Source organism: Lactuca sativa, chromosome 1 (genome assembly GCF_002870075.4).
Source record: "Lactuca sativa cultivar Salinas chromosome 1, Lsat_Salinas_v11, whole genome shotgun sequence".
Lineage (NCBI taxonomy): Eukaryota > Viridiplantae > Streptophyta > Magnoliopsida > Asterales > Asteraceae > Lactuca > Lactuca sativa.
Genome location: NC_056623.2, coordinates 22172321 through 22244409, shown reverse-complemented (window position 1 = coordinate 22244409; position 72089 = coordinate 22172321). Strand labels below are relative to the sequence as shown.

General features: G+C 33.9%; 4 protein-coding genes across 4 annotated transcripts; all 4 read left to right on the top strand.

Moving 5' to 3' along the window:
- Positions 1–22127: 22127 nt before the first annotated feature.
- Positions 22128–25022, top strand: LOC111876277 (beta-glucosidase 12). The gene is made up of 12 exons (XM_052769100.1): positions 22128–22196; positions 22314–22372; positions 22507–22582; positions 22689–22854; positions 23023–23216; positions 23249–23316; positions 23537–23655; positions 23734–23951; positions 24027–24058; positions 24139–24241; positions 24351–24459; positions 24581–25022. The coding sequence occupies exons 3-12, from the start codon at positions 22519–22521 to the stop codon at positions 24780–24782; spliced, it is 1275 nt and encodes a 424-aa protein (XP_052625060.1). The 5' UTR covers positions 22128–22196; positions 22314–22372; positions 22507–22518; the 3' UTR covers positions 24783–25022.
- Positions 25023–30412: 5390 nt separating this feature from the next.
- Positions 30413–33125, top strand: LOC128127030 (raucaffricine-O-beta-D-glucosidase-like). The gene is made up of 9 exons (XM_052765248.1): positions 30413–30432; positions 30550–30608; positions 30743–30818; positions 30925–31090; positions 31259–31552; positions 31716–31829; positions 31908–32125; positions 32311–32342; positions 33018–33125. Exons 3-9 carry the CDS (start codon positions 30755–30757, stop codon positions 33123–33125), a joined length of 996 nt encoding a protein of 331 aa, XP_052621208.1. The 5' UTR covers positions 30413–30432; positions 30550–30608; positions 30743–30754.
- Positions 33126–45451: 12326 nt separating this feature from the next.
- LOC128132498 (beta-glucosidase 12-like) lies at positions 45452–48344 on the top strand. Its single transcript, XM_052769104.1, has 12 exons — positions 45452–45520; positions 45638–45696; positions 45831–45906; positions 46013–46178; positions 46347–46540; positions 46573–46640; positions 46859–46977; positions 47056–47273; positions 47349–47380; positions 47461–47563; positions 47673–47781; positions 47903–48344. Exons 3-12 carry the CDS (start codon positions 45843–45845, stop codon positions 48102–48104), a joined length of 1275 nt encoding a protein of 424 aa, XP_052625064.1. The 5' UTR covers positions 45452–45520; positions 45638–45696; positions 45831–45842; the 3' UTR covers positions 48105–48344.
- A 5429-nt stretch (positions 48345–53773) lies between these two features.
- Positions 53774–67573, top strand: LOC128132497 (beta-glucosidase 12-like). Its single transcript, XM_052769098.1, has 12 exons — positions 53774–53793; positions 53911–53969; positions 54104–54179; positions 54286–54451; positions 54620–54810; positions 54873–54913; positions 55070–55188; positions 55267–55484; positions 55670–55701; positions 55774–55876; positions 66902–67010; positions 67137–67573. Exons 3-12 carry the CDS (start codon positions 54116–54118, stop codon positions 67336–67338), a joined length of 1245 nt encoding a protein of 414 aa, XP_052625058.1. The 5' UTR covers positions 53774–53793; positions 53911–53969; positions 54104–54115; the 3' UTR covers positions 67339–67573.
- Positions 67574–72089: the final 4516 nt, after the last annotated feature.

Genomic DNA, 72089 nt, shown 5'->3' with positions numbered 1-72089 from the left:
CTAACTTTGTATGAGGAAGTTATGAATTTTCTAAGATTTGGCATAACAGTACACGGCCTGAAACTCGAATTTTAGATCAAGCGGTTTTTGGCCTACGCGACCTAAATGAGAATTGAAGATCTCATTAATAGGAACTCTAAGGTAAAAAGAAAGGAGAAAACGGAGTCCGTATGTAGAAGTTATGAATTTTACGCAGACACTTAACAATATAATCTCCTCGTACTGTTAAATTTAAGATCGGTCGAGAATTAGCCGACGGAGTCAAAATGAAAGTTGTAGATCTTGTTTTTACCCATGCGTGGATATAAAGAACGTCAAAAACGGAGCTCGTATGAAAAACTTGTGAATTTTTGAAAATCGGCTGATTTCCACCATGTGTGCGATGCCACGTGTCAGCACCAAACGAAACCTTGGAGCCTACGCAACACCACGACGTGTTGTCGCTCCAGGAGCACTATAAATAGAGGTCGGGGATGCCTCAATCCTCACACCTTTCCCCACTTCTTTCTCTCTCTAAACACTCTCTAACACCCCCAAAAAGCCTAGGAAAACCTCCTAGCACTAGAAGAAAGCCTCGGAGAGCCCAGAGTCTCCGAGAAAAAGAGTTTTTCAGTTTAAAACCCTGACTGCACAGAGCCCGGTTTTCAAGCAAACTTCCTGGTTTCGTCAAAGAAGATTATTTTAAGAAGCGAAGTGATGTCCGAATCACTCCTTATTAGGTGAGTGTATAGTCACTTTCATCTTACACATAGATATGAAGTATTTTATATAAATAATGTGCTATCTGTATGTATATGTTATTTGTTTACCTGAGATGTTTGTTGGATAAAAGATCTATACTTCTTTTTTCAGATCTGAAACTTTTTCCTTCAGATCTACACTTTCTCATCTCAGATCTAAACTTTTTCTTCAGATCTAAACTGTAGATCTATGTTGGATGAAAGATCTGAACTTCTTTCCTTCAGATCTGAACTTTTTTTTCTTCGGATCTAGAGCATATATGTATTTTATGCTTTGAAAGTTATGTTGGATGAAAGATGTAAACATTATTTTTCAGATCTAGACTGTATAAATATTTTATGATTTGAAAGTTATGTTGGATGAAAGATGTAAACATTGTTTTTCAAATCTGCACTGTGTATGTATTTTATATCTACAAATATGTTGCTTAGAACAATGGGTAGATGAAATAGATGATGTGTGTTAAAATGATGAGAGGCCTCGATGTTTAAGATGATCCAGTCGTCTAGCGGAGTATAGATTACGACCACAGACCTTTCTAGGCAATCCAGTGGAACGTTAGCAGGCTCGCAACCTGTAGGTATTTTTTTGAAGATGTACTCCATCCCCCCATGGTTGCCTTACGGACACATATGGTTGAGGAATCCCCTTAGCAGTAGTGCCCATCCCGACGAAATACCTTAGGATAGGTCCCCTATAATAGATGCTTTAGGGATGTAAAGTGAGGATAACGGGAACGAGTAATCAGGCTAGTGATTTGATGAAAATAAATAATGAATTTATTATTATGGGTTGAAACCCTATATGCTCACCAGGCTCCTCAGCCTGACCCACTCAATTTCTTGTATTACAGGTAGTGGCAAAAGCATAGTTGAATGATTTGACGAGGGTTTACGGATTTGAGGCCATATAGTGTCTTGTGGCCTAAGATGTTTATTTCTTTTTAGTTTATGCCTATGGTCTGTATCGATGATTGACATCCCGAGCTTTTGTAAGGCAATGAAAATACATTTCTTTAAGAAATGCTTTGATAAAATTTATATCATATTTTGTTTTGGGAACAAATTCCGCAATACATTTCTTAAGAAGTTACTCTGGTGTTTATTAAAAAGCATAAACGAAATCAGTCTTTTCTAGCCATAAAAATGGGGATGTCACAGTTAGTATCAGAGCATTAGTTTAAGCGAACTAGGAGTTTGTAGGATTTCTAGACTTAAACTTAGAATGCTAAGTGATGATCATGAGATGAGTGTCCACATTATTTTAGACACGAGCACTAGTTTATTCTAGGAAAGATGCCTAAAATGCTTGTATGTGCTAAATGCTTTATGCTTTCCTTATGTTCTACTATTTGTTTGGATCTATGGTCTGTTGGCGACCGGATCCGGAAACCTTATGTGTTTAGGATTCTAAGCGTACGAATACGATATTAGAACTAGCATGTAAATGTTTCGGAGTGATAAGGGGAATTTAAACGTCTATCGTGAATAAAGATCTAAATTCACCTAATTTGGTGTATAGATCGAAATGGCAAAGACTCGAAGTGGAGCTGGAAACGCATATGAAAACTGGAATCAGCGGCCTCGTCCCAAAGTGATTAAGCAGGTGCCGATAGTCGAATTTGCATCTAAGCCGGTCACAATGGCTAGAGTTCAAGCCATGATTCGAGCAATGATGGCTGAGCAAAGGGAAGAGATGAGACAATTGTTTTTGAATAACAAAAATGAATCTTCGATGCCTATTGAGCAACCAGAACTGAATAACGGAGAGTCTGAAGAAGGGAATAATAGCCGCACTGTCAGTCAGGTGGAACCCCCGGTGATCAGGAGGAACAACCATGATGAAGGAGTCGAGAGGAACGAATGCAAGTATAAGGACTTCACGACCTGCAAGCTATCAAATTTCACGGGGAAGGAGGATCCAATTGGATTCATGGACTGGATATCGGAGATGGAATTGGCATTCATAACATGTGGTTGCAAAGGCAAGCTACATACCACATTTGCAGTGTGTCAGTTCAGAGGTGGTGTAGTTCGCTGGTGGAACACTCTAGGGAAGACCCTAAGCCCCAATGAGCCACTGCAGTTGACTTGGGTAGAATTTTTGGTACACTTCAAGCGCAAGTACTGCTCAGCCCAAAATATGTTGGAGCTAGAGAACCAGTTCCTGACACTGAAAAAGGGAAACATGTCCATTGATGAATACACCGATGCCTTCACTGACAAAATGGATTTTGCTTTGCGCATCGTTCCAGACGAGCTGACAAAATTTGATAAGTATGCAAAGGGACTTCCATGGGAGTACGTTGTGCCAGTCCGCCAGCCACCTACTCTGGAGGCAGCTATCTGGGCTGCCAAGTCTGTTGAGGAAATGATCAAGGGAAGAGCCGCCAGCAAGGTTGAGGTTGGTGAAAAGAGTAAGTTTGATGGGTCGTCAAAGTCTAACAAAAAGAAGAAGTCTGGTTCAAAGAAATCTGGAGGAGGAAGAAACGAAGCAAAGTCGTGCGAGAAGTGTAAGAAGAAACACTCGGGGAAATGTAGCGAGGAGGTGACTTGCTACAAATGTGGAAGGACAGGGCATTACGCTAACGAGTGCACATCCAACAAGAAGGTGTGCTATGGATGTAATGAGGAAGGGAACATTGCTAAGGATTGCCCGAAGAAGAAGGAGGCGGCAAGACCCAATGTCCCACCGAAGCCAAAATCCAGAGCTTTCCAGATGGCACTCGAAGTCGTGAAGGAAGCAGCGAATGTCGCTTCAGGTACCTTTGTTGTAAATGGATTGCCTACCAATATATTGTTTGATTCTGGAGCAAATTACTCCTTTATATCACATAAATTTGGTGGAAGACTAGCATTGCCTATAGAAAAACTTGATGATGCTCCAGTTGTAGAAGTTGCCAGTGGTAAATTCATACCTGTTAGCGATTGCATTAGGAATATCGTCATCGATTTGAACGGAAACGAATTCCACGAGGAGTTGTTACCTATTAAGCTGAATGGTTTCGACATCGTAATGGGAATGGATTGTCTTAGCGCCAATGATGCTGAAATATTGTGCAGGAAGAAGATCGTAAGAGTGAAGCCACCTGGGAAAGAGTCATTTGTGGTCTATGGGGGCAAACGTAGATTGAATTATGGAATCATTTCCTTAATAAAAGCTAGAAAATGTTTGTACAAAGGATGCACATCATACTTGGTATTTGTGATTGATGCTAAGAAAGAGAAGAAGGAGATGCAAAATATACCAGTGGTGTGTGACTATCCGGAAGTCTTTCCCGAAGATCTTCATGGATTGCCCCCTGATAGACAAGTAGAGTTCCGAATATACTTGTTACCAGGAACAACACCAATAGCAAAAGCACCATACCGATTAGCACCGGCGGAGATGAAGGAGCTTATGGCGCAACTTCAGGAGTTGTTGGACAACGGTTTCATTAGACCTAGTTCATCACCCTGGGGAGCTTCGGTGTTATTCGTGAAGAAGAAAGATGGAAGCATGAGGATGTGTATAGATTACAGAGAGCTGAACAAGGAAACGGTGAAGAACAAGTACCCATTGCCGAGGATTGATGACCTTTTCGATCATCGGCAAGGTTCGAGTTATTTCTCCAAGATCGATCTTAGGTCCGGGTATCATCAGTTGAAGGTGCGAGAACAAGATATTGAGAAAACCGCATTTAGAACAAGATATGGATACTATGAGTTCTTGGTTATGTCGTTTGGACTGACCAATGCTCCAGAAACATCCATGGATTTGATGAATAGGGTTTGTAAGCCATTCCTTGATAAATCTGTGATAGTGTTCATAGATGACATTCTGGTTTACTCAAGAAGCGAGCAAGAACATGGCAAGCATCTACAAGAGGTGCTAAAAGTTTTGAAGAAAGAGAAGTTGCACGCAAAGTTCTGCAAATGTGATTTTTGGATTCGAGAAGTCCAATTCTTGGGTCATGTGGTTAACCAAGAAGGATCATGGTTGACCCAGCGAAGATTGAAGCTGTGATGAAGTGGGAGCGACCAGAGAGTCCTACGGAGATCCGAAGCTTTTTAGGATTACCGAAGGTTTATCCAAGGGTTTTCTTCGATAGTTGCACCATTGACAGCTTTGACCCATAAAGGAGCTACTTATACATGGAGTGAGAAGCACGAAGAAGCATTCGAGAAGCTAAAGAAGAAATTATGTGAAGCATCGATTCTTTCTCTACCCGATGGAGTTGAAGGCTTTGCAGTTTATAGCGATGCATTTAGAATTGGATTAGGTTGTGTTCTGACCCAAATGGATAAGGTGATACCATATGCATCGAGACAATTGAAAGAACACGAAAAGAACTACCCCACTCATGATCTGGAGTTGGTGGCGGTAGTAGTTGCACTAAAGATATGGAGACATTATCTTTACGGCCCGAAGTGCAAGCCTTTCACTGATCATAAGAGTCTTCAGTATCTCTTTGATCAAAAAGAGTTGAATATGAGGCAATGACGCTGACTAGAGTTGCTTAAGGATTACTATTGCGAGATACTTTACCACCCTGGTAAAGCAAATGTTGTAGCTGATGCCTTGAGCCGAAAAGTGAGCCTAGAAAGGAGAAGGCCAAGAGCGTTAAGAATTGAAGTTGTCTCAATGATCGTGGAAAGTATTAAGAAAGCTCAAGAAGAAGCTTCACAGAAGAACGACCGAAAGGAAGAACGATTGGGCAAAACGTTAGTGTTCGGTATAAACAGTCAAGGACTGAAGGTATTCCAAGATCGGATTTGGATACCTAAGACGGGAGGAATAAGAGATCTTCTGATGGAAGAAGTGCACAGGACCATGTACTCGATTCATCCCGGCAGCACAAAAATGTATAGGGATCTGAAACCCTACTACTGGTGGCTAACGATGAAGCTTGATGTTGCGAAGTATGTAGCCGAGTGTGTGACCTGTGCGAGAGTTAAGGCACAACAACAAAAACCATATGGGAGTTTAGAACCTTTACCTATTCCCATGGGTAAATGGGAAGACATCACCATGGATTTTGTGACTAAACTGCCCAGGACGAAGATCGGTCATGACATGATTTGGGTGGTTGTGGATCGTTTCACTAAGAGTGCACACTTCATAGCAGCCAATGAGAAGCGGTCTATGGATAATCTCGCAAATTATTGCATGAAGGAGGTAGTAAGACTTCACGGTGTCCCTCTTACGATTGTATCGGGTCGTGATAGTCGTTTCACGTCAAGATTCTGGACGAGTCTACAAGAGGAATTGGGTACGAAATTGTGTTTAAGTACAACTTATCATCCGCAAACCGATTGTCAGAACAAAAGAACAATTCAAACGTTGGAGGATATGCTAAGAGCGTGTACCCTAGAGTTCCAAGGTAACTGAGATGAACACTTACCTCTGGTAGAATTTTCCTACTACAATAGTTACCATTCGAGCATCAAGATGACACCTTATCAATCCTTGTACGGACAGAAGTGTCGTACGCCGTCTTGTTGGCTTGAAGCCGGAGAAAAGCAGTTTATGGGCCCCGAGATAGTCCATCAGACTGCTGAAAAGCTGAAAGTGATCAGGGAAAGGATGTTAGCAGCTCAGGATCGTCAAAAGAGCTATGCTGACAAGAAGAGGCGACCGGTGACATTCGAAGTTGGGGATTCAGTTTTTCTCAAAGTCTCTCCATGGAAGGGACTTATAAGATTTGGGAAACAAGGAAAGTTGAGTCCACGCTTTATTGGATCATTCAAAGTTCTTCAAAGGATTGGGAACCAAGCTTACAAGCTCGAATTACCCGAAGAACTAGATGGTATTCATAACACATTCCATGTGTGTTATTTGAGGAAGTTCACGGGAGAAGTTCCCGACATAATTCCAATTTCAGAGTTAAGGATAGACGAGAATAAGAGGCTAATCGAAGAGCCCGAGGCGATTGTTGACCGTAAGACTAAGAAGTTACGCCGCAAGATGGTCAACTTAGTGCTAGTCCGTTGGAAACATTCGAATGGGCCGAATCTCACCTGGGAAACGGAGTGACATGATGAGTCGCTATCCACATTTGTTTGCTGATGCATGATTCCGAGGACGGAATCATCCTAAGGGGGAGAGAATTGTAACGCCCGTGTTTCGGGGATAAGCATTAGTAGATGATGTAATAGTCTAGGTCAACCATTGTAACCCATTTTAAAGTAATAAAGATGAATTACTTGAATATTATGTGAATTATGTGCTTTTGTGTGATTATTACTTGTTTATAATAATAGAATAAATAAGGGATAAAAATAAGCGTCAAAATTAAAGTGTGAGATAAACCCTATATATTACATAAATTTGTAGTGGTCAAAACAAGGATTTCAGATATATAAAGAACGACGAAATCCGAGTTATAACGAAGAAGTTATGACCCTTCGAAGTTTCGCGGCAAAACCGGCACGACACCGGGGAGCGTAAAAAGTGAATTTACAATAGAGAGATCTTTATCCTTAGCAGTCTAAACGAAAGTCGTAGAATATGTTAAACCGAGAGCATCCATAAAAAGAATGCCAAAATCTGACTTCGTATGAGGAAGTTATGAATTTTCTAAGATTTGGCATAACAGTGTACGGTCCGAAACTCGAATTTTAGATCGAGCGGTTTTCGGCCTACGCGACCTAAATGAGAATTGAAGATCTCATTAATAGGAACTCAACGGTGAAAAGACAGGAGAAAACGGAGTCCGTATGTAGAAGTTATGAATTTTACGTAGACACTTAACAATATAATCTCCTCGTACTATTAAATTTAATATCGGTCGAGAATTAGCCGACGGAGTCAAAATGAACGTTGTAGATCTTGCTTTTACCAACGCGTGGATATAAATAACGTCAAAAACGGAGGTCATATGCAAATGTTATGAATTTTTGAAAATCAGTTGATTTCCACCCTATGTGCGATGCCACGTCTCAGCACCAGACAAAACCTTGGAGCCTACGCAACACCACGACGTGTTGTCGCTCCGGAAGCACTATAAATAGAGGCTCGGGGCTGTCTCATTCCTCACACCTTTCCCCACTTTTTTCTCTCTCTAAACACTCTCTAACACCCCCCCCCCCCAAAGCCTAGGAAAACCTCCTAGCACTAGAAGAAAGCCTCGGAGAGCCCAGTCTCCGAGAAAAAGAGTTTTTCGGTTTGAAACTCTGCCCACACATAGCCTGGTTTTCAAGGAAACTTCCCGGTTTCGTCAAAGAAGATTATTTTAAGAAGCAAAGTGATGTCCGAATCACTCCTTATCAGGTGAGTGTATAGTCACTTTCATCTTACACATAGATATGAAGTATTTTATATAAATTATGTGGTATGTGTATATATATGTTATCTGTTTACCTGAGATGTTTGTTGGATGAAAGATCTATACTTTTTTCTTTCAGATCTGAAACTTTTTCCTTCAGATCTACACTTTCTCATCTCAGATCTCAACTTTTTCTTCAGATCTAAACTGTATACTTAGAGATCTATGTTGGATGAAAGATCTGAACTTCTTTCCTTCAGATCTGAACTTTTATTCTTCAAATTTAGAGCGTATATGTATTTTATGCTTTGAAAGTTATGTTGGATGAAAGATGTAATCATTATTTTTCAGATCTAGACTGTATAAATATTTTATGCTTTGAAAGTTATGTTGGATGAAAGATGTAAACATTGTTTTTCAAATATGCACTGTGTATGTATTTTATATCTACAAATATGTTGGGTAGAACAATGGGTAGATGAAATAGATGATGTGTGTTAAAATGATGAGAGGCCTCGATGTTTACGATGTTTAAGATGATCCAGTCATCTAGCGGAGTATAGATGACGACCACAGACTTTTCTAGGCATTCCAGTGGAACGCTAGCAGGCTCGTAACCTGTAGGTGTTTTTTTGAAGATGTACTCCATCCCCCCCCCCCCCCATGGTTGCGTTACGGACACATATGGTTGAGGAATCCCCTTAGCAGTAGTGTCAATTCCGATGAAATTCCTTAGAATAGGTCCCTTATAATAGATGCTTTAGGGACGTAAAGTGAGGATAACGGGAACGGGAACGGGTAATCGGGCTAGTGATTTGATGAAAATAAATAATGAACTTATTATTGTGGGTTGAAAACCCTATATGCTCACTAGGCTCCCCAGCCTGACCCACTCAATTTCTTGTATTACAGGTAGTGGCAAAAGCATAGTTGGATGATTTGACGAGAGATTACGGATTTGAGGCCAGATAGTGTCTTGTGGCCTAAGATGTTTATTTCTTTTTAGTTTATGCTTTTGGTCTGTATCGATGATTGACATCCCGAGTTTTTGTAATGCAATGAAAATACATTTCTTTAAGAAATGCTTTGATAAAATTTATATCATATTTTGTTTTGTGAAAAAATTTTGCAATACTTTTCTTAAGAAGTTACTCTTATTTCTATTAAAAAGCATAAACGAAATCGGTCTTTTCTGGCCGTAAAAATGGGGATGTCACAAGTTGACTAAAGTCAACGTTGACCATTGACTTTGATTGTTGACTTTTTTTCTTGTGTTGACTTTTGGTCAAGATCGTTTGCTTTAGTGTGTAGACTAAGGTTAGACCTTATATGATGTGATAGGAGTGATGTACCAGCGTTTGCGAGGCTTTAAGTTGTGGTTTAGATGATTTGTGAGTTAGGTGAGTCTCTTCACTGCACCCGTGGGTTGAAGTATGACATCCCCAAAATCACGGCCAGAAAAGACCGGTTTAATTTATGCTTTTAAAATAATTTCATAGTAATCCTTTGATTAAAAGAGTTGCGGAATTTGTTCCCAAAACGAAATATGATAAAAATAAGATTTACCAAATCATTTCTTAAAGAAATGTATTTTTCATTATATTACAAGACTCGGGATGTCATGTTCCGATAAACAGACCAAAAGCATAAACATTTCAATACAGACCTTACAACAGTTAAATATAACAACGGGTCCATAATCCAAAAATAACTTGACAAGTCATCCAACTTATGCTCTGGCGCCACTACGTGTAATACAAAGAAAACTGAGTGGGTCAGGCTTGGGAGCATGGTGAGCATATAGGGTTTTCAACCCACAATAAGTAATTAAATTTATTTTCATTAACCAATAATAACCCAATTACTCATTCCCGTCATTCTCACTTTATGTCCCTAAAACAACTAACACAAGGGACCTAGTCTAAGAATATTTCATCGGGGCGACAACACATGCTTCGGGGGTTTCCCAGCAATATATGTCAAATAAAGCAACCATGAGGGGGATGGAGTACAGCGAATGAACACCCAATTTCATTAACACTTACAGGTGGCGAACATGCTACCGTTCCACAGGACTGTCTAGAAAATTCTATAGTCGTCATCTAAACTCCGCTAGATGACTGAATCAAAAACAACATCGAGGCCTCTCATCTGTTTCTCACACATCAACTATCTACCCATGTTCTACCCAACATATTAGTAGATAAAAATATATATTTTTATGCATAGTTTAAAACCTGTATAGCATTCTCATTCAATACATATTCCAAACTACAGATGAGGCACATACACATAACACGTATTTCATAGAGAATAAATCATATCTATGAGATACAAGAAAGTGAATATACATTCACACATATAACAACAAAATATGCACATAACACGTAACTCGTATAAAATACTTCATAATTATGCGTTAGAAGAAAGTGACTACACACTCACTTGATCAGAAGATGATCGAACAGCACTACGACTTGTAGAAGTAGTATTCTTCGGTGAAATGGGTTCACTTCACTCACCGGGCTTCTTGCGGGCAGAGCTTTGGCTCGGAAACTCTTTTCTTCGCGGGATCATCGAGCTTCGGGACATGCTTCGGGTCTTGGGATGATACCGGGGCTTTGGGGGGTACTTATTTGCACGTAAATCGAGGTAATATGAGTGAGAGGAGAGAATTTGAGCAACCAAACTCGGCTGGCCCTTCAAATCTATTTATAGGGCAAAATTTTCATTTGCCACATCGTGGTCGTTGGTTTGTCACTGCATGCTCCATTACAAGTGGGTCTGATAGACTCCAGAGCTCCTGCCATGTCGTGGTGGCTGACAGTTTTGGGGTTTCGCACCCCGAACTTCAGAAACTCATAACTTTCGCATACAAACTCTGTTTTCGACGTTCTTTATATCGAAGCGTAGGTGAGAATATGCTCTACAACTCTCGTTTAGACTCCGTTGGCTAATTTTGACTTTATTTTTAATATATTATAAATATATTACTTTTATATTATGTTTAGTAGGCCGGGACACGAAAACTTCGTTATAAATTCATAACTTCTTCATCGGACGTCCGTTTTCACCTATCTTTTTATCGTTTCACTAGTATCGATGAGATCTTCGATTCTCATTTAAATTGTTTCGGCTAAAAATCACTTGATCTCAAATCGAGGATTCGGGCTACATACTGCTAAGTCGAAACTTCGGAAAAATCATAACTTCCTCATACGAAGTCAGATTTGGGCGTTCTTTTTATGCATGCTCTCGGTTTAACGAAATCTACAACTTTTGTTTAGATCACTAAGGATAGATATCTCTCTATCTTAATTTCATATTTTGCATCATTCGGCGTCGTGCCGGTTCTGTCGCGAAACCTCGACAAATCATAACTTCTTCGTTATAACTCGGATTTCAGTGTTCTTTATATCTCCAAAATCCTTGTTTCGACCACTACAACTTTATGTAAAAATATCGGGTTTATCTCACACTTCAATTTTGACGCTTATTTTATCCTTAATTTAATTATATCTTTATAAACAATTAAATAAGCACATAATTCACATAATACTCAAATAATTCATCTTTATTACTTCAAAAAGAGTTACAAAAGTTAACCTAGACTATTACATCAACAATAATGTCTAGCCTGGAAACGCGGGAGTTACATGAAGGCCCTAATTTCGGCCCACCAGAATATGTTATGTAGGATGCTAGTTGTCTTTGTGACTCTCGCATTGTATGTTGGGTTGGGCCCATTAGCATGCATGTAGGGTTTGGACCATTAGCATGTATGTAGAGTTGGGCCCATTTGCATGAGTGGGCAGGGCCTATTGTATGTTATGGTAAGCCCATTGTATGTTGGGCTAGGCCTGTTTGTATGTTGTGTTGTGCCCATCGATTAGAAAATGCTAGGACCATTATTATGGTTTGGGCCCAATTTGCATGCTAGGCTCGATGTCATGTATGGTTTGTGGTATTTTGGGAAACTCACTAAACTTTATGCTTACGGTTTAATGTTTATTGGTTTCAGGTACTTCCAGTACGAAAGGGAAGGGCCCAGCGTGACTACACAACATCCCCTAGGGTTTTTCGCATTGGCTATTCATGATTTTTAATCTGATGCTTAAATGATATAATCAGTTTGATTTGTTTTGGAACCACCTATTTGTATGGTTTTAGTGCTTTTAGAATTAAAATTTTATTATGAATTTTTGGGACGTTACACACTACATCGTACAGTATAACAAATACAATCATTTATGTTGGTCATCGTTAGTTCCTAGATGCTAATCAATTATGAATGAGTTTGGAATTTAACGGGCAACACGAGACAAGACCCGCTCCTAGATGCTAATTATGTTATACAAGAGCAACTACGTCTTCTATTACTTCATCTACCATGTAAACATCCTAAGGTTGGAGATGTTATGATAATTCAAGAAGGATGTGACTTGAACTAGTTGAAAGCTAGCATATTCTTTGAACTCTTGTATTGGTCTTCTCTGTAGCTGAATCACAACATAGATGTGATACATGTCGAAAAACTCTTTTGTTAATTTACTAGAGATGTTAAACTGCCAAATGGGTTTGGATCTAACATCAATAAGAAATGGTAGATAATGGTACTAACATTATTGGGCTGAAATCTCATGAATGTCACATTCTTATGCAATGTTTGATACTTATTGGAGTTAGAGTGCTATTGGAAAAAGATACTTTATACACCAATTGTAGACTGTTAACACGCTGTCGCGCACGTATTAAGAAAATAAATTATCACTGCTGGTTGCACTAAAAATATAGCATAGGGAAGCAGGGTTGAATCCTCAGGGACACAGCCTAATAGTCAATGCCTTTTTGCATCAGGCACAATCTAGTCAAGAAACAGATAATATAGAAAGGGGGTTTTGAATTAAACTAAAAACTAGAATTGTAGTGATATTAAATTAAACTAAAATCAATAATAAAAACGATTTCAGCTCTGCTGCGACTTTCCTAATCATGCAATCAACATTGACTTGGTTATTTGAGATGCGTTCTATCTAAGCTGGTACTGAGAAAAACTAACAAGCTCTAGTAATTTCTCTTTTATCTAATTTAGTTAATCAAAACAAGCTCTTCAATTAACCCTAACTTTTTATTGTCTAATCAAACAAGCTCTTAATAAAATCAGAAAAGTTGCATTATAATCTATGTAAAATTCCCAGCAATATCCAATACTTCTCAAAAGCTGGGAAGCGTAAAGATATGATTTTTACAGTTTATACCAGAGTTAATTCCCAAAACGGAACCAATTTGATACTTTTTACTTTTACCAATTAATTAGAACAATTACGTATTCTATAACTGATTAACTGGAATGATAAAAACCCTAGCTAGGTGATCAAACTAACAAGAATCAAAATCAAACATTCATTAAGCTCAAAACTGAAGAATCTAGATAGAAACACAAATCAAAAACCAGATCTAATGATCAATCACATGAAAATTACATGTCTTATGCAGAACTGAAAACTAGGGTTTAGCCAGACATGGCTAAAATCTGATCAAAACAGATAAAAAGAGACATCAAACAACAACTAATCTTACTAATCTACTTGAATGAGATGATCCACAGTCTTCAGATCTTCAGAAATTGATGAAATCAGAGTAGAAACGCCTCCAAAATCGTATTTTCGTCGTCTGATACCTCTGGAATCGCCAAATTTCGTTACTGGAAGGCTATCAAGGTCTTTTTATACGTCTAGCAGCAAAAACGACGCACCTGCGATCGCAAGGGGACAACCTGCGATCGCAGGTTTTGAAATTAATGCATCTGATGCCGTTTTAATGAAGTAGGATGCTATTTTGACACTTTTGGCAAACCTGCGATCGCAACTCAAAACCTGCGATCGCAGGTTTTGAGTTTTCACTTCTGAATGAATTTTGGGCACAAAAGAACCTCGAAGGCAACCTGCGATCAAACTTGCGATCGCAAAAAGGTCACCTGCGATCGCAAGGAGACAACCTGCGATTGCAGGTTGTGCCTATGACGTCCGAAATTTTGTCTACTTTTCAGATCATTTTGAATCGTGTCAATCGGAGTTACAATTCTCGAGATATGGTCAAAATACTGACAGGGGGTCAAAGCTGCCAGCAACATCCTTTAACTTTGATATTGCATATTCTATCTTCGTGTGATCAATTCAATCGAATTTTTCTTGACCAAAGCATCTTCCAAACATTCCTCAACATACTCCATAATTTTCAAGCTCCATTTTAGGCTCCAAACGCGCATCCAACTGCTCCCAAAGCACTGCTGCACTCGAACTATCTGAAATCAACATAAAACATGAGCAGTACGGGAATTCTAAAGAAAGACATGAGCTGAACATTATTTAAATAAATGACATGCAAATGTACAAAATATGATGCTAAAATGATGATAAAAACTACCCTATAAGATGCATAAAATGGCATCTAACATAGACCTTTGTATCTTTTTATGAAAAATTTCCCATGAACTTTAAAGGTGGAGGTTATGAGGAAAGCAAAAGAAAAAATTATTAGAATCTTGTGCAAGTTAGAGTTTATTTATCCTCCAAAGTTTTTTGACATTATGGTTCATTTAGTGCTGCATTTACCTGATGAAGCGATTGTTGAAGGCCTGGTATGTATGAGATGAATGTATCCACTTGAAAGGTATACGAAAAACTATGTCAAAAATAAGGCGAGGTCGGAAGGTCGTATAGTTAAAGGTTATGTTGTTGAAGAAGCTTTATCATTTTTTTTGATGTAGCTTCAAGATGTGTAACGCCCGTAGATTAGGGCTAGTCAATTTAGAGACGATAAGCGTCAAAAATGACTTCTTGATGGAAGATTATTTAGGAGTAATCTTAACTAAGTTGTAGTATACGTCACAAGGTTTCAGTGCACATAAAGAACGCCGAAATCCAAGTTATAACAAAGAAGTTATGACATGTCGAAGTTTCATGACAGAACCGGCACGACACAACGCGAAGTAAATAGTGAAATTACGTTAGATCGATATTTAGCCCTATAAATCTAAACAAAATTTGTAGAGTTCGTTAAACCGAGAGCGTGCATAAAAAGAATGCCCAAATCTGACTTCGTATGAGGAAGTTATGATTTTTCTAAGTTTCAGCTTAAAAGTATGTAGCCCGAAACTCGAATTCGAGATCGAGTGATTGTTGGTTGAAACGATCTAAATGAGAATCGAAGATCTCGTCGATAGTAGTCCAGTGGTAAAAAGACAGACGAAAACGGACGTCGGATGAAGAAGTTATGAATTTATAATGGAGTTTTCCTGTCCCGACCTACTAAAAATATATAATAAAAAAATAAAGTCAAAATTAGCTGACGGAGTCTAAATGAAAGCTATAGAGCTTAGTCTCACCTACGCGTGGATATAAAGAACGTCAAAAACAGATCTCGTATGCAAAAGTTACGCAAGTTTGAAGTCTGGTTAATCGAGTACGCCTAGCGTAACTTTGGAGTACGCCCAGCGTACCCGGAACCGCCTCAGCTACGCATGCAATGACGTCACTCGAGTACATACGCATGCAATGACGTCACATACGCCCAACGTAAGGCTTAGTATGCCCAGCGTACTGAGTACGCCCATCGTACCAAGATTTACGCCCAGCGTAATCCCAGATTCAGCACCCTATAAATAGAATGCGAGGCTGCCTTATTTCTTTGCTCATTTTCTCTTCTCTCTCTCCCATTTTCCCTCGATTTTCATGCAAGAAATATCCTGAAGCCCCGATATCATTCCCGAGCCCCGAAGCAAGCCGAAGCTTTGCCCGCGAGAAGCCAATTTTTGTGAAGATCTTCCAAATCTACTGTAGAATACTACTTCTACAAGTCGTAGTGTTGTCCGATCATCTTCTGATCAAGTGAGTGTGTGGTTACTTTCTTCTAACACATAAATATAAAGTATTAGCTATGAAATACGTGCTATGTGTTATATATTATTTGTCTATTTGAGATGGGCTTGGAATTGATGTTTTTATACGGGTGCTAAATGATTTAAACTATATATGTATTTTATATCTACAAATTTGTTGGTTAGAACATGGTTAGATGAAATAGTGGCGACTGTGAGACGTAGCGCCTATTGTATAAACCTTGGTGACTATGGAGTTAGCGCCTATTGTATAAACCTTGGTGACTATGGAGTTAGCGCCTATTGTATAAACCTTGGTGACTATGGAGTTAGAGCCTATTTGATAAACCTTGGTGACTATGGAGTTAGCGCCTATTGTATAAACCTTGGTGACTATGGAGTTAGCGCCTATTGTATAAACCTTGATGACTATGGAGTTAGCGCCTATTTGATAAACCTTGGTGACTATGGAGTTAGCGCCTATTTGATAAAACTTGGTGACGATGTGACTTCGTGCCTGTTGAGTAAACCTTGGTGACTATGGAGTTAGCACCTGATAACTATGGATTTAGTACCTGATAGATAAACTTTGGCAACAATGGACTTCATGCCAATACCTTAGATAAATCCTTAGGAATGAATGGATGAAGGATAGTTGATTCTTAGGGTAAACCCTTAAGAAATAGAGATATTGGGATGGGTGTTTGGGTTGATTGTTTGATGATTGAATATAATAAATGTATTATTGTGGGTTGAAAACCCTAAATGCTCACCAGGCTCCCAAGCCTGACCCAGTCAGTCTTCTTTGTATCACAGGTATCGATGCGAAGACCCATTTTACTGAGAGATTAAAAGAGATGTAAATCACTAGTGTAAATGAATGTATGATATGTTTATGCTTATGTGTCTGTATCGGAACATGACATCCCGAGGTTTTATTATTAAATAAAAATACATTCTCTTTGAGAAATGTTTTGATAATTTATTATCATATCTTGTTTTGGGAACAAATTACGCAACCGTTTTCTTTAAACGATTACTCTGATTTATAAAACAAAGCATAAACAAATCGGTCTTTTCTGGCCGTGAAATTGGGGATGTCACAAGATGTGCGGACTCAAATCAATCGACATGAAAGAAACGAGGATGTTGTCCTTGAAAAAACAAAGTTTTGGATATTTGAGTCTAAGTGTTGACCGGCCAGCACAACGCATATCAAATATCTTAATCTTAGGGAAAAACAAAACATAGAATGATTTATACTGAAGTATTCTTATCAGTCAAACAATATATCAACTATGTGTTCTTATCTTTATCTTTCATTATATAATGTTACTTTCTTCCATTCATTAATTCTATATATTTTTGTCATCAATATAGAAAATTCAAATCTGAGCATACCGAAAGTCAGGAAAAGAACGAATTTCTTAATTGTTTTCTTTAAAAGGTAATACTAATTAACATACAAATATGTTTGATCAATATAACAAATCAAGAATACATAACACATTAATTTATATTTAATAGGTTTTTTAGATATAAAAAGAAAACTCTTCAGAATTCCACAAAGAGTTTTCAATCGTTTCAATGGGTTCACAAATGAATGTTTATACTTATATTGCGTGCATAGTCAACGGTGTTAGGTTTACGGTACTTAGTCGTACAATACACAAGCAAAACTCTGGGGGTTCTAGCAGTGAGTGAGAAAAGAGAGAAATATTATGGTCAGTTAGAAGAGATTATAGAGGTGCAATATCCACATGATTATTCGGCTGTATTATTTCGGTACAAGTGGTTCGATACGAGAGTTATTGTCGATGATAATTTCACATGTATCAACACATAACACGAAGAGTACCAAGATGATCAACTTGTATATCCTTCGTAAGCCAAACATTTGTTCTACATCTGAGAGCCTTTTCAAAGAAACCAAAACAATAACCATCGGTGTGTCATGGAGCTTGTTCATCATGGAAGTATTTGGGATCCACCATCGAACGATGCTCGTGTTCCAAATGTTTACAATGATTGTCCAAACTGTTGACAATGGATCAGCCGAAAATGTTAACAATGTGGACGTAGTTCAAAACAACTCTTCATCCAATGCTACACTTGTTGTCGAATTCACACGGTACTTTCAAAACAATGTTGATGTAGATGATATGGACCACACTGAAGTACCTCCACCAACAAGTAGAGACTATAGTGTTTCTAAGGGGAAGACTGGTTATGATGAGAACAATTCCGATTACGATACTAAAGAAGATATTGAAGGATATGAGGGAGAGTATGATTAAAACAAGTTATATGTAATGAAAATCTTTATATGTATATAGTTATTTGTAATAGAAACTTTATTTGGATTCCTAATTCAAATTTTAACTTTTATTCATATTGTGTTTCTATATTATATATCTTATAATGTTTATTTTTTTCATTTGGAAAGAACAACTTCAAAAAAACTAAAAAAAGAGAAACTACAATTAGTGGCGACAACTTTAGTAGCGACGGATGACATTAGTGACGACGGTGCATTAGTGGCAATGAATGGAATTAGTGGCGACGACAGGCATTATCGGCAACATTTTGCACCTTTAACGGCGACGTTCGTCGCCACTAAAGATAGATATCCCTGTAGTGTGAAAAGCTAGTAAGAAACTTGGGAAACCATGAAGAGGTTTGTTTCTCTTCATGCTCCTTTATAGAAATGTTATGATATTGATTCTAAAATGTGAATCTTTATTTTTCGTCTTTTTTTATGCAAATGGCCTTTTAATCGGGCATAAATGGTCAGAGAGTTGGTTCTTGATAAAAAGAGAGGAAATCTATTGAAGGTATTTGCTTGTTTACATCGCTATGAGAATAGCACCATCTAAAGTAATTAATTTTGTCTATAGAAAATTTTCTAGTTTTTCGAACAAAAATTCCAAAAAAATGAAAATTTTGAAAACATGTTTGGTTGATTTTATTTTGGGAAAATGACATATATAGCAAACAAACTTTCTAAGGTTGACCATTTTAGTCACTTAAGTTTTTTCGTGGCTTTATGAGGGAACTAAGTTGTGGGCAACCTGTCATTTTTGTTCATTTACTTGTTGTAGCCGATTTAGATGACAGATAACAACTATGCACTACCATCTTCCTCTCTTTCTCTCTTATGTACGTTGTCAACAAAAAACAATCAACATTTTCTTCCTTTTCTCTGGTTCGAAAGAGATATCACACATATAGGCAAATATTTCCTTCTTTCTTCTTCTCTTTTTCTCAAAAACATACTGATGGCTTATGTTTTCGGTTCTGTGAAAAACGATAGAAGGGGTGGTGGTTGTTTAGTGATGCTCGGCTGTGAGAAAACGAAGGTAAAGGTGGTGGTTTCGGTCTGTGAGAAACACGAATGAAGCGGGTGGCTTTATTGGTGGTGGTAGCTTTGGGTTAAATTAACCGGATATAGCAGTGGTTACCGGTGTTGGTTTGGCGGAGGTAGAACTCACAATGATGTTTGTTTTAGGTCACAACAGGTGGTATAAGGTGTTCTTATTTAGAGGTTTGGCTATGGTCGTGGTGGTGGTTTTCCACGAAGGTGATGACAAATGTTCTCGGGTTTAACATGCGGTGGTTTAAGGGAGCCGTGAATGTTACAAATCAACCTCCCGTTGCTGTAGAAAAATCAAAAAAACAGAATACAAAAACAAAAGGAAAGAAAAAACAGAGGAAACCTTTGGGGCAAATTTTCTGCTATCTTTTATTCTCGATTCTCAATCTAATCTGTAACAAGAAATGAGAACTTCATAAAAACAAAGGAAATTCCTAGAAATAAGCAAACAGACTCTACTACTCAACAAGATTAGGAACTGATGGCCAACATGGCCTTTACTTATTCCAACTTAAAGAAAAACAAAAAAAAAAAGACTAGAATGCCCCGGAAGAAAACAAGGCTTATTTGAACATGTATGTAGTAAATCCAACAATGAAGGTGGTGGCTAGGTGAAATGATGGAGATGAGATGTTCAACTGTTGTATTCGCCGTGGAGAATGGAACCAAAGGTGGTGGGATTCAACTATGGTGGTTTATGAGGGTGAGATAAGGAGGGGCTGCGACGAGGTGAAGATTCGTCGATGGTGTTGGCGGTATTGGTGGTTGAAACGATGGTTAAAGGTGGACTTTGTTTCCGGTTTAAATGGGTTTCGATGGGGGTGGTATACATAGCAGGTGGGTCGAGGTTGTTGTCAGCAGTGGGATTCAGTTGATCTGAGATGGTAGTAGTGGTGGTTAATGGGTGGAGTCTAGCTGGAGTTCTCAGGTTTGGCAGGTGTGGTGTAAGGATGGTTTAATGGTGGTATAAGGAGGAGTTTGTGAGCTTGGTTGTTGGAGGGATAAGGTGGTCCTATGCTTTAAGAGGTTGTGCATGGACAACAAAAATATTGACACATAAGCAAAATTCAAAGTCAATGTGGGAAAATTGTCAACAAATGTCAATGTAACCGAGTGACCCCTTCACTTTGGCCAAAAGGACATAATCGACCCGACAAAAATTACTTATTTCCCTCATAAAACCATAAAAATAGTTTAGGGACAAAATAGACCAATCCTAGAAAGTTCGTAAGACATATATATGTCATTTTCCCTTTAATTTTCAAAAAAAATTGTGCGAAAATGAAAATTTTCGGTTTTCCAAATTGTATATAATTAGAAAAGTGGTGTTTATTGTTTTCCAAAGTTTTTTGTACAGAAGAGTGTGTTTAGTTGTGGATATTGTTATTATTTTTCTAGAAAATGTTATGAGCAAATAGAGATGAGTTTTCATTTTTAGTTTTCAATGAAAATTTAGAAAATGTATTTGGTTGAAGCCGGAGGAGTTTTCATTTTTTATTTTTAGTTTTCAAAGAAAATTTAGAAAATGTATTTGGTTGAAGCCGGAGGAGTTTTCGTTTTCCATTTAGAAATTTAGAAAACTACAAAAATCACTTTTCTAATTTAAATAGAATTTGGAGAACATAAAATTTTCAATTTTTTGGATTTTTTTTTAAAACTAAATCAACTAAATACATTTTCAAAATTTTCATAGAAAACTAGAAAATATTCCACATAGCGCCTCCTAAATTTTTTCTAAAATATAATTCCTACACAAACAACCGGTACCCACATATATACAAAACTTAACAGGAGTTTAAATAAAATCTAGTTAACACAATCTTACTATGAATCCTTGCAGGATTTTATAATTATCCATATATGATCTTCCTACCATTTTCATTTTTTTCAGATATCAAGAAGTATTAAATCTTGATATGTTGGATCACATAAATATGTCATCCAATTCGATGTTTATGAATAATAGTTTAATATATTAGTTTTATATTTTTTTCAGAACAAAAGGATGCATGGTTAGAGCTTTAACCCAAAGGAAGCCTGAAATGATTGCTCACACAGGTGAGATATACTTTTTTACATCTAAACCTTTCTTTCATCACATGAACAAAAGGAGTTATAAAGATCCCTAGCTAATTCCCTCATTTAGGGCTCTAAATTCAGTGTTTCTGGATGGTATTTTTATTTAAAATGTGTTAGACATGTTATGAAGACTGAAAAGTTTTCATTAAAATCTGCGACAATGTAAAAGGATGTAAAAATGAGGCCACATGTTTCAACCATAAAAGCTATGAATTCTAGGAACTTTAATTGTAAAAGATATCTCAATCAAGTATACACAATTCAAAAGAAATTATTGTTAATACTGAATTTCGTGTATTGATATTTTAATAATGATTTAAAACATTTTTATAAAATAAATTATTGGAATTTGAGAAGGATGCAGTACTACTTTTATCTATAAATAGGATGGCAAATCCATTATTCCTCTTCACAGCCTGAAAATTAATCTGATCCAAAGATAGATATAATGGCAGCAACTCTGAAGGAAAACAATACTTACATTTTCCCTGATGACATAAGTAGTAGCGATTTCAAGTCTGATTTCGTTTGGGGTTCTGCCACTTCTGCTTATCAGGTATATCATCACACCGATCATTATATATCCATACTTTTAAAAATATTACGTTCTATAGACTTTTGTAAATGATTAATGACTCATGTAATCTAGCACATAATAGTTTATTACCTAAATTCTGTTTAAAACCAAGGCATATATGGAATGCAATTTTGATTTCATATAGTGTTTTATATCTTTAATCGTTTACTTATGGCAATGTGAAATTATATATAATCTAACATTCGAGCGAGTATCATATTCTATTAATAGATCGAAGGCGCTGCATTTGAAGGTGGTAGACAACCAAGCATCTGGGATGCTTTCTGCCTCAAAAATCCTGGTTTGTTTTTTTCTTTTTCAATATGAAGTGACCATGCAATAGCATGCTCATTTTCTGCATGCACAGGAGCTTTCAATAAAATTAAGCCATGAAAAATTGTTTTACATTATATTGCAGGTGCCATCGACAATGGTGACAATGGAAACAAGGCTATTAAAGCTTATTACAAAACCAAGGTCTTCATCCTCGTTAATTATAACCTTAATTAATTAATTAGTGATATATGTTAGTCTAAAATCAAATTACGCCATCAATCTAAACATATTTTCTTATAATTAATTATACTTGGTTCATGATCGTACGTACACAGGAAGATGTGCAAATGATGAAGAAAATGGGTCTAAAAGCCTACAGATTCTCAATTTCATGGAGTAGACTATTGCCAGGTACGTGAAAACATGAAGAAAAACAAAATTACATTGATTTTATTTAAAATATTAATTTGTACATAATTAATTTGTTGGTGTTGTGTATGCAATCTTAATTAATTAGGTGGAAAAGCTAGCATGGGCATCAACCAGGAAGGTGTTGACTACTACAATAACCTAATCAATGAGCTGATAGAGAATGGAATTACACCATATGCCACTCTCTTTCATTGGGACCTTCCCAATGCCCTAGAGGAAGACTACATGGGATTTTTATCTGAACTGGTTGTGTAAGTAGTAGTATAAAATATTTAGAGATCAATCAATATTAATGTACGTGTGCATATTTTGGATCATCATAAAGCGCAACCTCAAATTAAGTAATTAAGATAGATAGATATATAGTACTGTACATTGACTAGCTTAATTGTTGTGTGCATATATATTTTTACAATCAGACTTGATTTTGTGGATTATGCGGAATTTTGCTTCTGGGAATTTGGTGATCGGGTGAAGCATTGGATCACATTGAACGAGCCGTATACCTTTGCTGCTATGGGTTATGCTTACGGGACAATGGCACCTGGGCGAGGAGGAGGAGATACCGAAACTCAGCAAGCCGTACTCGCATCTGGAAATAATCTTGGAACTCGTAATCGTGCAAGAGCTTTCAACAATAAAGAGGCTGGGAATCCTGCCACTGGGAATCCTATCATGCTAATATTGTCAGACTATACAGAGATAGATTCAAGGTAACTAACTACTATACGTAATTAACATTATTATGCACAAGTATATATATATATATATATATATATATATATATATATATATATATATATATATATATATATATATATATATATATATATATATATATATATATATATATATATAGAGAGAGAGAGAGAGAGAGAGAGAGAGAGAGAGAGAGGTTTAATTAACTAAGTGTGGACTCGATCAACCTTGCAGGAAAGCCAAGGGGGTGTGATCGGAATTACGTTAAACACACAGTTTTACCAGCCACTTGATCCAACCAGTCAGGATGACAAGGATGCAGCCAATAGAGGCATAGACTTTATTTTCGGATGGTGAGTCTATCTGTAAAACTTCATCAGAATCTATGTACATGTACGTACGTATATTAATTGATCAAATTTTTGCTGCAGGTTCATGAACTCAATATTTAATGGCAAGTACCCCCAGAGTATGATAGATAATGTTACGGATGGCCGTTTGCCTGAATTCACAGATAAGCAAATCGAGTTATTGACTGGATCTTTCAATTTTCTTGGGTTGAACTACTATACTGCTCAATACGCCACCACTGCAGCACCAACTGATGTCGTCTCCTACTTGACAGATAGCAAGGTCCATCAACAGCCAGGTATATCTATATATGCTTAATTAAGTGATTGGAAATAGATATAAGCCTTGATATATATATGCTTTGTCTTTTCAGATGATCTTAATGGGGTACCTATAGGACCACAGGTATATACTTCCTTTTGATATTAGATTCATATTGTTTTTAATTTGTTTCATAATTTAAGTTACTTGAGCAATGTGCGTAGGGAGGTGTTTATTGGTTTTATTCGTATCCACTTGGCTTATACAAATCGCTTATGCAAATCAAATCTGAGTACGGAGATCCAACGATATATATAACTGAGAATGGTAATCAATTTAGATTTTCTTTTCACCTGCTTATACATATAATTGTCAGTTTATTTCATCATAAATTATTGAAAACAATATTACGAGGTCAATGGCGCTGTTTATGTAGGCTGGCCTGATGCAAATAATAACGATCTCAAACTTGAAGAAGCCCGTGTTGATGAGAAACGTGTTAATTATTACAATACACATCTTCAAAGCCTCAGAGATGCAATTAGGTAAACTTATATTATATACCACATATATACTCAGTTATGTATTATGCCTCAATGGGGACATTGTGTTGCATGATCCTAAACTTCACCTCCATTCTAATCAAACCTCGTTATACTGTTGTAGAGATGGCAGTAAAGTTGTGGGGTACTTCGCTTGGTCATTGATGGATAATTTTGAGTGGGCCTCAGGATATTCGGTTCGTTTTGGACTATTTTATATAGATTACGCTCATGGGAAATACACTAGGTACCCAAAGACTTCTGCAATATGGTTCATGAGATTTCTTAATGCCAAGAAAGCAATTGAAATCAACAAAGCTACATGAAGGTAATCCAAACTATTGCTTGAAGTTAAACCCAAAGGACTGAGTAAGCAACAAGAAGGAAATATAAGAATGTTATGTTGTTTTCTTTTATAATAAGAAGTACTCTTGTACTAAGTCATGTTGTTTTCTTTTATAATAAGAAGTACTCGTGTACTAAGTCATGTTGTTTTCTTTTACAATAAGAAGTCGTCTTGTATTAAATAAGTTTGTGGGATTGGAAACGTCTATTTTTCCTCTTTATTTTAGTAGGATATATGAATGTTATTTGTTACCAGAACAATGTTAATGTACTATGTTGTGAACGTTTACATCATAATCGATATATAAGCGTGTATATAGGCATTACATTTGAAAATTGTTGCGGGCTTCGAATTAAGTCAACTTAAGCATCGGGATAGCTCTATAAATCATATCGGTCCATCCAGATAAAGTAATTCAACTATTTCAATTTTAGACGTAGTTTCACATGCAAATAATTTGAACATGATCACATTGACGCGTCACTCTCAACCCATAGAAAAATACATGATTCTTTGTTAAAACCGGTTTATACTTCATTCAATATTCATTCTATTTGTTTTACCTTCACATTTTTGTTATATATCACAACAACATATGGCACTCACAAATTAATATTATAGGCATAAAATGATGGTCTAGAGTATTTTTACAATCCAAGCATCCCGATGGTTCACAATCTGTTCAGGTCACACCAGTCCCAACCTTGAATCGGTCTCCAATGACTATTTTTGAGGCTAGACCAATAAAAGAAACTTTAACTCAAACCTAAAGATGCAAAAATGTCACTAAACATAGCCAAAAATAATTCACCCCAAAAAATTGAACTTGGTATGTTCTCGGTTGTCCTTCCCTTTTATAGACTTCTACCCTTCCCTCTATGCTTCGATGGGTAAGCTTCATTTATTTTCTCTGGTGATTTTATTTATCACTCCAGCCACAACAACTCCCCTACTATCTTTTTAATTTCTGTCATGGATATTAATTTCAGTTTCAAAAAAGAAATCACTTGATGGCTTCATATTAAAAAAACGTAAATTCATAAGTATTCCATAGGTAACTAGCTACATAATAGCTACAGACTACCGACGGAAGAGAATAGCTACAAGATAGCTACGAAGAACAGACAAATTTATAATTTTATTATTATTATTATTATTATTATTATTATTATTATTATTATTTCCATTATTATTATTATTATTATTATTATTATTATTATTATTATTATTATTATTATTATGTTTCATTATTTGAGTCTTAAAACTTTTTTTTCTGATCGTTTTGTTTTTACATATTTAAAACACAAACAATTAAAAATAATAATATTTAGTATATCATGTATTTGTTTAATGATGTTAATTATGGCTTAAGAACCAACATATATAACTTTTTGTATATTATATATAGTAATGAGTTGTAATGATGCATACGTTTGTATGTAAATTTATGTTGTATATAACTCGGTGAAAACAAAGCAATCAAAGTATAATTATGTTGTGAAAAAAATAAAACGAAAAAAATAAAACGAAAAAAACAACATTAAACCATTGAAAAATAGAAAAATAAAAAAAGATTGTAGGTAATTTGTTGGTATATACCTACGGATTATCTACCGATTCCCTTTATCTGTAGGTAATCCGTAGGTATTTACCTACAGATTACCTACGATCGTTCTTCTATTTTCTATTTTTTGAGGGTGAAATGTTGTTTTTTTCATTTAATTTTTTACAACATAATTATACTTTCATTTCTTTGTTTTCATCAAGTTATACATAATATAAACTTACATACAAAACGTATGCATCATTAGAACACATTATTCATTTAGAATTGTTTTTTATATAAATCAAAGTTATTTTCTATACACAAATACAAATAAGTAGATATATCTATATGCACACAATATGTATGTACTAATATCATGTATTTGTTTAATGATGTCAATTGTGGCTTAAGAACAAACATAAATAACTTTTTATTATTTATATATATAGATCCGGTAAGAAATTTTTTTCGGTAAGAAGATAAGAAGTTTTTTTTCTACATACTTTTCTGACGAACAAAAGAAATGAATCAAAAATAACATGATTCACCACAAAAAAATCTCCAAAAAACACACCGATGATTCATTTATACAATGATTTCGTTGTTATTCACTAAAATTGTCATAAAAGTGAATTTTTTCTTAATTAACTTAAAAATGAATCATGAAGATGTTTTTTTGGGAATTTTTTCTTGTGAATCATCTTAGCTTTGAATCATCTAATGATATATTTTGTATATTCGTTAAAAAATATGTTGAAAAAAAACTTCTTACCTTCCTACCAAAATTTTCCTTCTTATTTGATCTTGACTCTCTCTCTCTCTCTCTCTCTCTCTATATATATATATATATATATATATATATATATATATATATATATATATATATATATATATATATATATATATATATATAGAGAGAGAGAGAGAGAGAGAGAGAGTCAAGATCAAATAAGAAGGAAAATTTTGGTAGGAAGGTAAGAAGTTTATATATATATATATATATATATATATATATATATATATATATATATATATATAGTAATGGGTTCTAATGATGCATATTTTTGTATGTAAGTCATCCCTAATAAATAAAGATCTTTTTGCCACATGTCACAATCTCATTTATTTTACCACATGTAATTTTTGTGATTATTTTAAATTAATTTTTATTTCACATGTCATATTATGGTTTTTTCAATTTATTAAATTGTAGAAAGTATTTATATTCAATAATAAATGCATATCAATTTCATTAATGAACTTTCCTTCTAATTTCAAAATTACCAAATTAAAGATTCATTAATTTTCTGTATTTATTAACTAAATTATTTGTTTAAATTTAAAATAGAAAAAAACACTTTAATTTTTATAATCAATATTTTCTCACTTTTCTTATAAATTCATACTTTTCAAATGTTTAGAATTTTATATTGTTTTTCTTTATAAATAAACTCATGTAATACATAGGTCTCACACCTAGTTTATCTTATGTATAACTTGGTTAAAACAAAGAAATCAAAGTATAATGAAGCTGTGAAAAAAAATTAAATGAAAAAAAAAACGACATTTGACCCTTGAAAAACAGAAAAATAGAAAAATAAAAAAAAGACCGTAGATAATCTGTACGTAAATACCTACAGATTGCCTACATATAAAGGTAATCGGTAGGTAAACCATAGGTATTTAGTTACAGATTACCTACAGTCTTTTTTTATTTTGCTATTTTTCAATGGTCAAATATTGTTTATTTCGTAATTTTTTTCACAACATAATCATACTTTGATTGTTTTGTTTTCACTGAATTATACATAACATAAACTTACATACAAACGTATGCACCATTAGAACCCATTAATTATTTAGAAATTTTTTATATATAAATCAAAGTTATTTTCTATACACAAATAAAAATAAGTACACACATTTACATACACACCATATGTATGTATTATGTTTAGTGTATAATGTATTTGTTGAATGATGTTAATTGTGGCTTAAGAACAAACATAGATAACTTTTTCTATATTATATATATAGTAATTGGTTCTAATGATACATAAATTTGTATGTAAGTTTGTGTTATTTATAACTTGGTGAAAACAAAGCAATCAAAGTATAATGAAGTTGTGAAAAAAAAAACGAAAAAAACAACATTTGACCCTTGAAAAATAGAAAAATTTAAAAAAAAAAAGATCATAGGTAATCTGGACGTAAATAACTACGAATTGCCTACAGATAAAGGTAATCGGTATGTAATCCGTAGGTATTTACCTATAGATTTGTTGGATTAGTATCTAAGTCCATAACTATTTTGATATGTACTTCACCCGATTATGAGCATGATCCTTTTGGGTTGCCTTCACCATAGCAATATGTAGGATGAATTAAGGAGAGAAAAGTTTAATTATGATTTATTAATATATTATGAGAATAATATATTAAAGAAGAAATCATATTGTTTAATTAATATTAGTCAAAAATTAATAAATAAGTAATTTTGTGGCTAAAAGAGAATAATTAAACTTAGGGGACTGGAATTGTAATTATAAGATAATTACAATTGGGCTATGGATCACCTTGGAATAATAGGTTGGACGAATTCTATGGGGAAGCCTAATAGAAATCGTACAAGGCATGTTCCAGAAGGGGTTCATGGGCTGCTTAGGGCTTAAGCAGTCAACTTAGGGTTTCTTTGTTAGATAACCCTAATTGCCTACCTATTTAAGGAGCCCCTAAGCCCCAAAAACGTGGTGAATGATTCCCTTAGGGTTTCTGGACGATTTTTGGTGCTCCCCTCTCTTCTCTCTTCATCCAAGTTGCTTAGTGGTGTTTGTGACTCCATTAGAGGTGCAACACTTGAGGCACTAAGCTTTCTGAAGCCAAGGAATTGATTGTTATTGCTACATAACAATCAAGGTAAGATCTAAACCCTAATTCATATGTTAATTTGATTGCTAGTATGCTAGATCTAGGGTTTGTAAGTCTTGGAAGTTTATTGCATGTTCAAAGTAGAAAAACTAGATCCAAGCAATTAGGGTTGCATGAACACCATAGGATTGATGTTATGCACATAACCCATCAGTGGTATCAGAGCCTAGGTCGTTTTTCTAGTTGAATAGATGCAAAAGTGAACTGCCAAAGGATCAAAAAGCCGAAAAATTTTGCTGTCTGCGCCGCCGATTCTGCGAGTCCATCAGTGGACTCTACGAGAAGGCTGAACTCGGCGAGTCCATCAGTGGACTCGGCGAGTCCAGGGTGCTGTTGACGGGATTTTCGATTTTTTGAGCAGATTTTGTTACTGATAATTACTAAAACTCGTTTTTTATTGCCTAAAATCGATTTTTTATGTTTGGAATGTTTATCCTTATCAAAATAAATGGATTAGGTTAAATATGGATAATATAGGATTATTATTAGATAAATATTTGACCTAGTAAGTTTGAAAAGCTTCAATTTGCACCATTTAGGTTTTATAGTTTAAATTTGAACTTAAAAGTTTTGTTTTTGAAATGTATATAGTTAAACCCTAATGTTTTTAAAAGTTTCAAAACTTGCCCTCAAATATTTGAATTTAAAAGTTGATTAAAAGTTTAATTTTGAAATGTTAAATTCTAAAACCCTAGTATTTTGAAATGGTTCAAATTACACCCTCATGGTTTTCTTAAGTTAATTAAACGTTTAATTAAAAGTGAGTTAATAAAACCACCTAGTATTTTAAAAGTGTAAAATACACCTTATACTATATATATATATATATATATATATATATATATATATATATATATATATATATATATAGTAAAGAGTCGGTCTTACCGTTAGTAGGCCACTTCTGCTTATCAGGTATATCGTCACATAATAAATATTGCTCTGTATATTTTTAAAAATATTACGTTGTGTAGACTTTTATAAGTGACTCATGTAATTCTGTTTTATATCATTCATGGTTTACTTATGGCAATGTGAAATTATATATAATCTAACATTCGAGCGAGTATCATATTCTATTAATAGATCGAAGGCGCTGCATTTGAAGGTGGTAGACAACCAAGCATCTGGGATGCTTTCTGCCTCAAAAATCCTGGTTTGTTTTTTTCTTTTTCAATATGAAGTGACCATGCAATAGCATGCTCATTTTCTGCATGCACAGGAGCTTTCAATAAAATTAAGTCATGAAAAATTGTTTTACATTATATTGCAGGTGCCATCGACAATGGTGACAATGGAAACAAGGCTATTAATGCTTATTACAAAACCAAGGTCTTCATCCTCGTTAATTATAACCTTAATTAATTAATTAGTGATATATGTTAGTCTAAAATCAAATTACGCCATCAATCTAAACATATTTTCTTATAATTAATTATACTTGGTTCATGATCGTACGTACACAGGAAGATGTGCAAATGATGAAGAAAATGGGTCTAAAAGCCTACAGATTCTCAATTTCATGGAGTAGACTATTGCCAGGTACGTGAAAACATGAAGAAAAACAAAATTACATTGATTTTATTTAAAATATTAATTTGTACATAATTAATTTGTTGTTGTTGTGTATGCAATCTTAATTAATTAGGTGGAAAAGCTAGCATGGGCATCAACCAGGAAGGTGTTGACTACTACAATAACCTAATCAATGAGCTGATAGAGAATGGAATTACACCATGTGCCACTCTCTTTCATTGGGACCTTCCCAATGCCCTAGAGGAAGACTACATGGGATTTTTATCTGAACTAGTTGTGTAAGTAGTAGTATAAAAAATTTAGATATCAATCAATATTAATGTACGTGTGCATATTTTGGATCATCATAAAGCGCAACCTCAAATTAAGTAATTAAGATAGATAGATATATAGTACTGTACATTGACTAACTTAATTGTTGTGTGCATATATATTTTTACAATCAGACTTGATTTTGTGGATTATGCGGAATTTTGCTTCTGGGAATTTGGTGATCGGGTGAAGCATTGGATCACATTGAACGAGCCGTATACCTTTGCTGCTATGGGTTATGCTTACGGGACAATGGCACCTGGGCGAGGAGGAGGAGATACCGAAACTCAGCAACCCGTACTCGCATCTGGAAATAGTCTTGGAACTCGTAATCGTGCAAGAGCTTTCAACAATAAAGAGGCTGGGAATCCTGCCACTGGGAATCCTGTCACGCTAATACTGTCAGACTATACAGAGATAGATTCAAGGTAACTAACTACTATACGTAATTAACATTATTATGCACAAGTATATATATATATATATATATATATATATATATATATATATATATATATATATATATAGAGAGAGAGAGAGAGAGAGAGGTTTAATTAACTAAGTGTGGACTCGATCAACCTTGCAGGAAAGCCAAGGGGGTGTGATCGGAATTACGTTAAACACACAGTTTTACCAGCCACTTGATCCAACCAGTCAGGATGACAAGGATGCAGCCAACAGAGGCATAGACTTTATTTTCGGATGGTGAGTCTATCTATAAAACTTCATCAGAATCTATGTACATGTACGTACGTATATTAATTGATCAAATTTTTGCTGCAGGTTCATGAACCCAATATTTAATGGCAAGTACCCCCAGAGTATGATAGATAATGTTACGGATGGCCGTTTGCCTGAATTCACAGATAAGCAAATCGAGTTATTGACCGGATCCTTCGATTTTCTTGGGTTGAACTACTATACTGCTCAATACGCCACCACTGCAGCACCAACTGATGTCGTCTCCTACTTGACAGATAGCAAGGTCCATCAACAGCCAGGTATATCTATATATGCTTAATTAAGGGTTTAGTAACTAAGTCATATAGCTAGTTATATGATGTGACTTCAAAAGAAGAAATCAATATACCTTGTACATTGAACATATGCTGGTATTAGTTCTTGAAATACTCAACGTTTGAAAGCTATATAAATCTTGAACATGATATGCTTTTTTTATTTTCAGATGATCTGAATGGGATACCTATCGGTCCACAGGTATGCTTCCTTTTAATATTAGATTCGATGTTGTTAATTTGCTTCTTAATTTACGTTACTTCGTCAATGTAGGGAGGCATTTATTGGTTTTATTCATATCCACTTGGCTTATACAAATCGCTTATGCAAATAAAATCCGAGTTTGGAGATCCAACTATATATATAACTGAGAATGGTAATTAGTTTAAATTTTTTTTCACCTACATATATATATATATATATATATATATATATATATATATATATATATATATATATATATATATATATATATATATATATATATATATATATATATATATATATATATATATATATATATATATATATAGAGAAACATTAAATATCCTCATATATTTTGTTTTTATGTAAGTTTCTACTAATAAAACAATATGGAATCTACAAATTTTCTCTCTTAATCTCTTTTTTTTTATACATGTTTTAATCTTGTATAAAAAGATTAATAAAACAAAAGATAAGAGGATATTTGATTTCTCATATATATATATATATATATATATATATATATATATATATATATATATATATATATATATATATATATATATATATATATATATATATATATATATATATATATATATATATATGAGAACCTATCAAAACTATATACTTTTAACTAAAATTTGATTTAAAACATTGTTTAATTTGAAGTCGATTATAATTTGCTTAAATTACATCCAATTTATCAACCTAACATGGTTTGTTTTGGTTAATATGCAAACAAAAAAAGATAAGAATGTCCTTGTTGTTGGCACGTGAATTTCCATTGTCTCCATAGATTTATATACATAAATCTATCTTATTCTTTTTTTTAAATACCACTGGAATATCAATATTTATGAACAGAAAAATTGTTTATGTCAATTAGGATGAAAATTGAGAAAACGATTATAACAAAGTCAAAGTAAAATTGATCACTTGAAAGTAATTTCTTCTAAGGAAAACGAAGTGGATCGGGCATAATCAGTATAAAAAATAGCAAACATATTATTTAAAATTGAAGAAAATAAGAATTATATTATATTTAAAATTCCAAATTTGTATTTATATCCTATAGTTTTATCTTAAAACGACGTCATATTGGAAGTTCTATACCTAATCTTACATACATAACAGCCACATATTCACTTTTCCCATATATATATATATATATATATATATATATATATATATATATATATATATATATATATATATATATATATATATATATATATATATATATATATATATATATATATATATAGTGAGGTTCAATAAAGAACCATAATTAACCAAGGAACCAATCTTTTTTTCAACTTTTAGAACTTATTTTTTATCAAAAAAAAAAAACTAAAAATACAGAAATTCATAACTTTTTATCCTTTTTCCAATGATATAAAATTCGTTTTTTTTACGTCAAATTCACAATGTAAATCTTTGAAAATTCACAACGTGAATCCGGATTCACACGGTGAATCCGAAAAATATTTTTCACATTCACAATGTTAATATATGAATTTAGATATTTTTAGATTTTTTTTCAATAAAGAATAAGCTCTAGAAATTGAAAAAAAAAAATTGGTTCCTTGAAAAACTCATAATTATGGTTCTCTATTGAACTTTTTGTTGGGTTTTGAGCATTCTAACACTCCTAAGTGTATATGCAACCCTAAATACCTTGGATCTATGTTTTCTCTATTATACATGCAAATATGAACATCCAAGGTATTATCCTAATCTAAGCTATAAAACAATGAATATAACAAGATAGAATACATACCTCTTTGATGTAGATTATCACCATAAAGCTTGAGTGCCTAGTGCTCCAAGTGTGACACCTCAATGGTTCACACAACATCAATTGCTTTTGGAATAACCTTGAGAGAAATATAGAACACTCCTTGAAATCGTTTAGCCCTCACACTCACACATAGTGCACGATTTCTTGAGCCATGGGATTCTTTTATATGGTGGCTATTAGGGTTACACCATTTAACTCATGACTTTACCCATTCCTTATGCTCCATGGATTTTAACCTCCATGGACTATCCATGGGTCACCCCATGGACTTAGTCCAACATAAGGAATCTTGGATCATAAGACCACATATATAAGAATGAATTATTTACACAATCAACCCATATATTTAATTAGTCTCCTTTTGATCACTTAATTAATCCTAGATTAATTCTTGATTAATACTAATTAAATAATCTTATTATTCTTATTATTAATATACTAGAACTTATAATATATTAATAACCATAAGTGTCTTATTTCTCTCATTTTAGTCTATCCAAGTGCATGATGTCATGCAACCCAAATGGACCATGTCGGGTCGAGTCAAGTCTTACCAATTATAGTTATGGACTTAGACATTAATCCAACAGTCTCCCACTTTGATAAGTCTAAAACTATTATTGTGTATGACTTCAGGAACCGACTGGCAATCGTAGCTCTCAAAAGCTTCTATCGAACTCTAACCTTGCCGATGAACTCTGACCTTTGTCAATGACTTGTCCATTAGATAAGGGATCATATATTCCTCCATTCTAGATATCGTATGGACTGAGACATGGATTATAATCATTCTCTCTATCCATTTGTTGTTTCCCGATTTCCGATTCATGACGATTGACTAATTGAACTGATCAAATCAGTCCTGGCCCAGCCGAGCACTTCCATTTGTCATCATCAAATCATCGAGGGGCCCACAGATATCGCTTTTATCCCGAAGGTAAAAGGAATGGATAAACTTCGACTCATATGGCTTGTTCTACTACTTGTTGAATCATACACAAAGGCACGTTTTATAACACCGAGTTACCATATGCGTTTTCGTGCAATCAATGTACAACCAACTCATAGTAACAACTCATATCTCTAGGTTTGAAGAATATAAGATATTATCGTCTCATGATCACTCGTGATAAAATCCATGAAGTGATTCCAATGAGCGCGGGTTGAATCCAATACTCAGAACTTATGAGCACTCATGAGTGTTGTAGCCCTTTGTCCAACATCTTAGACCTCTACAAGCCAACCCATGACAGTCTTAATTCATATCTACTTCCAACATATGACCGAATGTGGATGGTTTGAATCACTTAGTCATTCAGGAAGAACAACCTAGTTATTCTGGAAGTCAAAACATGCAAAATGAAACACAATAATAATAGAATCTAATATGGTATCAAAACCTATGAATATAAATAAAACACCTTTTATTTATCACCATATGATTACACATTATTCATTGTATACTGTTTCAACTATCAACTTTATTCTTGAATTTAAAACAATAGTAGTCCCATGCTCCAAGCATGTACACTATGTTTTCTAAACACTAGTCATGCCACACACCAAGTATGCATACTATGTTTGTCTATGATCTTCACTTTGTGAATTAGATCAATTGAACATAACTCCAATGATCCTCTTTCACAATCCCAAATCCTTACTGCAAATGCAAGAATTCCAAATTCATGTCATTTACTGAAATCTGTTAGATTCTAAACTTATATGCATTTATCTTCTTGTAATGATTATGCACAAAGTTAGAAAGACTTGACAACAACCATTACAGAGCATTCCAAAGGAGATCAGCTCCTTGGAAACATCCTTCTTGCATTAAGTTTCCTAATCTTACACAAATTTGAAACATTTCCAGATTCCATTTTGACTATCGTCAATATGGTCCTTCCAGAATTATCACTATACTTCCAACTGTCCTTGAGCAACCAATCTTTGGTAAACCTTAGATTGTCCTCGACAACTGTTTAATCCTTTTAGTCACATCCAATTCTAGACCTTTTCCCTTCTTAATGCCCCAGGCATTTGGAAAATTTTAGAAAGGATGAATATATGTAATCGATCCTATATTCGAATCATATGGGACACGATTCATGATGTCTCACATAAAGACTAAACCAGTCTTTTGCTATAATATTTCCATTTCAATTTGCCAAATTCTCATAATTCAGATTATGAAAAGGGATGCCGTAATCATAATCGAATTTTAGAACGCAAATAATGGACCCATATACAGAATTTCCTTATGTTGAGCCATTCCAACATGAAATTCATATATATATCCTTGACTAAATATGATTAAAACCTCAATCTAAGCTTTTAGATTTGAGATGAAGTATAATTTCCTCTCCCTTAATTATAGCAAAACAACTTTTCCCCAATTGAAACCTTTGTTTTCTATAATTAACATTGCTAACTTGCAACCTTTATCATAATTATCATGCTCACACTAACATGATGATTATTAGCATAACACTTATGCTCCCACTAGCTTTGACATGTACTCAGAAATTAGCTGACTTTCTTACCAAAGTTCAGATTTCTGATATCAGATTGCTTTGATAAAACTTTATCAAAATCATACACCTTATCGTAGATAGCTCACAAGTGTGTCTAAACAATTTTAAGAACTATGAAAAGGGATGCCATAATCATAGTCTCAATTGTTTAGACCTTTGCCACTTCTCACAAGTCCATGTTAGTGTGTCGGTAAACCACACACGCTCCACTAACGACTTTGAGAATGCAAATATCACAATTGCTATCTAGCTAAAATCTACTTAGTGAAAGTGTTTCCTCACCATCATTTTCATAATCGGAGAGAAACCTTATGACACTTAGATTTACTGGTGTATGTGTTCTTATCCATGTGAATTGTCAAAACCATAGTCACAAGACAAGGATAATGACAAATCCAACCTCATATGGAGTGAACTCAATCTTAATTTCTTGCCACCTAGCAGCTCAAGGGGCCATTGCTTCCAAGTTGTTTTGTAACAAATTGAGAACTCTAAGAACTCATATGCAAAGCCAACTTTAACTAGAATGGGCACAGAATATGTCAACACGATAGGTTATAAACCTCAAGTCGTGTGCTAGTGAAGAACTTCAGGTTTTATTCTTGATTAGTTCTTGAGACTTTCAAGACCTTTAAGACTCCCGTTGTCCTCTTGACATATAAGACTTTCTTTTCAGATATTCAAGAGATAGTGTGGATTCTAATCAAGACAAACACTTCACACAATTGGCCTAAGTTGATCTTTGTTTTATCCAAAACATCACAACCTACCAATTTCAAATGTACAAGAGTAGAAAACTTTACTCTTACATTTGACAAGTGTTTTAAACCTTCTTTAAGATATGTCACTCAAATTACAATCTTGGAGTATGACTCTAAGACTTGTATTGGAATGAAGTATGACTCATCTTCTTGATTTAACCATTTCAATAATTCAAGCTCCTCTTCTTAGTCATAAGAATGCACTAAGATTTCCTTAGAAAACTAATTGTGCTATGGTTTCTTAATCATTAAGATGGTCACAAAACTGATACTAAAGTACTCTCCCATCTTTTCAGATTTGAGAAACTTTTATCCTTCTACCTAAGTTGATTATTCTTATTCGTTCTGCCTTACATTGAAAATTTTCCAATGTTTCAGAATTATACTTAAACTTGTAAGTATAACCATATTTAATGAACTTAAGTAAATCATGACGAATAGTCTTATCGATCTTTTGTGGTGGACTTAATCAGTGCACAAGAATGTGTACTCGATCCCTCAGTCCTTTACTTAACTAACATATCCATGTGAACAAGTAGTTAGTCTTAATTTTCCAATACTTTAAATTTCTCATTCATCATGCTTTACAACTTGCATGATTCCAAGTTTCAGTCCAATTGAAACTTGGGTGATGAGAATCTTTCCTTATTTGGTAAATTTAGACACTACCACAAATGAACGAATCAAATTCATATTTCCAATATTGCTATAAACATACAAACATCAAGTTTTCATGAATGTCATTGTAAGGAGATAAAAATAAAGTAAAACAAACTTTTATTTATTTTAAATGCGGAAAAAACTTTTTCCATACAATGTAACTTGAAATGAAAACTATGTTATTACTTGTTTCCTAGAAATCTATCATAACTCCTAAGAGTAGCTCAAGAATCCAATCTTCAATCAAGCGATAGAAATCCAACTTCGCGATCAGATTCAACATACTCTTTCTTTAAGTTTCCTTCACTTTTCCTTTGATTCTTAAACATCAACATGTGACCCAGTCACATCTTGTAATAAGAATCTCAGAATAGAAACTTAACCGAGTTAGATAGTGGACCTTACCTGAAATAGAGTCAAACTTATTGACTTTACTAGCCTTATGATCTTTCAGGTAAAATTGACAGTTTCGCAACCAATGCCCTTTCCTTTTGGCAATAGGACCATATGGGCCCTTAGGTAATAGTACATGCGACTATCTCAGACTTAGCCTTTCTCTTTACCATTTGGTCAAACGAGTTGACTATGGCCGATCCCTTTCCATTGGGAAGAGAATGCTTTTCTGGATTTCCTGTGTCACTATTGTCCCTGTCCATAAAGTTTTGGGAAGTTGATCTCCTAATCAAATTTGCTTTACTAGTACACTAAATCATTTCTGATTTAGCAGCACCAAGCAAATAGATAAGATCATTAAGGGTCTTGTCATAGTCAGTTTCATAGGAGTGCCAAGGAACTCACTATGTGACTTAGAAAGTGATTGAACCACTAACTTTCTTAAGACTTTGACACCCAACTCTCCTGGCTTGTCAGTATGTGACTTCATCTCCAAGATGTGATCACACCTAGACCTTTCCTTGCCAATAGGGCTTGAGTAACCTTGAACTTGTGGGTTAGGGAGAATAATTGGAGGAGGTAGAGGAAGTGAAGTTCCAAGATATTTGGGAAGATCATAGATGTATGAACTAGACATCTTTTGGGAGATATTCAAGATAGTTGATTTAAAGTCCTTAATATAACACCCAATATGAAATATTAAGGCTAGGACCCAACACAATACTTTTATAACTTGGAAGAGGTATGCCGTAATCCAAGCTATAAAATATTTGAAGGTGGGTGAATGACGATTCACCAGTTTCCACCAAGATAAACGAAATGTATTATTAGGTTTTAATTGGTTTTGAAACTCCTAGATCTTTTGAGATTCATTGAACTGTTCAATGGCATGTTTCAATCTTGAGTGTTCCCTTCAGGTTTTGTGACTGGGATGCCGAGGATCACAAAACAAGGTGTGAAGTAACCATGAAATTATCTTGGTACCCTTAAATGTTTACCCCTCAATCGATGTGCCGGTTAACCACACACGCTCCATCGATACTATGATAAACATTAAGTTACCCTTTGTCTACCTTGTTAAATACGAGTTAGTGTGCCGGTTAACCACACACGCTCCACTAACCGACTTAAACAAAGTGCAAAGTGTAATTTCATGGATTAGCACCTTATTCACATTTTCCTAAGTAAATAAGATTGGGTATTATTAAGAGTTTAGTTACTTAGTATTTATCATTAATACTTTTAATGAAGGGAGAATTATAGTCCTGTCAAATCCGTTCGGCTAACGACCCTCCACCAGTCAAGGAACGGTGGGTGAGAGTGGACACCCATTAAACTGCCATTTTATAGGCAGTAACCTTATACCCCCCTTATAGACCGGCTTCGTGAATGAGACCTACTAACGGTAAGACTGACTTTACTCTTATACATATATATATTATTAACTTATAATATTATAAAGTATAAGGGTTGAATTTTAACTTTTAAAATTCTAAGGGCTAACTTGGAATTAAAGTATTCATAAGTGAAAATTTTTCAAATTCCAAAACTTGAGGGCAAGTTTTGAAACTATTCAAAACTAATTAATTTCATAACTTATGTGTTTAAAGTAGTTTTAATCCAAAAACTCTTCAAGTTCCATAATCTTGAGGACAAGTTATGGAAGACTTTAAACTAATAAAAGAATTAACTTTTCTTTATTTTATAACTTATGGAATTAATTAAGGTTACACATTTTATTACTTAATGAAGTGACTCTTGAACTTCCATAACTTGAGGACAAGTTATGGAGTCATAAAACCATTCAATGAGACAAGACACTTCATTTTTGTAACTTTTGCCAACTTTTATGAGTTTTATGAAACTTAAATGTGACTTTTCATATAACTTGAGGACAAGTTACAAAAACACATTTTAGAATCAACTCTTAGATTAATTTGAATTGAAAACAATAATGTCACATAACTTTCTATTAATCTAAGCAACTCATAAGAACAAGCATATAATTAGTCTAAACCTTAAACTAATATAAAACATGAATCTATTGACAATTATCTTTGAAATTTGATTAGCATGAACATTACCACATCAAAAACAAGTTTATAAGTCCAAAAACATCTTAGGGTAATGTTCCTAGTCCAATTCCAGCCAAAAAAGTCGAATTTATGCTGTCTGGGGGTCCAACTCGTCGAGTGCACGAACCAACTCGGCGAGTTGGATGAATTTTGCCTTGGACTCGGCGAGTCCATTCATGGACTCGGCGAGTCTGTTGGGCAGACAACATCAAAACTCGATTTCTCAGCTACTTTTGCAAGTATAACAAGAAAACAAGCCTAGGCTCCGATACCACTGTTGGGTTTTGAGCATTCTAACACTCCTAAGTGTACATGCAACCCTAAATACCTTGGATCTATGTTTTCTCTATTATACATGCAAATAGAGGTGCAATATCCACATGATTATTCGGCTGTATTATTTCGGTACAAGTGGTTCGATACGAGAGTTATTGTCGATGATAATTTCACATGTATCAACACATAACACGAAGAGTACCAAGATGATCAACTTGTATATCCTTCGTAAGCCAAACATTTGTTCTACATCTGAGAGCCTTTTCAAAGAAACCAAAACAATAACCATCGGTGTGTCATGGAGCTTGTTCATCATGGAAGTATTTGGGATCCACCATCGAACGATGCTCGTGTTCCAAATGTTTACAATGATTGTCCAAACTGTTGACAATGGATCAGCCGAAAATGTTAACAATGTGGACGTAGTTCAAAACAACTCTTCATCCAATGCTACACTTGTTGTCGAATTCACACGGTACTTTCAAAACAATGTTGATGTAGATGATATGGACCACACTGAAGTACCTCCACCAACAAGTAGAGACTATAGTGTTTCTAAGGGGAAGACTGGTTATGATGAGAACAATTCCGATTACGATACTAAAGAAGATATTGAAGGATATGAGGGAGAGTATGATTAAAACAAGTTATATGTAATGAAAATCTTTATATGTATATAGTTATTTGTAATAGAAACTTTATTTGGATTCCTAATTCAAATTTTAACTTTTATTCATATTGTGTTTCTATATTATATATCTTATAATGTTTATTTTTTTCATTTGGAAAGAACAACTTCAAAAAAACTAAAAAAAGAGAAACTACAATTAGTGGCGACAACTTTAGTAGCGACGGATGACATTAGTGACGACGGTGCATTAGTGGCAATGAATGGAATTAGTGGCGACGACAGGCATTATCGGCAACATTTTGCACCTTTAACGGCGACGTTCGTCGCCACTAAAGATAGATATCCCTGTAGTGTGAAAAGCTAGTAAGAAACTTGGGAAACCATGAAGAGGTTTGTTTCTCTTCATGCTCCTTTATAGAAATGTTATGATATTGATTCTAAAATGTGAATCTTTATTTTTCGTCTTTTTTTATGCAAATGGCCTTTTAATCGGGCATAAATGGTCAGAGAGTTGGTTCTTGATAAAAAGAGAGGAAATCTATTGAAGGTATTTGCTTGTTTACATCGCTATGAGAATAGCACCATCTAAAGTAATTAATTTTGTCTATAGAAAATTTTCTAGTTTTTCGAACAAAAATTCCAAAAAAATGAAAATTTTGAAAACATGTTTGGTTGATTTTATTTTGGGAAAATGACATATATAGCAAACAAACTTTCTAAGGTTGACCATTTTAGTCACTTAAGTTTTTTCGTGGCTTTATGAGGGAACTAAGTTGTGGGCAACCTGTCATTTTTGTTCATTTACTTGTTGTAGCCGATTTAGATGACAGATAACAACTATGCACTACCATCTTCCTCTCTTTCTCTCTTATGTACGTTGTCAACAAAAAACAATCAACATTTTCTTCCTTTTCTCTGGTTCGAAAGAGATATCACACATATAGGCAAATATTTCCTTCTTTCTTCTTCTCTTTTTCTCAAAAACATACTGATGGCTTATGTTTTCGGTTCTGTGAAAAACGATAGAAGGGGTGGTGGTTGTTTAGTGATGCTCGGCTGTGAGAAAACGAAGGTAAAGGTGGTGGTTTCGGTCTGTGAGAAACACGAATGAAGCGGGTGGCTTTATTGGTGGTGGTAGCTTTGGGTTAAATTAACCGGATATAGCAGTGGTTACCGGTGTTGGTTTGGCGGAGGTAGAACTCACAATGATGTTTGTTTTAGGTCACAACAGGTGGTATAAGGTGTTCTTATTTAGAGGTTTGGCTATGGTCGTGGTGGTGGTTTTCCACGAAGGTGATGACAAATGTTCTCGGGTTTAACATGCGGTGGTTTAAGGGAGCCGTGAATGTTACAAATCAACCTCCCGTTGCTGTAGAAAAATCAAAAAAACAGAATACAAAAACAAAAGGAAAGAAAAAACAGAGGAAACCTTTGGGGCAAATTTTCTGCTATCTTTTATTCTCGATTCTCAATCTAATCTGTAACAAGAAATGAGAACTTCATAAAAACAAAGGAAATTCCTAGAAATAAGCAAACAGACTCTACTACTCAACAAGATTAGGAACTGATGGCCAACATGGCCTTTACTTATTCCAACTTAAAGAAAAACAAAAAAAAAAAAGACTAGAATGCCCCGGAAGAAAACAAGGCTTATTTGAACATGTATGTAGTAAATCCAACAATGAAGGTGGTGGCTAGGTGAAATGATGGAGATGAGATGTTCAACTGTTGTATTCGCCGTGGAGAATGGAACCAAAGGTGGTGGGATTCAACTATGGTGGTTTATGAGGGTGAGATAAGGAGGGGCTGCGACGAGGTGAAGATTCGTCGATGGTGTTGGCGGTATTGGTGGTTGAAACGATGGTTAAAGGTGGACTTTGTTTCCGGTTTAAATGGGTTTCGATGGGGGTGGTATACATAGCAGGTGGGTCGAGGTTGTTGTCAGCAGTGGGATTCAGTTGATCTGAGATGGTAGTAGTGGTGGTTAATGGGTGGAGTCTAGCTGGAGTTCTCAGGTTTGGCAGGTGTGGTGTAAGGATGGTTTAATGGTGGTATAAGGAGGAGTTTGTGAGCTTGGTTGTTGGAGGGATAAGGTGGTCCTATGCTTTAAGAGGTTGTGCATGGACAACAAAAATATTGACACATAAGCAAAATTCAAAGTCAATGTGGGAAAATTGTCAACAAATGTCAATGTAACCGAGTGACCCCTTCACTTTGGCCAAAAGGACATAATCGACCCGACAAAAATTACTTATTTCCCTCATAAAACCATAAAAATAGTTTAGGGACAAAATAGACCAATCCTAGAAAGTTCGTAAGACATATATATGTCATTTTCCCTTTAATTTTCAAAAAAAATTGTGCGAAAATGAAAATTTTCGGTTTTCCAAATTGTATATAATTAGAAAAGTGGTGTTTATTGTTTTCCAAAGTTTTTTGTACAGAAGAGTGTGTTTAGTTGTGGATATTGTTATTATTTTTCTAGAAAATGTTATGAGCAAATAGAGATGAGTTTTCATTTTTAGTTTTCAATGAAAATTTAGAAAATGTATTTGGTTGAAGCCGGAGGAGTTTTCATTTTTTATTTTTAGTTTTCAAAGAAAATTTAGAAAATGTATTTGGTTGAAGCCGGAGGAGTTTTCGTTTTCCATTTAGAAATTTAGAAAACTACAAAAATCACTTTTCTAATTTAAATAGAATTTGGAGAACATAAAATTTTCAATTTTTTGGATTTTTTTTTAAAACTAAATCAACTAAATACATTTTCAAAATTTTCATAGAAAACTAGAAAATATTCCACATAGCGCCTCCTAAATTTTTTCTAAAATATAATTCCTACACAAACAACCGGTACCCACATATATACAAAACTTAACAGGAGTTTAAATAAAATCTAGTTAACACAATCTTACTATGAATCCTTGCAGGATTTTATAATTATCCATATATGATCTTCCTACCATTTTCATTTTTTTCAGATATCAAGAAGTATTAAATCTTGATATGTTGGATCACATAAATATGTCATCCAATTCGATGTTTATGAATAATAGTTTAATATATTAGTTTTATATTTTTTTCAGAACAAAAGGATGCATGGTTAGAGCTTTAACCCAAAGGAAGCCTGAAATGATTGCTCACACAGGTGAGATATACTTTTTTACATCTAAACCTTTCTTTCATCACATGAACAAAAGGAGTTATAAAGATCCCTAGCTAATTCCCTCATTTAGGGCTCTAAATTCAGTGTTTCTGGATGGTATTTTTATTTAAAATGTGTTAGACATGTTATGAAGACTGAAAAGTTTTCATTAAAATCTGCGACAATGTAAAAGGATGTAAAAATGAGGCCACATGTTTCAACCATAAAAGCTATGAATTCTAGGAACTTTAATTGTAAAAGATATCTCAATCAAGTATACACAATTCAAAAGAAATTATTGTTAATACTGAATTTCGTGTATTGATATTTTAATAATGATTTAAAACATTTTTATAAAATAAATTATTGGAATTTGAGAAGGATGCAGTACTACTTTTATCTATAAATAGGATGGCAAATCCATTATTCCTCTTCACAGCCTGAAAATTAATCTGATCCAAAGATAGATATAATGGCAGCAACTCTGAAGGAAAACAATACTTACATTTTCCCTGATGACATAAGTAGTAGCGATTTCAAGTCTGATTTCGTTTGGGGTTCTGCCACTTCTGCTTATCAGGTATATCATCACACCGATCATTATATATCCATACTTTTAAAAATATTACGTTCTATAGACTTTTGTAAATGATTAATGACTCATGTAATCTAGCACATAATAGTTTATTACCTAAATTCTGTTTAAAACCAAGGCATATATGGAATGCAATTTTGATTTCATATAGTGTTTTATATCTTTAATCGTTTACTTATGGCAATGTGAAATTATATATAATCTAACATTCGAGCGAGTATCATATTCTATTAATAGATCGAAGGCGCTGCATTTGAAGGTGGTAGACAACCAAGCATCTGGGATGCTTTCTGCCTCAAAAATCCTGGTTTGTTTTTTTCTTTTTCAATATGAAGTGACCATGCAATAGCATGCTCATTTTCTGCATGCACAGGAGCTTTCAATAAAATTAAGCCATGAAAAATTGTTTTACATTATATTGCAGGTGCCATCGACAATGGTGACAATGGAAACAAGGCTATTAAAGCTTATTACAAAACCAAGGTCTTCATCCTCGTTAATTATAACCTTAATTAATTAATTAGTGATATATGTTAGTCTAAAATCAAATTACGCCATCAATCTAAACATATTTTCTTATAATTAATTATACTTGGTTCATGATCGTACGTACACAGGAAGATGTGCAAATGATGAAGAAAATGGGTCTAAAAGCCTACAGATTCTCAATTTCATGGAGTAGACTATTGCCAGGTACGTGAAAACATGAAGAAAAACAAAATTACATTGATTTTATTTAAAATATTAATTTGTACATAATTAATTTGTTGGTGTTGTGTATGCAATCTTAATTAATTAGGTGGAAAAGCTAGCATGGGCATCAACCAGGAAGGTGTTGACTACTACAATAACCTAATCAATGAGCTGATAGAGAATGGAATTACACCATATGCCACTCTCTTTCATTGGGACCTTCCCAATGCCCTAGAGGAAGACTACATGGGATTTTTATCTGAACTGGTTGTGTAAGTAGTAGTATAAAATATTTAGAGATCAATCAATATTAATGTACGTGTGCATATTTTGGATCATCATAAAGCGCAACCTCAAATTAAGTAATTAAGATAGATAGATATATAGTACTGTACATTGACTAGCTTAATTGTTGTGTGCATATATATTTTTACAATCAGACTTGATTTTGTGGATTATGCGGAATTTTGCTTCTGGGAATTTGGTGATCGGGTGAAGCATTGGATCACATTGAACGAGCCGTATACCTTTGCTGCTATGGGTTATGCTTACGGGACAATGGCACCTGGGCGAGGAGGAGGAGATACCGAAACTCAGCAAGCCGTACTCGCATCTGGAAATAATCTTGGAACTCGTAATCGTGCAAGAGCTTTCAACAATAAAGAGGCTGGGAATCCTGCCACTGGGAATCCTATCATGCTAATATTGTCAGACTATACAGAGATAGATTCAAGGTAACTAACTACTATACGTAATTAACATTATTATGCACAAGTATATATATATATATATATATATATATATATATATATATATATATATATATATATATATATATATATATATATATATATATATATATATATATATATATATAGAGAGAGAGAGAGAGAGAGAGAGAGAGAGAGAGAGAGGTTTAATTAACTAAGTGTGGACTCGATCAACCTTGCAGGAAAGCCAAGGGGGTGTGATCGGAATTACGTTAAACACACAGTTTTACCAGCCACTTGATCCAACCAGTCAGGATGACAAGGATGCAGCCAATAGAGGCATAGACTTTATTTTCGGATGGTGAGTCTATCTGTAAAACTTCATCAGAATCTATGTACATGTACGTACGTATATTAATTGATCAAATTTTTGCTGCAGGTTCATGAACTCAATATTTAATGGCAAGTACCCCCAGAGTATGATAGATAATGTTACGGATGGCCGTTTGCCTGAATTCACAGATAAGCAAATCGAGTTATTGACTGGATCTTTCAATTTTCTTGGGTTGAACTACTATACTGCTCAATACGCCACCACTGCAGCACCAACTGATGTCGTCTCCTACTTGACAGATAGCAAGGTCCATCAACAGCCAGGTATATCTATATATGCTTAATTAAGTGATTGGAAATAGATATAAGCCTTGATATATATATGCTTTGTCTTTTCAGATGATCTTAATGGGGTACCTATAGGACCACAGGTATATACTTCCTTTTGATATTAGATTCATATTGTTTTTAATTTGTTTCATAATTTAAGTTACTTGAGCAATGTGCGTAGGGAGGTGTTTATTGGTTTTATTCGTATCCACTTGGCTTATACAAATCGCTTATGCAAATCAAATCTGAGTACGGAGATCCAACGATATATATAACTGAGAATGGTAATCAATTTAGATTTTCTTTTCACCTGCTTATACATATAATTGTCAGTTTATTTCATCATAAATTATTGAAAACAATATTACGAGGTCAATGGCGCTGTTTATGTAGGCTGGCCTGATGCAAATAATAACGATCTCAAACTTGAAGAAGCCCGTGTTGATGAGAAACGTGTTAATTATTACAATACACATCTTCAAAGCCTCAGAGATGCAATTAGGTAAACTTATATTATATACCACATATATACTCAGTTATGTATTATGCCTCAATGGGGACATTGTGTTGCATGATCCTAAACTTCACCTCCATTCTAATCAAACCTCGTTATACTGTTGTAGAGATGGCAGTAAAGTTGTGGGGTACTTCGCTTGGTCATTGATGGATAATTTTGAGTGGGCCTCAGGATATTCGGTTCGTTTTGGACTATTTTATATAGATTACGCTCATGGGAAATACACTAGGTACCCAAAGACTTCTGCAATATGGTTCATGAGATTTCTTAATGCCAAGAAAGCAATTGAAATCAACAAAGCTACATGAAGGTAATCCAAACTATTGCTTGAAGTTAAACCCAAAGGACTGAGTAAGCAACAAGAAGGAAATATAAGAATGTTATGTTGTTTTCTTTTATAATAAGAAGTACTCTTGTACTAAGTCATGTTGTTTTCTTTTATAATAAGAAGTACTCGTGTACTAAGTCATGTTGTTTTCTTTTACAATAAGAAGTCGTCTTGTATTAAATAAGTTTGTGGGATTGGAAACGTCTATTTTTCCTCTTTATTTTAGTAGGATATATGAATGTTATTTGTTACCAGAACAATGTTAATGTACTATGTTGTGAACGTTTACATCATAATCGATATATAAGCGTGTATATAGGCATTACATTTGAAAATTGTTGCGGGCTTCGAATTAAGTCAACTTAAGCATCGGGATAGCTCTATAAATCATATCGGTCCATCCAGATAAAGTAATTCAACTATTTCAATTTTAGACGTAGTTTCACATGCAAATAATTTGAACATGATCACATTGACGCGTCACTCTCAACCCATAGAAAAATACATGATTCTTTGTTAAAACCGGTTTATACTTCATTCAATATTCATTCTATTTGTTTTACCTTCACATTTTTGTTATATATCACAACAACATATGGCACTCACAAATTAATATTATAGGCATAAAATGATGGTCTAGAGTATTTTTACAATCCAAGCATCCCGATGGTTCACAATCTGTTCAGGTCACACCAGTCCCAACCTTGAATCGGTCTCCAATGACTATTTTTGAGGCTAGACCAATAAAAGAAACTTTAACTCAAACCTAAAGATGCAAAAATGTCACTAAACATAGCCAAAAATAATTCACCCCAAAAAATTGAACTTGGTATGTTCTCGGTTGTCCTTCCCTTTTATAGACTTCTACCCTTCCCTCTATGCTTCGATGGGTAAGCTTCATTTATTTTCTCTGGTGATTTTATTTATCACTCCAGCCACAACAACTCCCCTACTATCTTTTTAATTTCTGTCATGGATATTAATTTCAGTTTCAAAAAAGAAATCACTTGATGGCTTCATATTAAAAAAACGTAAATTCATAAGTATTCCATAGGTAACTAGCTACATAATAGCTACAGACTACCGACGGAAGAGAATAGCTACAAGATAGCTACGAAGAACAGACAAATTTATAATTTTATTATTATTATTATTATTATTATTATTATTATTATTATTATTTCCATTATTATTATTATTATTATTATTATTATTATTATTATTATTATTATTATTATTATTATGTTTCATTATTTGAGTCTTAAAACTTTTTTTTCTGATCGTTTTGTTTTTACATATTTAAAACACAAACAATTAAAAATAATAATATTTAGTATATCATGTATTTGTTTAATGATGTTAATTATGGCTTAAGAACCAACATATATAACTTTTTGTATATTATATATAGTAATGAGTTGTAATGATGCATACGTTTGTATGTAAATTTATGTTGTATATAACTCGGTGAAAACAAAGCAATCAAAGTATAATTATGTTGTGAAAAAAATAAAACGAAAAAAATAAAACGAAAAAAACAACATTAAACCATTGAAAAATAGAAAAATAAAAAAAGATTGTAGGTAATTTGTTGGTATATACCTACGGATTATCTACCGATTCCCTTTATCTGTAGGTAATCCGTAGGTATTTACCTACAGATTACCTACGATCGTTCTTCTATTTTCTATTTTTTGAGGGTGAAATGTTGTTTTTTTCATTTAATTTTTTACAACATAATTATACTTTCATTTCTTTGTTTTCATCAAGTTATACATAATATAAACTTACATACAAAACGTATGCATCATTAGAACACATTATTCATTTAGAATTGTTTTTTATATAAATCAAAGTTATTTTCTATACACAAATACAAATAAGTAGATATATCTATATGCACACAATATGTATGTACTAATATCATGTATTTGTTTAATGATGTCAATTGTGGCTTAAGAACAAACATAAATAACTTTTTATTATTTATATATATAGATCCGGTAAGAAATTTTTTTCGGTAAGAAGATAAGAAGTTTTTTTTCTACATACTTTTCTGACGAACAAAAGAAATGAATCAAAAATAACATGATTCACCACAAAAAAATCTCCAAAAAACACACCGATGATTCATTTATACAATGATTTCGTTGTTATTCACTAAAATTGTCATAAAAGTGAATTTTTTCTTAATTAACTTAAAAATGAATCATGAAGATGTTTTTTTGGGAATTTTTTCTTGTGAATCATCTTAGCTTTGAATCATCTAATGATATATTTTGTATATTCGTTAAAAAATATGTTGAAAAAAAACTTCTTACCTTCCTACCAAAATTTTCCTTCTTATTTGATCTTGACTCTCTCTCTCTCTCTCTCTCTCTCTCTATATATATATATATATATATATATATATATATATATATATATATATATATATATATATATATATATAGAGAGAGAGAGAGAGAGAGAGTCAAGATCAAATAAGAAGGAAAATTTTGGTAGGAAGGTAAGAAGTTTATATATATATATATATATATATATATATATATATATATATATATATATATATATAGTAATGGGTTCTAATGATGCATATTTTTGTATGTAAGTCATCCCTAATAAATAAAGATCTTTTTGCCACATGTCACAATCTCATTTATTTTACCACATGTAATTTTTGTGATTATTTTAAATTAATTTTTATTTCACATGTCATATTATGGTTTTTTCAATTTATTAAATTGTAGAAAGTATTTATATTCAATAATAAATGCATATCAATTTCATTAATGAACTTTCCTTCTAATTTCAAAATTACCAAATTAAAGATTCATTAATTTTCTGTATTTATTAACTAAATTATTTGTTTAAATTTAAAATAGAAAAAAACACTTTAATTTTTATAATCAATATTTTCTCACTTTTCTTATAAATTCATACTTTTCAAATGTTTAGAATTTTATATTGTTTTTCTTTATAAATAAACTCATGTAATACATAGGTCTCACACCTAGTTTATCTTATGTATAACTTGGTTAAAACAAAGAAATCAAAGTATAATGAAGCTGTGAAAAAAAATTAAATGAAAAAAAAAACGACATTTGACCCTTGAAAAACAGAAAAATAGAAAAATAAAAAAAAGACCGTAGATAATCTGTACGTAAATACCTACAGATTGCCTACATATAAAGGTAATCGGTAGGTAAACCATAGGTATTTAGTTACAGATTACCTACAGTCTTTTTTTATTTTGCTATTTTTCAATGGTCAAATATTGTTTATTTCGTAATTTTTTTCACAACATAATCATACTTTGATTGTTTTGTTTTCACTGAATTATACATAACATAAACTTACATACAAACGTATGCACCATTAGAACCCATTAATTATTTAGAAATTTTTTATATATAAATCAAAGTTATTTTCTATACACAAATAAAAATAAGTACACACATTTACATACACACCATATGTATGTATTATGTTTAGTGTATAATGTATTTGTTGAATGATGTTAATTGTGGCTTAAGAACAAACATAGATAACTTTTTCTATATTATATATATAGTAATTGGTTCTAATGATACATAAATTTGTATGTAAGTTTGTGTTATTTATAACTTGGTGAAAACAAAGCAATCAAAGTATAATGAAGTTGTGAAAAAAAAAACGAAAAAAACAACATTTGACCCTTGAAAAATAGAAAAATTTAAAAAAAAAAAGATCATAGGTAATCTGGACGTAAATAACTACGAATTGCCTACAGATAAAGGTAATCGGTATGTAATCCGTAGGTATTTACCTATAGATTTGTTGGATTAGTATCTAAGTCCATAACTATTTTGATATGTACTTCACCCGATTATGAGCATGATCCTTTTGGGTTGCCTTCACCATAGCAATATGTAGGATGAATTAAGGAGAGAAAAGTTTAATTATGATTTATTAATATATTATGAGAATAATATATTAAAGAAGAAATCATATTGTTTAATTAATATTAGTCAAAAATTAATAAATAAGTAATTTTGTGGCTAAAAGAGAATAATTAAACTTAGGGGACTGGAATTGTAATTATAAGATAATTACAATTGGGCTATGGATCACCTTGGAATAATAGGTTGGACGAATTCTATGGGGAAGCCTAATAGAAATCGTACAAGGCATGTTCCAGAAGGGGTTCATGGGCTGCTTAGGGCTTAAGCAGTCAACTTAGGGTTTCTTTGTTAGATAACCCTAATTGCCTACCTATTTAAGGAGCCCCTAAGCCCCAAAAACGTGGTGAATGATTCCCTTAGGGTTTCTGGACGATTTTTGGTGCTCCCCTCTCTTCTCTCTTCATCCAAGTTGCTTAGTGGTGTTTGTGACTCCATTAGAGGTGCAACACTTGAGGCACTAAGCTTTCTGAAGCCAAGGAATTGATTGTTATTGCTACATAACAATCAAGGTAAGATCTAAACCCTAATTCATATGTTAATTTGATTGCTAGTATGCTAGATCTAGGGTTTGTAAGTCTTGGAAGTTTATTGCATGTTCAAAGTAGAAAAACTAGATCCAAGCAATTAGGGTTGCATGAACACCATAGGATTGATGTTATGCACATAACCCATCAGTGGTATCAGAGCCTAGGTCGTTTTTCTAGTTGAATAGATGCAAAAGTGAACTGCCAAAGGATCAAAAAGCCGAAAAATTTTGCTGTCTGCGCCGCCGATTCTGCGAGTCCATCAGTGGACTCTACGAGAAGGCTGAACTCGGCGAGTCCATCAGTGGACTCGGCGAGTCCAGGGTGCTGTTGACGGGATTTTCGATTTTTTGAGCAGATTTTGTTACTGATAATTACTAAAACTCGTTTTTTATTGCCTAAAATCGATTTTTTATGTTTGGAATGTTTATCCTTATCAAAATAAATGGATTAGGTTAAATATGGATAATATAGGATTATTATTAGATAAATATTTGACCTAGTAAGTTTGAAAAGCTTCAATTTGCACCATTTAGGTTTTATAGTTTAAATTTGAACTTAAAAGTTTTGTTTTTGAAATGTATATAGTTAAACCCTAATGTTTTTAAAAGTTTCAAAACTTGCCCTCAAATATTTGAATTTAAAAGTTGATTAAAAGTTTAATTTTGAAATGTTAAATTCTAAAACCCTAGTATTTTGAAATGGTTCAAATTACACCCTCATGGTTTTCTTAAGTTAATTAAACGTTTAATTAAAAGTGAGTTAATAAAACCACCTAGTATTTTAAAAGTGTAAAATACACCTTATACTATATATATATATATATATATATATATATATATATATATATATATATATATATATATATATATATATATATATATATATATATATATATATATATATATATATATAGTAAAGAGTCGGTCTTACCGTTAGTAGGCCACTTCTGCTTATCAGGTATATCGTCACATAATAAATATTGCTCTGTATATTTTTAAAAATATTACGTTGTGTAGACTTTTATAAGTGACTCATGTAATTCTGTTTTATATCATTCATGGTTTACTTATGGCAATGTGAAATTATATATAATCTAACATTCGAGCGAGTATCATATTCTATTAATAGATCGAAGGCGCTGCATTTGAAGGTGGTAGACAACCAAGCATCTGGGATGCTTTCTGCCTCAAAAATCCTGGTTTGTTTTTTTCTTTTTCAATATGAAGTGACCATGCAATAGCATGCTCATTTTCTGCATGCACAGGAGCTTTCAATAAAATTAAGTCATGAAAAATTGTTTTACATTATATTGCAGGTGCCATCGACAATGGTGACAATGGAAACAAGGCTATTAATGCTTATTACAAAACCAAGGTCTTCATCCTCGTTAATTATAACCTTAATTAATTAATTAGTGATATATGTTAGTCTAAAATCAAATTACGCCATCAATCTAAACATATTTTCTTATAATTAATTATACTTGGTTCATGATCGTACGTACACAGGAAGATGTGCAAATGATGAAGAAAATGGGTCTAAAAGCCTACAGATTCTCAATTTCATGGAGTAGACTATTGCCAGGTACGTGAAAACATGAAGAAAAACAAAATTACATTGATTTTATTTAAAATATTAATTTGTACATAATTAATTTGTTGTTGTTGTGTATGCAATCTTAATTAATTAGGTGGAAAAGCTAGCATGGGCATCAACCAGGAAGGTGTTGACTACTACAATAACCTAATCAATGAGCTGATAGAGAATGGAATTACACCATGTGCCACTCTCTTTCATTGGGACCTTCCCAATGCCCTAGAGGAAGACTACATGGGATTTTTATCTGAACTAGTTGTGTAAGTAGTAGTATAAAAAATTTAGATATCAATCAATATTAATGTACGTGTGCATATTTTGGATCATCATAAAGCGCAACCTCAAATTAAGTAATTAAGATAGATAGATATATAGTACTGTACATTGACTAACTTAATTGTTGTGTGCATATATATTTTTACAATCAGACTTGATTTTGTGGATTATGCGGAATTTTGCTTCTGGGAATTTGGTGATCGGGTGAAGCATTGGATCACATTGAACGAGCCGTATACCTTTGCTGCTATGGGTTATGCTTACGGGACAATGGCACCTGGGCGAGGAGGAGGAGATACCGAAACTCAGCAACCCGTACTCGCATCTGGAAATAGTCTTGGAACTCGTAATCGTGCAAGAGCTTTCAACAATAAAGAGGCTGGGAATCCTGCCACTGGGAATCCTGTCACGCTAATACTGTCAGACTATACAGAGATAGATTCAAGGTAACTAACTACTATACGTAATTAACATTATTATGCACAAGTATATATATATATATATATATATATATATATATATATATATATATATAGAGAGAGAGAGAGAGAGAGAGAGAGAGAGGTTTAATTAACTAAGTGTGGACTCGATCAACCTTGCAGGAAAGCCAAGGGGGTGTGATCGGAATTACGTTAAACACACAGTTTTACCAGCCACTTGATCCAACCAGTCAGGATGACAAGGATGCAGCCAACAGAGGCATAGACTTTATTTTCGGATGGTGAGTCTATCTATAAAACTTCATCAGAATCTATGTACATGTACGTACGTATATTAATTGATCAAATTTTTGCTGCAGGTTCATGAACCCAATATTTAATGGCAAGTACCCCCAGAGTATGATAGATAATGTTACGGATGGCCGTTTGCCTGAATTCACAGATAAGCAAATCGAGTTATTGACCGGATCCTTCGATTTTCTTGGGTTGAACTACTATACTGCTCAATACGCCACCACTGCAGCACCAACTGATGTCGTCTCCTACTTGACAGATAGCAAGGTCCATCAACAGCCAGGTATATCTATATATGCTTAATTAAGGGTTTAGTAACTAAGTCATATAGCTAGTTATATGATGTGACTTCAAAAGAAGAAATCAATATACCTTGTACATTGAACATATGCTGGTATTAGTTCTTGAAATACTCAACGTTTGAAAGCTATATAAATCTTGAACATGATATGCTTTTTTTATTTTCAGATGATCTGAATGGGATACCTATCGGTCCACAGGTATGCTTCCTTTTAATATTAGATTCGATGTTGTTAATTTGCTTCTTAATTTACGTTACTTCGTCAATGTAGGGAGGCATTTATTGGTTTTATTCATATCCACTTGGCTTATACAAATCGCTTATGCAAATAAAATCCGAGTTTGGAGATCCAACTATATATATAACTGAGAATGGTAATTAGTTTAAATTTTTTTTCACCTACATATATATATATATATATATATATATATATATATATATATATATATATATATATATATATATATATATATATATATATATATATATATATATATATATATATATATATATATATATATATATATATATATATATATATATATATATATAGAGAAACATTAAATATCCTCATATATTTTGTTTTTATGTAAGTTTCTACTAATAAAACAATATGGAATCTACAAATTTTCTCTCTTAATCTCTTTTTTTTTATACATGTTTTAATCTTGTATAAAAAGATTAATAAAACAAAAGATAAGAGGATATTTGATTTCTCATATATATATATATATATATATATATATATATATATATATATATATATATATATATATATATATATATATATATATATATATATATATATATATATATATATATGAGAACCTATCAAAACTATATACTTTTAACTAAAATTTGATTTAAAACATTGTTTAATTTGAAGTCGATTATAATTTGCTTAAATTACATCCAATTTATCAACCTAACATGGTTTGTTTTGGTTAATATGCAAACAAAAAAAGATAAGAATGTCCTTGTTGTTGGCACGTGAATTTCCATTGTCTCCATAGATTTATATACATAAATCTATCTTATTCTTTTTTTTAAATACCACTGGAATATCAATATTTATGAACAGAAAAATTGTTTATGTCAATTAGGATGAAAATTGAGAAAACGATTATAACAAAGTCAAAGTAAAATTGATCACTTGAAAGTAATTTCTTCTAAGGAAAACGAAGTGGATCGGGCATAATCAGTATAAAAAATAGCAAACATATTATTTAAAATTGAAGAAAATAAGAATTATATTATATTTAAAATTCCAAATTTGTATTTATATCCTATAGTTTTATCTTAAAACGACGTCATATTGGAAGTTCTATACCTAATCTTACATACATAACAGCCACATATTCACTTTTCCCATATATATATATATATATATATATATATATATATATATATATATATATATATATATATATATATATATATATATATAGTGAGGTTCAATAAAGAACCATAATTAACCAAGGAACCAATCTTTTTTTCAACTTTTAGAACTTATTTTTTATCAAAAAAAAAAAACTAAAAATACAGAAATTCATAACTTTTTATCCTTTTTCCAATGATATAAAATTCGTTTTTTTTACGTCAAATTCACAATGTAAATCTTTGAAAATTCACAACGTGAATCCGGATTCACACGGTGAATCCGAAAAATATTTTTCACATTCACAATGTTAATATATGAATTTAGATATTTTTAGATTTTTTTTCAATAAAGAATAAGCTCTAGAAATTGAAAAAAAAAAATTGGTTCCTTGAAAAACTCATAATTATGGTTCTCTATTGAACTTTTTGTTGGGTTTTGAGCATTCTAACACTCCTAAGTGTATATGCAACCCTAAATACCTTGGATCTATGTTTTCTCTATTATACATGCAAATATGAACATCCAAGGTATTATCCTAATCTAAGCTATAAAACAATGAATATAACAAGATAGAATACATACCTCTTTGATGTAGATTATCACCATAAAGCTTGAGTGCCTAGTGCTCCAAGTGTGACACCTCAATGGTTCACACAACATCAATTGCTTTTGGAATAACCTTGAGAGAAATATAGAACACTCCTTGAAATCGTTTAGCCCTCACACTCACACATAGTGCACGATTTCTTGAGCCATGGGATTCTTTTATATGGTGGCTATTAGGGTTACACCATTTAACTCATGACTTTACCCATTCCTTATGCTCCATGGATTTTAACCTCCATGGACTATCCATGGGTCACCCCATGGACTTAGTCCAACATAAGGAATCTTGGATCATAAGACCACATATATAAGAATGAATTATTTACACAATCAACCCATATATTTAATTAGTCTCCTTTTGATCACTTAATTAATCCTAGATTAATTCTTGATTAATACTAATTAAATAATCTTATTATTCTTATTATTAATATACTAGAACTTATAATATATTAATAACCATAAGTGTCTTATTTCTCTCATTTTAGTCTATCCAAGTGCATGATGTCATGCAACCCAAATGGACCATGTCGGGTCGAGTCAAGTCTTACCAATTATAGTTATGGACTTAGACATTAATCCAACAGTCTCCCACTTTGATAAGTCTAAAACTATTATTGTGTATGACTTCAGGAACCGACTGGCAATCGTAGCTCTCAAAAGCTTCTATCGAACTCTAACCTTGCCGATGAACTCTGACCTTTGTCAATGACTTGTCCATTAGATAAGGGATCATATATTCCTCCATTCTAGATATCGTATGGACTGAGACATGGATTATAATCATTCTCTCTATCCATTTGTTGTTTCCCGATTTCCGATTCATGACGATTGACTAATTGAACTGATCAAATCAGTCCTGGCCCAGCCGAGCACTTCCATTTGTCATCATCAAATCATCGAGGGGCCCACAGATATCGCTTTTATCCCGAAGGTAAAAGGAATGGATAAACTTCGACTCATATGGCTTGTTCTACTACTTGTTGAATCATACACAAAGGCACGTTTTATAACACCGAGTTACCATATGCGTTTTCGTGCAATCAATGTACAACCAACTCATAGTAACAACTCATATCTCTAGGTTTGAAGAATATAAGATATTATCGTCTCATGATCACTCGTGATAAAATCCATGAAGTGATTCCAATGAGCGCGGGTTGAATCCAATACTCAGAACTTATGAGCACTCATGAGTGTTGTAGCCCTTTGTCCAACATCTTAGACCTCTACAAGCCAACCCATGACAGTCTTAATTCATATCTACTTCCAACATATGACCGAATGTGGATGGTTTGAATCACTTAGTCATTCAGGAAGAACAACCTAGTTATTCTGGAAGTCAAAACATGCAAAATGAAACACAATAATAATAGAATCTAATATGGTATCAAAACCTATGAATATAAATAAAACACCTTTTATTTATCACCATATGATTACACATTATTCATTGTATACTGTTTCAACTATCAACTTTATTCTTGAATTTAAAACAATAGTAGTCCCATGCTCCAAGCATGTACACTATGTTTTCTAAACACTAGTCATGCCACACACCAAGTATGCATACTATGTTTGTCTATGATCTTCACTTTGTGAATTAGATCAATTGAACATAACTCCAATGATCCTCTTTCACAATCCCAAATCCTTACTGCAAATGCAAGAATTCCAAATTCATGTCATTTACTGAAATCTGTTAGATTCTAAACTTATATGCATTTATCTTCTTGTAATGATTATGCACAAAGTTAGAAAGACTTGACAACAACCATTACAGAGCATTCCAAAGGAGATCAGCTCCTTGGAAACATCCTTCTTGCATTAAGTTTCCTAATCTTACACAAATTTGAAACATTTCCAGATTCCATTTTGACTATCGTCAATATGGTCCTTCCAGAATTATCACTATACTTCCAACTGTCCTTGAGCAACCAATCTTTGGTAAACCTTAGATTGTCCTCGACAACTGTTTAATCCTTTTAGTCACATCCAATTCTAGACCTTTTCCCTTCTTAATGCCCCAGGCATTTGGAAAATTTTAGAAAGGATGAATATATGTAATCGATCCTATATTCGAATCATATGGGACACGATTCATGATGTCTCACATAAAGACTAAACCAGTCTTTTGCTATAATATTTCCATTTCAATTTGCCAAATTCTCATAATTCAGATTATGAAAAGGGATGCCGTAATCATAATCGAATTTTAGAACGCAAATAATGGACCCATATACAGAATTTCCTTATGTTGAGCCATTCCAACATGAAATTCATATATATATCCTTGACTAAATATGATTAAAACCTCAATCTAAGCTTTTAGATTTGAGATGAAGTATAATTTCCTCTCCCTTAATTATAGCAAAACAACTTTTCCCCAATTGAAACCTTTGTTTTCTATAATTAACATTGCTAACTTGCAACCTTTATCATAATTATCATGCTCACACTAACATGATGATTATTAGCATAACACTTATGCTCCCACTAGCTTTGACATGTACTCAGAAATTAGCTGACTTTCTTACCAAAGTTCAGATTTCTGATATCAGATTGCTTTGATAAAACTTTATCAAAATCATACACCTTATCGTAGATAGCTCACAAGTGTGTCTAAACAATTTTAAGAACTATGAAAAGGGATGCCATAATCATAGTCTCAATTGTTTAGACCTTTGCCACTTCTCACAAGTCCATGTTAGTGTGTCGGTAAACCACACACGCTCCACTAACGACTTTGAGAATGCAAATATCACAATTGCTATCTAGCTAAAATCTACTTAGTGAAAGTGTTTCCTCACCATCATTTTCATAATCGGAGAGAAACCTTATGACACTTAGATTTACTGGTGTATGTGTTCTTATCCATGTGAATTGTCAAAACCATAGTCACAAGACAAGGATAATGACAAATCCAACCTCATATGGAGTGAACTCAATCTTAATTTCTTGCCACCTAGCAGCTCAAGGGGCCATTGCTTCCAAGTTGTTTTGTAACAAATTGAGAACTCTAAGAACTCATATGCAAAGCCAACTTTAACTAGAATGGGCACAGAATATGTCAACACGATAGGTTATAAACCTCAAGTCGTGTGCTAGTGAAGAACTTCAGGTTTTATTCTTGATTAGTTCTTGAGACTTTCAAGACCTTTAAGACTCCCGTTGTCCTCTTGACATATAAGACTTTCTTTTCAGATATTCAAGAGATAGTGTGGATTCTAATCAAGACAAACACTTCACACAATTGGCCTAAGTTGATCTTTGTTTTATCCAAAACATCACAACCTACCAATTTCAAATGTACAAGAGTAGAAAACTTTACTCTTACATTTGACAAGTGTTTTAAACCTTCTTTAAGATATGTCACTCAAATTACAATCTTGGAGTATGACTCTAAGACTTGTATTGGAATGAAGTATGACTCATCTTCTTGATTTAACCATTTCAATAATTCAAGCTCCTCTTCTTAGTCATAAGAATGCACTAAGATTTCCTTAGAAAACTAATTGTGCTATGGTTTCTTAATCATTAAGATGGTCACAAAACTGATACTAAAGTACTCTCCCATCTTTTCAGATTTGAGAAACTTTTATCCTTCTACCTAAGTTGATTATTCTTATTCGTTCTGCCTTACATTGAAAATTTTCCAATGTTTCAGAATTATACTTAAACTTGTAAGTATAACCATATTTAATGAACTTAAGTAAATCATGACGAATAGTCTTATCGATCTTTTGTGGTGGACTTAATCAGTGCACAAGAATGTGTACTCGATCCCTCAGTCCTTTACTTAACTAACATATCCATGTGAACAAGTAGTTAGTCTTAATTTTCCAATACTTTAAATTTCTCATTCATCATGCTTTACAACTTGCATGATTCCAAGTTTCAGTCCAATTGAAACTTGGGTGATGAGAATCTTTCCTTATTTGGTAAATTTAGACACTACCACAAATGAACGAATCAAATTCATATTTCCAATATTGCTATAAACATACAAACATCAAGTTTTCATGAATGTCATTGTAAGGAGATAAAAATAAAGTAAAACAAACTTTTATTTATTTTAAATGCGGAAAAAACTTTTTCCATACAATGTAACTTGAAATGAAAACTATGTTATTACTTGTTTCCTAGAAATCTATCATAACTCCTAAGAGTAGCTCAAGAATCCAATCTTCAATCAAGCGATAGAAATCCAACTTCGCGATCAGATTCAACATACTCTTTCTTTAAGTTTCCTTCACTTTTCCTTTGATTCTTAAACATCAACATGTGACCCAGTCACATCTTGTAATAAGAATCTCAGAATAGAAACTTAACCGAGTTAGATAGTGGACCTTACCTGAAATAGAGTCAAACTTATTGACTTTACTAGCCTTATGATCTTTCAGGTAAAATTGACAGTTTCGCAACCAATGCCCTTTCCTTTTGGCAATAGGACCATATGGGCCCTTAGGTAATAGTACATGCGACTATCTCAGACTTAGCCTTTCTCTTTACCATTTGGTCAAACGAGTTGACTATGGCCGATCCCTTTCCATTGGGAAGAGAATGCTTTTCTGGATTTCCTGTGTCACTATTGTCCCTGTCCATAAAGTTTTGGGAAGTTGATCTCCTAATCAAATTTGCTTTACTAGTACACTAAATCATTTCTGATTTAGCAGCACCAAGCAAATAGATAAGATCATTAAGGGTCTTGTCATAGTCAGTTTCATAGGAGTGCCAAGGAACTCACTATGTGACTTAGAAAGTGATTGAACCACTAACTTTCTTAAGACTTTGACACCCAACTCTCCTGGCTTGTCAGTATGTGACTTCATCTCCAAGATGTGATCACACCTAGACCTTTCCTTGCCAATAGGGCTTGAGTAACCTTGAACTTGTGGGTTAGGGAGAATAATTGGAGGAGGTAGAGGAAGTGAAGTTCCAAGATATTTGGGAAGATCATAGATGTATGAACTAGACATCTTTTGGGAGATATTCAAGATAGTTGATTTAAAGTCCTTAATATAACACCCAATATGAAATATTAAGGCTAGGACCCAACACAATACTTTTATAACTTGGAAGAGGTATGCCGTAATCCAAGCTATAAAATATTTGAAGGTGGGTGAATGACGATTCACCAGTTTCCACCAAGATAAACGAAATGTATTATTAGGTTTTAATTGGTTTTGAAACTCCTAGATCTTTTGAGATTCATTGAACTGTTCAATGGCATGTTTCAATCTTGAGTGTTCCCTTCAGGTTTTGTGACTGGGATGCCGAGGATCACAAAACAAGGTGTGAAGTAACCATGAAATTATCTTGGTACCCTTAAATGTTTACCCCTCAATCGATGTGCCGGTTAACCACACACGCTCCATCGATACTATGATAAACATTAAGTTACCCTTTGTCTACCTTGTTAAATACGAGTTAGTGTGCCGGTTAACCACACACGCTCCACTAACCGACTTAAACAAAGTGCAAAGTGTAATTTCATGGATTAGCACCTTATTCACATTTTCCTAAGTAAATAAGATTGGGTATTATTAAGAGTTTAGTTACTTAGTATTTATCATTAATACTTTTAATGAAGGGAGAATTATAGTCCTGTCAAATCCGTTCGGCTAACGACCCTCCACCAGTCAAGGAACGGTGGGTGAGAGTGGACACCCATTAAACTGCCATTTTATAGGCAGTAACCTTATACCCCCCTTATAGACCGGCTTCGTGAATGAGACCTACTAACGGTAAGACTGACTTTACTCTTATACATATATATATTATTAACTTATAATATTATAAAGTATAAGGGTTGAATTTTAACTTTTAAAATTCTAAGGGCTAACTTGGAATTAAAGTATTCATAAGTGAAAATTTTTCAAATTCCAAAACTTGAGGGCAAGTTTTGAAACTATTCAAAACTAATTAATTTCATAACTTATGTGTTTAAAGTAGTTTTAATCCAAAAACTCTTCAAGTTCCATAATCTTGAGGACAAGTTATGGAAGACTTTAAACTAATAAAAGAATTAACTTTTCTTTATTTTATAACTTATGGAATTAATTAAGGTTACACATTTTATTACTTAATGAAGTGACTCTTGAACTTCCATAACTTGAGGACAAGTTATGGAGTCATAAAACCATTCAATGAGACAAGACACTTCATTTTTGTAACTTTTGCCAACTTTTATGAGTTTTATGAAACTTAAATGTGACTTTTCATATAACTTGAGGACAAGTTACAAAAACACATTTTAGAATCAACTCTTAGATTAATTTGAATTGAAAACAATAATGTCACATAACTTTCTATTAATCTAAGCAACTCATAAGAACAAGCATATAATTAGTCTAAACCTTAAACTAATATAAAACATGAATCTATTGACAATTATCTTTGAAATTTGATTAGCATGAACATTACCACATCAAAAACAAGTTTATAAGTCCAAAAACATCTTAGGGTAATGTTCCTAGTCCAATTCCAGCCAAAAAAGTCGAATTTATGCTGTCTGGGGGTCCAACTCGTCGAGTGCACGAACCAACTCGGCGAGTTGGATGAATTTTGCCTTGGACTCGGCGAGTCCATTCATGGACTCGGCGAGTCTGTTGGGCAGACAACATCAAAACTCGATTTCTCAGCTACTTTTGCAAGTATAACAAGAAAACAAGCCTAGGCTCCGATACCACTGTTGGGTTTTGAGCATTCTAACACTCCTAAGTGTACATGCAACCCTAAATACCTTGGATCTATGTTTTCTCTATTATACATGCAAATATGAACATCCAAGGTATTATCCTAATCTAAGCTATAAAACAATGAATATAACAAGATAGAATACATACCTCTTTGATGTAGATTATCACCATAAAGCTTGAGTGTCTAGTGCTCCAAGTGTGACACCTCAAATGGTTCACACAACATCAATTGCTTTTGGAATAACCTTGAGAGAAATATAGAACACTCCTTGAAAACGTTTAGCCCTCACACTCACACATAGTGCACGATTTCTTGAGCCATGGGATTCTTTTATATGGTGGCTATTAGGGTTACACCATTTAACTCATGACTTTACCCATTCCTTATGCTCCATGGATTTTAACCTCCATGGAGTATCCATGGGTCACCCCATGGACTTAGTCCAACATAAGGAATCTTGGATCATAAGCCCACATATATAAGAATGAATGATTTACACAATCAACCCATATATTTAATTTGTCTCCTTTTGATCACTTAATTAATCCAAGATTAATTCTTGATCAATACTAATTAAATAATCTTATTATTTTTATTATTAATATACTAGAACTTATAATATATTAATAACCATAAGTGTCTTATTTCTCTCATTTTAGTCTATCCAAGTGCATGATGTCATGCAACCCAAATGGATCATGTCGGGTCGGGTCAAGTCTTACCAATATAGTTATGGACTTAGACATTAATCCAACACTTTTTCCTATATATATATATATATATATATATATATATATATATATATATATATATATATATATATATATATATATATATATATATATATATCTGGATCAACGGATAGAATTAATCAATGGATATGATTTGAGAGTATATGATATTACAATAGGATAACATGTACCATATAATTATACAAATTTTAGCAAAATGATATTTTGGACAATTAACTACATTTATAAAAGGAAAATTCGGATTTTTAAAGATAATTAATTCTCCTAATTTTAAAATTTTGAATTTTTTTAATTAATTCAACTTTAATTCTAACGTAATTTATAAACCTAACCGATTTTAGAAGTCAGAATATTTTTTGTTAGAATTATGTTCTTTCATAATTTTGTTCTATTAGAATATTATTGAAAAATAACAAAATTCTTGAATCCGAGACTGAAAAATAACAACATTCTAATATATTTTTATACATCCGAGCTTAATACATATTCTTACAGACTAAAATTCTTATACATTTTAATATAATTATATATATTCTAAAAGAATATCAACAAAAATGAATAAAATTCTTAAAGAGTAAAAACATTCTTAAATTGTGAGTATGATCAAACTTTATTCATTCTTCAAGTTATTCATATTAGGTCTTCAACACATTCTTCTAGTCATTCCTATCACAAATACAATAAAAACTAATAATGGTTAAAAACATGTTACTTGCAATTAACTATCATTTTGTATATTCTGGTAGAATACATACAATATGATAGAATACATACAATACATTTAAAAGTATTGTATTTACTGCTAATATAATTTTAGATTCTAAATAAACAATAACGAGGGACAATTGAAATTGGAATTCAAAATCACAAATTGAACCAAAATAATACACAGACAAATTAATTACCTTTTTAAACAACTACATAAAACATGTGTTGCTAATAATTCTGACAGAATGCATACCACAATGTTAAATTCTTTAGATTCTCTTTCAAGCATTTCAACAAACACGTGTAGGCATTATCCTCAAACAAGCCAAGTTTAGAACATTGAAAAAATGCAACGGTACAAGCATTTACACAAAATCCTTCTCTTTTTGACATTATATCAAACACTTGGATGACATGTTTTATTATCAACATTGAAAAAATGCAAAAGTATAAGCAACATTCAAAATCATTGATAACAAAAAAAAATTGATTCTTGATTCTCATTCACTTCCAAAATCACAACTAGTAGATAGAAAAATTGAGTGCAATTGAATTTAAAAAAATAAAATACTTCATAATTCTTATTTGGATTCCAAAATGGATGAGTAGATAAAATAATGGAGCTTAATCGGTGATTGTTACTAACCTTAATCACGAACACAAACCCGTGGCTGATTTCAGCAGCATCAAAAGAAATCGATGGATTTTAAAGACTTGATATCTCTTCTCTCTCGCCATGTCTAGCTGCTCGTGTTTCCTATCGATTTCAGCAAAAGAACTCAAAATTTTCATACCATGGATCGATTATAGATTGGTACAGATGTTTACCAAGATCGAAAAAGGAAGAACACAAAACCCTAGGATGAAGGATTTATGGCTTGGGTGGAAATCGGCGTTTTTATGGTGATGATGATGAAACGATCGATGGTTTTTTAAGGGTTTATAAACTAATTGTCTTGATTAAATGCTATTAAAGGGAAATTGACCCATTATTTTAGGGATTATAATTTTGGAATATAATTAATTGTACATACATAATGACTAAACAACCATTTTATTATCAATTAATGATTTCTTTTTTCCTAAATCTGATTGGTCAATTTATGCACACAATATTATATATATATATATATATATATATATATATATATATATATATATATATATATATATATATATATAATTGTCGGTTTATTTCATCATAGATTATTGGAATCACTTTTACGAGGTCAATTGGACTATTTCTATAGGTTGGCCTGATGCAAATAATAACGATATCAAACTTGAAGAAGCTCGTGTTGACGAGAAACGTGTTAATTATTACAATACACATCTTCAAAGCCTCCAAGATGCAATTAGGTAAAGTTGTATTATATACCATATACTTAATTATGTATTATGCGTCATTCGTCATTGTGTTGCATGATCCTCCTCCATAAACTTCACCTCCATTAATTCTAATAAAATCTCATTATACTATTATAGAGATGGCAGTAAAGTAGTGGGGTACTTCGCTTGGTCATTAATGGATAATTTTGAGTGGGCCTCGGGATATTCAGTTCGTTTTGGTTTATTTTATATAGATTACGCTCATGGGAAATACACCAGGTACCCAAAGACCTCTGCAATATGGTTCATGAGATTTCTTAATGGCAAGAAAACAATTGAAACCAACGAAGCTTCATGAAGGTGATCCAAAGTGTTGATTGAAGTTAAACTCAAAGGAATGAGTCAGCAATGAGAAGGAAATATGAATGTTATTTTGTTTTCTTTGATAATAAGATAAGTCATGTTATTTTATGGTTATTTCAAGAAATTATGTTCGTGTGGGATTGGAAATGTCTATTGTTTCTCTTTATTTTATTAATTATGTTGTTACCAGAACTATGTATTTTACTATATTATGTCATGTATGTTTGTCCTAGACTCTCGCTAAGACTCGTTTTTTATAAAGTTGAGTTATTAAAAAAACAATTATTGTGCAATGTGAAGAGGCCTTTAGATCAATCGATATATCAAACAATGACGATAAATAAGAACAAGAGAAATTCACGAAGAAAAACTTTCACTAAGAGGGATAATCTCACAAAGAGATTATAGTGTGCACAAAGCGACGATTAGGGTTTGTGAAAGGCGTGACCATTCACAAACCTATACAAAACAATATATACTGCTATTCTAGATAATCCCTACAATTCAGGGATACGTTAGCTAATACATCAAGATAACTAAGGAAACAGGATAAATACAAGATTTGTTACAACGCACTGAATAGACTAAACTATTACAAACTGAACTGCTGACGTGCTGGTGCTGAGATACGTGCTGACGCTGAGTCTGTTTTAAACATTATCATATTTCAAGGTTTGACCTTACAATCCCCCCCAATATGATGATGTTCAAAACAAACTAAATTAAGACACCCCTGGAAAGGAATTCTTCATACTCAGCTTCAGCTTCAATTTTAACTGGCCAGTAAGGACTGTCCAGCAACTCCTGTCTTCTGTTCAGCAGCTCCATGGCGATAAGAATGTGAAATTCTCCGGATAGATCTTGATGACTCATGCACATTTGCCTTAAGCCAACAAGGTGAGTGGTTGGAGCTTTTGGGATCTCAGTAGTGCGCTGAAAGCACATCCTCCTGTTTTTATCAAGGTAGAACATCCCGTGTTCAGGAGCTGAGATGAATTGATGCTGAACCGGATCAACACCGAGAGGAAGAGAATTATTAATCACACCAGCACCAAAGTCTAAAACCAATACATCTTCACCATCAACATGAAACTTGGTCCTTCGAGATCTAGGAACTGACGACCTTTGGCCTTGATGCTGAGGTCGTTCTTTAGGAACAAGATCCAAACGCTGAACCTTCTTGATCAGTAGATGAAGAGCACAATTCAGTTCGGAAGAGTGAGCTGAGGTTTGCTTGGATGCTAGATCAAGCAGTTCCATCCATTCCGAATACCCATATCTGATCAGCTCATCTCTTTTGACAACTTCAGAATATGAATGCTGAGGACCTTGACGAGTAATCAGCAACGTAAGGATTTTCTCGTTTCGAGGTTTGGAAGCTTTGACTTTGATGATCTTGTCTCCACACATTCGCCGATTAAAAACATCTTCAAATCTCTTTCTATCAATCCGGTCAAGAACGATGTCAGTCTTAGGCTTGCTAGAGCTAGGAGGAGGTTGAGAAGACTGAGCCTTGGACTGAAATTCCAGGAACTTCTGCATCTGAGCTTCAAAAGATCCATTGGCCTGTAGTTTGTGCTGAATAAGAGATTCATCAGCTTGAGCAATGTTCTTTAGAAGCTGAGCTCGATTGGCTTCATCAAGAATTTGCTTGACTTGATCAGGGGACATGTTACATTCAGTGGCAAGGTTTGAAATACTGACAATGGACTTGGGTTTCTTCACAGTTGAAGAAGTATCAGTTTGAGAATGATCCAAGTCAGTATCTGCTACCTTCCGCTTTCGAGCCAGCGGATGAGATTCTTCACTTGCAACATCTGAATCCTCTCCTTGGACCGGAATGATTGGATCAGCAACAGGATCGGCTAATATCGGATGAGATTCTTCAAGGTCATCTGAGCTTTCTTGCTGAACGGGAATGAGAGGATCATTGAAGTTCATGTCAAGAATTTGACATTCATCATCAGGTTCATCATGCTCTTCATCATGCTCACTGTCTTCAAACAATTTTTCAGTAGCTGCTGGACTATTAGGCCCTGCAGAATCAGATTCACGAACGGGGTTGGGAGATTCATGCTGAATGAAAGTGTTGTCAGCAGGTTCTGTATCTTTTTCATTTGGTTCACCATCAGCATGAGCATTTGGTTCACCACCAGCATGATCATCAGCATCAGCATCATCATTAGTATTTCCCCCTTTTTGAGCATCATCAGATTTGGGACTAGCGGGAGGAGTAAGTAAGAGAACCTCCTTGATTTGTTGAACATCAGCTTCAATTCGAAGCAGACGCTGACTCATGTCCCGAGTCAGTGACATCAGTTCAGAAAATGCTGAAGCGGGAATTTGAACCATTGAGGTACCTGGGGCAACTGGAGAGCTAGGAGGCATCCTTGGAGAGAAGTGGTGAGCTGCTGGTGACGGATGCTCCCCCTGAGACTGATGCTCCCCCTGTGAGGGATGCTCCCCCTAAGATGGTTGCTCCCCCAGAGGCATGGAATCCTGTGGTGCTGAGGAGGCTTTGCCGGTGTCTGAGATGACATGATGAGAAAGTTGAGGGGAGAAATGTCCGCCATCATGATGGTCCACCTCTTGATCAGCATGATCCATATGATTACCATCAGCACCTCCTTCATCAATGTCAACGGTGAGAGAGGGCACAGTGTATGGATTGGCAATCCATTCTCTCATCCTATCCGAGATTCCAATGTCAGTATCCAAAGGATCATCCTGATACATACGAACAAACATTCGAGGGCATTGAATTGGATTCCCAGAGTGAGAAAAGTATTCAGGAGCGAAGAATTTGTCGAACACCAGAGCAATCCAGCGTGGAAAGGCAACATGATCAGCACGCACATTTGCACGTAGAAGCGGAACAATCTGATCAAAGAATAGTGCCCCATAATCCAGCATTTTGTTGAGAAGAAGGGAGCAGACAACTTGTTGCTCATAATTGCTCAGTTGGTCACCACTGCGAGACTTATGACCCACACACTTGCATAAGGCACCAGTGAAAAACTTCCAGCCTGGGGTCATGCACTGACGCAAAATAAGAGCTGAGCGAGTTCCAGTCTTTGAATGATCATAGCCCAGTTGATCAAACATGTGTTTACATCTTTCAACAGTTGGAGGTTCAGAGAAGGGTTCGAAAATGGGTAACCTTAAAGCAGCACTGAGAAGTTCTGCGGTGATGAAGACAGAGTGTCGTCCATGGCCAATGGTTCCGGTGATGGCATTGTTTTCTTCATTAACGGATGCAGTGTAGTAGAACTAACATACTTGCTCAGGGAAGAACTCTAACGAGACATCACTGATAGCATATCGTAGGCAGCAAGAAGCCAAGAAATTGACGAAATCATCGAGTCCAAGACCTCGATGAACCTCAGGAATGTCAGAGTTGAAGACGACATTGGTGGCCTTGATGTGAATGGGAAGTGGAGGAGAGTTTGGGGCAGGAACGACCCTTCGAGAGGTTGAGGAGTATGTGAAAAGAGATGCCGCCATTGGAGAGTATTTTAGAATTCTAGGGTTTTGAGAGAGGTTCAAGAATTTTGGGAGGAAAAGTTAAACCAAAGGAGAGAGAGGTATAAATATGGAATGAAAAGGGTTTTAAAAGGTAATGATTATCTTTATTAAAAAGATGATGATTATCTTCATTAAAAAGAACGGCGCATCGTAACAACCTGTCAGAGTATAAAGTAGCCGTTGGATAAAAGAGCCGTTGACTGAAGGTGAAACGTCAATCAGTGTTTGCGGAAGCGTTGAGATCAGTGTTACAGAAGTTACATGCTGAAAAAATATTTCTCCGTCAATCCAAGGTACAACTTGCTTATTCAGGGCTAGCAAGGAGATTGGTGCGTGTGATAGATACTAGTTACATTATCTAACCATCGGCACAGAGTGTTGTGACTTCATCAGTGAGTGGTTTATCTTACTGAATCATTAGACACTGAATAAGAGGAGGGTAAAGAATGGATTGTTGCGTGTGATAAACCTTGGTGTTTTGGTCTAACCATCGGCAAAGATTTTTTTCAACTCTCATCAGCGTGTGCTTTGGCACACTGAATCACAAAATCAGTGTAAGATTGGTAAGAAGGGGTAGTTGCGTGTGATAGATCTTGGTGTTTTGATCTAACCATCGGCAAAGATTTTCAAGTCGTTATCAGTGTATGGTTTAATACAGTGAATCATTCAACTTTTATTTAGAAGACTTGAAGAGGAAAGAGAGATAAGAAATCAAACCAAAGTGCTCAGTAGCAAAAATCATCAGTATGTCATCGTCAGCACAATGTACATCAGCTTATAAGACAATATCAATCATTAGCACAATTAAACATCAAAATTAATTACAAGGAAATCATTCCCAGTTCTCCGATAATGTAAGCAGTTGATTGAGAATCCAGTGCCTTTGTGAAGATATCAGCAAGTTGCTCTGAAGTCTTGACATGTTCAAGAACAAATTTTCCCTTTTCAACATTATCTCTGATGAAGTGATGTCTGATCTCGATATGCTTTGTCTTTGAGTGCTGAACAGGATTTTGTGTGATCGGAATGGCACTGGTGTTGTCACAATAGATGGGAGTCTTTGAGAACTTGAACCCATAATCGAAAAGCTGATTTTGAATCCATAAAAGCTTAGCACAACATCTCCCAGCGGCAACATACTCAGCTTCTGCAGTTGAGATGGCAACTGATGTTTGCTTCTTGCTAGACCAGCTGATGAGACGGTTGCCAAGGAAGTGACAT

Bases quoted from the DNA above. Each gene is read 5' to 3' on its own strand.
- LOC128132498 (XM_052769104.1), top strand. From the start codon at position 45,843: ATGATGAAGAAAATGGGTCTAAAAGCCTACAGATTCTCAATTTCATGG. The intron at 46,978-47,055 runs GTGAGTCTATCT...TTTTTGCTGCAG, and splicing joins ATAGACTTTATTTTCGGATG to GTTCATGAACTCAATATTTA. The intron at 47,274-47,348 runs GTATATCTATAT...TTGTCTTTTCAG, and splicing joins CAAGGTCCATCAACAGCCAG to ATGATCTTAATGGGGTACCT.
- LOC128127030 (XM_052765248.1), top strand. From the start codon at position 30,755: ATGATGAAGAAAATGGGTCTAAAAGCCTACAGATTCTCAATTTCATGG. The intron at 31,553-31,715 runs GTAACTAACTAC...CTTGCAGGAAAG, and splicing joins TATACAGAGATAGATTCAAG to CCAAGGGGGTGTGATCGGAA. The intron at 31,830-31,907 runs GTGAGTCTATCT...TTTTTGCTGCAG, and splicing joins ATAGACTTTATTTTCGGATG to GTTCATGAACCCAATATTTA.
- LOC111876277 (XM_052769100.1), top strand. From the start codon at position 22,519: ATGATGAAGAAAATGGGTCTAAAAGCCTACAGATTCTCAATTTCATGG. The intron at 23,217-23,248 runs GTAATCGTGCAA...AACAATAAAGAG, and splicing joins TGGAAATAATCTTGGAACTC to GCTGGGAATCCTGCCACTGG. The intron at 24,460-24,580 runs GTAAACTTATAT...ATACTGTTGTAG, and splicing joins AGCCTCAGAGATGCAATTAG to AGATGGCAGTAAAGTTGTGG.
- LOC128132497 (XM_052769098.1), top strand. From the start codon at position 54,116: ATGATGAAGAAAATGGGTCTAAAAGCCTACAGATTCTCAATTTCATGG. The intron at 54,811-54,872 runs CTCGTAATCGTG...ACTGGGAATCCT, and splicing joins ATCTGGAAATAGTCTTGGAA to GTCACGCTAATACTGTCAGA. The intron at 55,485-55,669 runs GTATATCTATAT...TTTTATTTTCAG, and splicing joins CAAGGTCCATCAACAGCCAG to ATGATCTGAATGGGATACCT.